The following is a 72,089-nucleotide window of genomic DNA, read 5'->3' on the forward strand; positions in this document are numbered from 1 at the left end:
AAAGAAAAACTAACCTAAAGATACTAATTTCTGAAGGGAAAGGAAGAAGAATGAAGGTTAACTTTAGCCTCCATCAAATTCGACCCCAAAATTTAGCATATTTTGACCTAAAGAATAAATGAGGTATTTATAGAAATCATCATAGCGTTGCAACGCTAAAAAAGTAAGCCACGGGCATCAAGGAAAGGTTGCAATGTTGGCATTGCTACCAACTCAAAGCTTCAATGTCAGAAAAACTTGGGGCTTCGTATAAGGTGAGCGTTACAACACTGAAGTAGGGGCATTTTGGTCTTTTTGACTACTTTGAAACCCGGATGCTCAAATCAACTCCAATTTTCTCCAAATTAACCCCATTCAACACTAAATCGCCAATTCTACCTCTTGAGCGTTCGTTACCTACAAAATAGGAAATAAACATATAAAATCCAACAATGAGCTCAATTTAAGCTAGGAAATATAACTCTTTTTTAGTGTTATCAAACACCCTCAACTTAATTCTTGCTCGTCCCGAGTAAGATAGAAACACATAATCAAATAGAATATAAAATGTTTAAAGACATGCTAGCTTAATTTGCGAGGTTGTCACTCCACTCTCAATAGTCAGTTAGAATGAAATTTGTAATTAAGAAGAAAATCAATTATGATCCATCAATGAAGCACAAGTTTAAGAATGGTTCTTAATCTATTCATGCATGAGTGAGCCTAGAGTTTTGCTAGTTAAGCTTGTACAGCCCAGAAAAGTTTTAAAAGGTCTTCATCCCGTTTTCCCCTACTCTGGTTCGATTTCCAACCTCGGACATACCAAACTTGCAAAGTGAGGGCAATACTAAGACAATGGTGCTTAAACATACACATACCCAGAATATAAAGGGCATTTGTTTTACCTAAAGGGCTAGCTTTCACACCTCACCGCTGGGAACCTATCCACTATTTTCTTGCAGGGCCCTAACTAGAAACGGCGGAGGTAGCTATTTTCACCTCTATCCATGCACACACATACACACTATTTTTTTTTTTTTTTTTTGCAAGTTTGTCGACTAATGCCTCTTTTTTATTTTTTTATTTTTTTGCATTTTTTCTACCCTTTTTTTTACTAATTTTCTTTTATTTTCTTTTCTTTTTTGCAATAGGCCCTATTTTAACCACTTTGTTTAGTTTTTTTCTAAAACAAGTGTGGTTACTCCTAAGTCAAAGGTGGACCTTTCAGGGTGACAATAAAAGTACAAACCAGATAACCCAATTCTAAGCATGCAAGACTTTAATTTCGCAAAAGCAATGACTTAAAGATGGATGAGAGACAAGAAATTTTTTCAAAATTAGGCTAAAATCATGATCATGCTTTCCTAACATTCTTTCATGCAAATTTCATCACAAGAAGAGTGCATTAGACTATTATAATAACAACATAGCAAACGAGCTAGCAAAGCAATCACAACACACAAGCATAGTCTAATCACAACGCTCAAGGACCCCATAAGCTAATATAAAAACTATCCAATAGGTACCCCACCCCCAACTTTAAAATGATACATTGTCTCAAATGTATCTCAAGTAAAGCTCAAAAATGAAAAGAATAAGGGAACAGAAAACCTCCCCTGAAAATATTGTCAAGCACGAGATGGTGATGGTAATAGGCTCGCCTCTCAAAAAGATGCTCCTCTTTTCTAGGTTGTCCCTATAAAACAAAAACAAAAAGAAAGCTAATCTAGAAAACAAATAAAGAAAGTAATAAATTTGTCACCTGGCTTCCTCCAAGAAGGGAAAAATTTTAACATCGATTGCTCGACGTGACATGTCCTTTGTCAAGGCACAAAGAAATTCTCTTATTTCTCTGGTCCCTTCTTGGATGAGTCGATATAGCCCGGTAAGACTATGAGGGTCCCCATCTTTTGAAAAGAACCAGACAAGTCGAATTTGGTATTTTTCGTATTAGTAAAAAAAAAGGTAAAAAGAAAGAATCAAAAGACTCAAGTGACCCAAAAGAGTCCAAAGAAAAGACTCAACAGACTTTTGAGAACGAGAAGAACAAAACTAAAAAATAAATGATATACCAGAGGCTGGAATAGGGCGAGGTTTTTCAACCTCTAACTCCATCACATAGAAATCAATGGGTTTAGGCTTAGATTCTTCATAGTCATCACAAACTGGCTCTAGACATGGCATGCTATCTTCTAACTCATCCTTGATGTCGACATGGGTTACCTCATCGCTGCACGTTTCAGTGATGTCATAAGATGTGAGCAGTAAGGATTCACATCCTCTCTCAACTGAATCAGAAGATTGAGTGACTGAGTCTCCCAAACTCTAAAGATCGGTTCCAACCCCAATTTGAAAATTAAAGCTCTCTTGTGGGTCGTGGATCTCCTACTAAAAAAAAAGATTGTTAATAGCAAATTGTCTAATCACATCTTCTAGTGACATACCTGAATCGGTAGTGTGAGCATGCATCGACATGTCAAATGTGGTAGGGTGTGGATCATAGTGGAACTGGTCCCATTCTAGGTTTTCATAGCTATAGGGCTCCTCCCATCTAGACCGATGAAAATCATTATCCATATAACTAGGATACCCTCAAATGGAGTAATCTTGTGGCATAGGGCTCCACTACAGACTTGGGCATACTTGCTCAGGGTGATCAATCCTATCCTACACGTTTGCACCTGCTGCGGGTTACCTGCAACCAATTAACTAACCAAAGAAGTTAACTCAGCAAGTTGATCTCGAAAGCTCACAAACCTCGTCACTAAGCCGAGATGCTCCACTCGATTGTCCCCATCCTTGTTGATGATATTTGTACATGCTTAGAACCCTGACACAAAAAAGGAAAAAAAATCAAAAGCAAAAGAATACTCTAACTAGAAATTTAACTAACGAAACATCAATGGCTTCCCCGGCAATGACACCATTTTTTTCAAAGCCCGAATTAAGCTAGGAATAATAGCTCTTTTTTACCTAAAATTTGGCCTCCATCAAATTCGACTCCAAAATTTAGCATATTTTAACCTAAAGATGAAGGGAGGTATTTATAGAAACCATCGCAACATTGCAATGCTAGAAATAGCGTTGCAACACTCGAAAAATAAGTCATAAGCGTCAAGGAAATGTTGCAATGCTAGCATTGCTTCCAACTCGGAGCATTGCAGTGCTAGGCTACTTTCTTTCAGCATCAGGCGAATGTCGGGGCTTTGTATAAGGTGAGCGTTGCGACGTTAAAGCTCGAATACTCTATTGCTTTTCAACTTAGAGCGTTTTGACTCCTTTGAAGCCCATATGCTTAAATCATCTCTAATTTGCTCCAAATTAACCTTGTTCAGCAGTAAATCGCCAATTCTACCTCTTGATTGCTCTATACCTAAAAAATAGGAAAACAAACACATAAAATCCAACAATAAGCTCAATTAAGCTAGGAAATATAGCTCTTTTTTAAAGCTATCACACTCTTTTCTGTGTTTCTTTCAGGAAGAAGAAGACTGAAGGTCGTTCCTCACTCCTGCATGTTCTGGAGAGAAAGAGGGGAGTGAGTTACAACTCCCTCCCTAAAACATTTTTTTTAAAAAAAAATAAAATTAATAAAATTATTTTTAATAATAACTCTTAATATATATTTATATGATAACTACTTTATCATATAATATATATTAAACTGTATGTTATATCAAATATAACATATAACTTATAGTTCAAAATTGTATTCAATACAATATAACCTACAGTTTAATTCTCTCAACAACGATATTTAATATAAATCCCATTTATATTAAATTTAATTATATGAATATAATTTACATAATTAATATTTGAATCATATTCAGATATTTAATTTCTCTCAGATAAATACTTAATATTATAATGTATTAAATACATTATAGTAATTATATCATATATAATTAAAATATAATTAATTATGTCATATATAATTAATTCCCTCAATTAATTTGAACATTTTAAATTAATCCAAAAACTGATTCTCATAAAATCCCGTTGAGATACCGATGGGACCTCACGGACCTATAGCTTGAAGCTCCAACGGTACGTGAATAATTAATTAAATTCTTTAATTAAATTATTCACCATCCATTAACTGTCGGGCACTCCACTAAAGACCATCTATTGCACTCTTCGCACTACCGATATATTTCTGTGTCCATTGGTTATAACCAATAAATGGTACAATGATCCTTCACAAATTGCTCGTAAGTACAGTTAGGCCAAAAATACCGTTTTGCCCCTATAGTTACATCTAACTCCTTAAGTACCACTGATCCCTCTAATGAACAATAAATCATAGTCTAACTATGACCAAACTCATCTCAGGCTAGGAGAGGGTGTGGTACCACATTGTTCAAGCCCCGAAATCAGCCTTTAAAGGGGCAATTTATCTATTTGCCCCAACATTGGGGAAGGAGTCAATTCCTTCTTGTGTAGCTATGTTCCCAGCTCCCCAAACAGACGAATCCTGAAAATAGTAGGTTTATTAAGTTGGTAATTTGGCCACTCTCACTCATACGAATCAAAGAACCACCTTTATAGGCAGGAGTTCACAATTCACACAGGATTCAGGTCATGTTACCTATGTCATCCTAGTGAAATATAAGTCTCTATTATAAACAACGTTATATAATGAGACTAAACATTTCGTGGTCCGATCTTATACAAACTCCTTTGTATAGAGTATCCCTGTTCACATGTCTCCACATGAATGATCAAGATTAGATCATTTATAGCACTTTACAACAATGTAACATCTACAAAGCAGGCTATACTCGTAGTGTCACCAGGATAAGGCATCCAACCTTATCCATCTACTATAGACCATTTAGGTTATCACTTAAACATGATCCATCCATATGTCTTTACATACATGTTTAAGCTACAAGATAACCTTGGATGTTAGTTTATTAGTTTGTGGTTAATGTAACTAATTTTGAAATAAAACATCATATATTTTATTACATAAATAAAATGTTTGTACAATGCAATTACAAACTATAGAACCCTAAGAGATTTAGGGCATCAACCCCAACATGATCCTCTATTGAACAATTGGTTTATAGACCAACTAATAAACTATGTCTCTCTTTACCATGAGAGGGCGAGGCCCCTTTGTTCAAGACCATGAATCAGTACTTAAAAGAACAACCTATCTGCTAACCCTAAAATAGGTAGGAGTGAGTTCCATCTTGCAGAACTATGTCCTCAACTATCTATTTGGTTTTATCCCCAAAATGGGAGGCTTATTGAGCAGGGCTATTGAACTACTCTCACCTATGCAGATTAAAGGTTAATCCCGAATAAACAAGAGTTCATAGTTAGCTTGAGATTAAGATCGAGTTATCCTAGATCATTAAATAGAAATAGTCAGTTTTGACAGTAAACGGTCGTTATAAAGAAAAGTGACTATTTCATGGTTCAGTGTTATGCAAACGTCTTTTGCATAAGATGCCTCCACTCACATATCTCCACATGAATGATTTTGGGATCACACCGTTTGTATCAGTATATAAATTAGGCCGCATCCATAGTGTCCCTAGGATAAGATACCCAAACTCATCCATATATTTATAGACCTTTTAGGCTATATACTACAAGTTGATCCCCTTTTATATCTCTACATAAAATTAAAGTATTTATACTATAGCCATGGGTTTGTTTATTGGATTTTATAACGGAGTGCAATTTCAATCATACTTGTATTGAAAAATAGAATATGTTTCAAATATTACAAACTACAAGGTTTAGGGAATTCCCAACAACTGGCTTTGCCTCACGATAAGAAGCAGGATAGTTATTGTCTTTAAAAATCGTCCTAAACTCATCCCAGGTCATCACCTTTGATATGTTTATTCTGAAGTCTATCATTCTCCACCATTGTTCTGCTATTTTTCTATAATAGAAATACAGCTAGCTTGACTTTACGGTCCTCAAGAAATTCAGTAACTTGGAAACATTTCTCAATCCGAATAAACTAGGCTTCTACATCTGTTGGGTCAGTCATACCCTTAAATATTGTAGCACCCAGTGCCTTCATTCTCTCAATGCCATACTTCTTCTCGGGATCTACTTGTATAGATCCTACACTAGCTGTCAGCCTATGGAAAATCCTATCAAAGACTCTGTCCTCCATCTGAGGATCAACTCTAACCTAAGGGTTACTAGTCTCTCCCTTAGATGTAACTTCTTGTACAACTGGTTCTCGAACTGGATCTTGACCCCCTCATACCATGGGATCTCTAGTAGGGTCACGATCCCCTTCAATTCCTTCCAAGCTTTCAGATGGCAACAACACTTCCTCTTAAGTGTAGGAAAATCTTTTGCAAAATAGTTATCTTCTTCACAATGCCTATTTATACTTGGGCTTGCATGTAGGCTTATCTTAATTATATGCCACCTGGCGTGTTAAACCTCAATTCAATGTTTCTAAGGCTGCCACGTAGCTCATTTTTTTAACTTAGTAAGCTAAACTCTTCAGCTCAACTTCATCGCGTTGCGCTTGCAGCCACTTAAGCCTCTTCCTGGTCATCGCATACTTCTACTCATTGTCACACCCTCTAACCGACACCTTCGACTCATTGGTCCATAGCCGCCTCGTTTGCCAACTAAGCCCTCACATACGAGGTTGGTCGTGAAGGAAATCGAACCCAAGGATTTCCATGAGCAGCGGAATAAATCATTCCAAATTACAATCATGTATGAACATTACAATTACAGTCGTCAACAAACATACAGTTATGCAATCAATATAGAAATTACAGCATGATACAAATAAACAAGGAGAATACTACGAACGTTTATCAACTCGCCTCCACACTCCTTGCTCACGAACGCTTGAACACAGCAACCTCGAATACTCGAACAACACGACTGCTCCGCAACACGAATACCGCGTACTCGTCCTCTATGATCGCCTCGGTCACGAACACCCCAGCAACACGAACAGCCTCCACAGAACCTCGACGATGTCGAGTTGAGTATGATACCACCAAGAAGGTTACCTTGGTATTCTCGGTGTGAGAATCCAGAGAGTGGGCTCTATGTGGACGAAGGAAGAAACACCGATCATGTACACGATTGGGCAAGTGGGAGAAGACAGAAACCTATCGTATAGGTCGATGCCAAATCGTTTAGCAAAAGCTAAGCGATCGTCTAGCAAAAACTAAATTATTGTTTAGCTCATTTTTTAGTATTGTGTCTGTCGCTTACAAAACACTACACGATCATTTACTAAAACAAGCTTTCGCTTAGTAAATCGGTATTTACTTGACAAGCTTCCATGAGATATTTTTCCGAGAGAAAAACTCAAAATTACTTTTGCAAAAACTTCCTAAAATTAGGAAAACCATTTTCCTTTTATCTCACGGTTACCATGAACCACCAATAACCTTCTACTCAATTGGTTATTAGAGAAAAATATTTAATTATCCAATAATTAATATTATTATATATATAAATGATAACCAACTTAATTAATATTATTATATATATAAATGATAACCAACTTATCATACTATATTTATAAGCTATAGTTTTAATATTTCATCTCATGAAACATATAAACCATAGTTCTTTTTCTATTCCATGGTACTTGATGTAAATCTCATTTACATTAATCCTCCACTATATGTATCTCATACATCATACCGATCATATCATATATAATCGAATTACCTCTTGTCGATTTGAACATTTCAAATCAACACCAAGAATTAATCCTCAACTGAATCCATTGAGCTATCAAGGGGACCTTATGGACCTGTAGCTTGAAGCTCCAACGGTACGTGAATAACTGACTAAACTCTTTAGTCACGGGATCCACCATCCGTTAACTGCTAGGCACTCCACTAAAGACCGACAGCTGAACTCTTCTTACCATAGATATATTATGTGTCCATCTTAACCAATCAGAAGTGCAACAACCTTTCACAAATCGCTCGTAAGTACAGCTGGGCCAATAACCATTATGCCCCTGTAATTACATCGAACTCCTTAAGTACTACTGATCCCTCTAATGAACATAAGTCATAGTCCTACTATGACTGAGTCTTCTCTTCCAAAGAGAAGTTGTGGTCACTATGTTCAAGCCTCGGAATCAGTCCTTAAGGGAGCAATCTCTCTACTTATCCCTGCTTTAGGAAAGGAGTGAATACCATCTTGTGGATTGAGTTCTCAGCTCCCAGATCAGACAAGTCCCCAAAAAGGTAGGTATGTTGAGTTGGCAATCTGGCCACTCTCACCCATACTAATCAAATGACTGCACTCAAAGACAAGAGTTCCCAAAACACTCAAGATTGAGGTTGTCTCACCTATAGTCATTTAGGTGAGATATAAGTCTCAAGTATCAACGACGTTATATACAGAGTCTAGTCATCTCGTGGTCTAGGTCTTATACAAACTCTTTGTATAGGACACCTCCGCTCGCACATCTCTACATGAATGGTTAGGATCTACCATCTGTAGTAGTTTACAACACTTGCAAACCTCTACAAAGCGGGCCATATCCGTAGTGTCACCAGGATTAGGTATCCCACCTTAATCCTTATACTACAGATCTATTTAGGTTATCACTTAAGGCATGATCCACTTGTGTATCACATATCCATGCTTAAGTTTACATAAGATAACCAAGGAGCTTTGTTTATTAGATATGAGTAAATGCCAGAATTAAATAACAATTAGTTTATTCATCAAACAATGTGTATCTTTACAAAACAACGAGACTCCAGGAGAATTAGGACACCAATCCCAATAGGTCACATACCGTGTCATAGCTCCAACGCATAAAATCCTCTACTTTTCTCTAATTGTTAACTTCTCCCTGCTTCACCTGAGAGCTTGACATTCCTCACTTAACATATTTTCCTATCCTCTAAGTACCCGAGAGTATGACTTCCTAACACTTAGAATATTTTCCCTCATTCAATCATACATAAACATACATTGAGCTTCCTACACGCTTCAACTAATACAAACATCATAAATACATACTTACAAGAGCTTAATTACATAATTAAGAGGACTTAAACATAATTAGCTAGTAAAACAAATTTAGGGGTTTACAAAACAAGTTTGGAGAATGCTGGGAAATCAAAACAATATTTCATCTATTGTCCTTAAATGCATCTACTTTGAACAAAGCTCTATTCTGGAAGCAGATCTTGGTCCAAATCCTTCTTTCTTATGGAGAAGCTTTATTTGAGGTAGAAGTCTCTTATTAAATGGTATTCAGTCAAGAATTGGTGATGGCCTCTCAACTCATATGTTTATCAATCCTTGATTACCAAGACCAAACTCTTTAAACCCATTTTTTTCAACCCTCTATCTACCAATCTATTTGTGGCTGATTTCTTGTTACCTATGGTAGGTAGGAATATTAATATTTTAAATGAGTTATTATGTGACGATGATGTTGATTATATAAAAAATATTCCTACTAACAGAAGGATCCCTGATAAAATCACTCCTACTAATAGAAGGATCCCTGATAAAATCATTTGGCATTATGATAGATTTGGTTCCTGCATTGTTAAAAGTGGATATAGACTTTTTATGAATGCTCTAATTGAAGAAGGGTGTTCTAGTTCCAATTATATGACAAATTTTTGGAATACTATTTGGAAACTAAAAGTTCCTTCGAAGATTCAGCATTTTCAAAGGAGAGCATTAAATAATATACTTCCTACTAGATCGTTGTTGAAGAAAAGGGGTTTGAATATTGTACCTTATTGTCCTTTATGCAATTAAGAGGTGAAGAAGGTGGATCACATCCTGTTTGGATGCCCTAGAGCTGTGGAGATTTGGTCTCGTTTAACAAATTGCCCCTTAATCTTTGAAGATTTTAACATGAGCTTTGTGGATAGATGAATCAATTTGAACAGATCTTGCAGTCGAGAAGACCTTGCTCTATTTGTTGTTGTCTGGTGAGGGATTTGGACTGATTGCAACAAGTTAATCCATGATTCTTCCATAGATAATTCATCCATTCGAGCTGCTTGGCTTAAAAAATATGTAATAGAGTTTGGGAAATATAAAGGCAAATCGCCTGCATCGTCTACTTGCAATCTGAAATTACCAATCAAAGAATGATTTAGTTAAAGCCTCCATTTGACTTCATTAAAATAAAAGTGGATGCAACATGGAGATCTTCCCCTTATGTTTTGGGTATGGGTATGATTTTCTGATATTCAAATGGTAGCTTAAGAGCCCTATGTCATGCCCCGAAAAAAGACCCTAAAATTTTCGCAAAAGGGCTCCTTAGCACGAGCTAAGGGGAGCCACGAAGCCCCATGACGTCCCAAGGTGTGCATGCACAACCCCTATGCGTGCCACGTTAGGCATGCACCTCAGGAACAATACACACAGTTCCTTGCATGTGTGCCCCGCTCGACTGCCCACTTGGACACCCCATTCGCGCATCCTACTGTTATGCATGCACCCATGTTTAGACATATGGTGAATGTCGCAGACACCATGCCCATGTCCCAAAAAAGTTCAGAAACCTCTAGAAGACTAAGGATAAGGGCTGACTGCTCACCTATGACCTTAGATGGCACTAGAAAGTGCCAGAACATGTGGTAGAGACCTAAATACATTTGGAAGGCCCTAGACAGTCACACATACCTCTAGAAGGCTCTAGAAGGCCTTGGACGATGCTAGACAGACTCGAACTACTAAAAAAGGCTCTAGACCAGTCCAGAAGACTCTGGAATGTGCTGGGTAAGGCTACGCTTTACTGTGACAGACATGTGCTAGAATATGCTACCAGAGTCCGGAACAATCGAGATAGGACTAGAATGTTATAGAGAAAGCTTAAATGTACAAACATTTGTATAGAAGGAACTAGAAGGCCCCATGGCCAACTTACTTAAGGCAGTTAAAGCCTCCCTATGTCGGTGGCCAACACTATAAATAGCCCTCATGGGCTCATTTGTACATCATTGGTTGACAAGCTCTCAAAGCAATACATATACATTCCCAAACTCATGAACCTCTCTAAGGCTTACTTAGAATGTCTTAATCATTGAGTCAACCCAAGTGTAGCATGTCCGGTTTCTTGCAATTAACGACTATGTGACAAGTGGTAGCCGAGCAATGGTTTTGAGACCTAGGTACTACTCACATCCTTGTTATGCCTATGTCAACTGAGGAAGGACACACATCACCAAATGAGCAAGTCATCAAGGGCTCCATCACTCTAGGACGTAAAGAACATCATTCCCCAACCAAGCGCTCAAAATCTAAAGGTGCAACGGTGAGAGAGCACATTGACGCTCGCCTTACCAACCTTGAGAAAGGTTTGGAAGATGTTCAACTCACTATTGGTAGGTTGAGCGATGACTATGATGCGTTAGTCCAAGAGAATGTCGAGATCACTTCGGAAGCTTGAGATATGATCGAGGAGCTTGGACAATCATTCAAGAAGGAGAGCAGTGCCCTAACAACCGAAGTGGCCAACCTACGAAAGTTCGTCGAAGGTAAGATCAACAAACTTTACACTAAAATAAATCATGTTCAAGTTGAATATAAGGCAACCCGATATGCTAATGGATCGGCCACCACTAGTAATGCCCCCGCTGTGCCCAATACATTCAACCTTAAGATGCCCAAGTCGGACACCTATAACGACACTCTCAATGGCACAATGGTAGAAAATTTCTTATTTAGGCTTGATAAATACTTCGAAGCTCTATGGGTGCTTAATGGTAATGCACGAATAAGTAACACACCCATGTTCCTACATGATGCTGCCTAATTATGATGGCGAACAAAACATGTTGAACATAAACGAGGGTTATGTAATATTAGTACATGGGAACAATTCAAAATGGAGCTTCAAAAGCACTTTATCCCTCATAATACTGATATGGAGGTACGAGACAAATTGAGACGACTAAGGCAGACCAGTAGTGTCTTTGACTATGTTAAGGAGTTTACCACCCTCATGCTTGAGATAGAAGACCTTTCTGAGAAGGTGCCCTCTTCCACTTGAAAGGTAGCTTAAAAAGATTAGGCTAGAGTGAAACTGGATAAGGAAACATGACCAGACATTTGATGATGTTATTGCTATTACTGAAATGTTCGTTGATTACTCCTCTCAGAGCAAGGGGAAGAAGCCTGGTTTGAGTAAAAGTGGGGGAGACAAGTCCCACCAACGGAAGGATCATCACAAGAAAGAGGGGGAGAGCTCAAAAACCTTCCACAAGCATGAGAAGCCCCACAATGGAAGTAAAAGTCAGTCCTCTAAACCTCCTAAACCATGATTTATTTATGATGGGCCCTATTGGACAAGAGATTTTCCAAATCGAAAAGCTATGAATGCCCTTGTGCCTAAGCTTGATGAAAGAAATGAAGATACGAGGGAGTCTGAAGCCACAATGGGGTCGCTTCAACAACTAGTTGCTTTTATAAAGAGCCTTTCCCCAAAAGAAGGGAAAGATAGTAGCTATTTTATGTCGATGCATCGTTGAATGGGAAGGTTGTGACGATTATGCTCAATATTGGTGCCACGCATAATTTCATGGATGAGCAGGAAGCTAAGAGACTTGGCCTGAGCCTCACAAAAGAACATGAAACCATCAAGGCTGTCAACTCGGGAGCCAAACCTATAAAGGGCATAGCCAAGAATGTCCCAGCCAAAGTCGGTGATTGAAAAGGTACGCTAGAATTTACCATTATGCCTATGGATGACTTTAAATAGTCCTTGGTCTAGAATTCTTTCATAATTCCTTGGCTTTTTCTATTCCTTTCTCGAAGTCCCTAGTAATATTAGACGAACATAAGCTCCAAATGGTCCCCTTGAGGAGTAAGGAGAGATTCGCCAATATGATCCTTGCCCTACAATTCAAAAGAGGGATTACAAAGAGTCAAAACTACATGATAGCTTCGGCAAAGGACTTTCAAGATGAGGAAGAAGAAAGCCCAAGCTAACCTCTTGTGCCAACATGCATACAAGAAGTCGTTGATGAATACAAGGATGTAATGCCCACCGAATTGCCTAAGAAATTACCCTGACGGTGTGAGGTAGACCATAGGATAGAGTTGGAACCAGGCGCAAGGCCTTCAACTATGGGCCCTTATCACATGGCTCCACCAGAACTTGAGGAATTGAAAAAACAGTTGAAAGATTTACTTAATGCATGATATATTCAACCCTCAAAAGCACCTTATGGTGCCCTGTTTCTCTTTTAAAAGAAGAAAGTGTTGGGATTGATGCCCTAAATCTCTAGGGTCCTATAGTTTGTATTTGTAATGTACAAACATTTTATTTATGTAATAAAATATTTGATGTTTTATTTCAAAATTAGTTGCATTAACCACAAACCAATAAACTAACATCTAAGGTTATCTTGTAGCTTAAACATGTATGTAGAGACATACGGGTGGATCATGTTTTAAGTAATAACCTAAATGGTCTATAGTATATGGATAAAGTTGGATACCTTATCCTAGTGACACTACCAGTATAACCTGCTTTGTACGTATTACAATTATTGTAAAGTGCTATAAATGATCTGATCCTAGTCATTCATGTGGAGACATGTGAGCGGGGATACTCTATACAAAGGAGTTTGTATAATACCGACCATGAAATGATTAGTCTCATTATATAACGCTATTCATCGAGACTTACATTTCACCAAGATGACTATAAGTAACATGACCTGAATCTTGAGTGAGTTGTGAACTCCTGTCTATAAGGGCGGTCCTTTGATTTGTATGGTGAGAGTGGCCAGATTGCCGACTCGATAAGCCTACCATTTTGGAGGATTGGGGAGTTGAGAATATAGCTACACAAGAAGGAATTCATTCCTTCTCCAATGTCGGGGCAAGTAGATAAATTGCTCTCTTAAGGGTTGATTCTAGGGCTTGAACAATGTGGCGCCACACCCTCTCCTGAACTGAGAGGGTTTTGGTCATAGCTGGATTATGATTTATTGTCCATTAGGGGATCAGTGGTACTTAAGGAGTTAGATGTAACTATAAGGTCAAAACGGTAATTTTAGCCTAGTTGTACTTACGAGCAATTGGTGAAGGGTCATCATACTGTTGATTAGTTACATCTAATGGACACAGAAATATATTTGTAGTGTGAAGAGTGCAACTGTTGATCTTTAGTGGAATGTCTGACAGTTAACGGATGGTGAATAATTTAACTAAAGAGTTTAATTAATTATTCACATACTGTTAAAGCTTTAAGTTACAAGTCCATGAGGTCCCCTCAGTAGCTCAACTAGATTTAATGAGAATTAGTTTTTGGAATAATTTGAATTGTTCAAATTAATTGAGGGAATTAATTATATATTATATAATTAAGTTCAATTAATTAATATATGATATAATTATTATGATATATTTTATACATTATTTGAGAGAAAATAAATATTTGAATATGACTCAAATATTTATTATGTGAATTGGATTCATATTATTAAATTTAATATAAATATGATTTATATTAAATGTCATTAGTGGGAGAAAAGAAACTATATGTTATATTGTATATGATACAATATTAAAACTATATGTTATATATTATATTTGATATAACATATAGTTTAATATATATATTATATGATAAGGTGTTATCATATTAATATATATTAAATTATTTATTTAAATATATTAATTAACATTATTTAATATTATTTAATTATTTTAAATAACCTAACTCTCTCCCCTCTTTTCTCTCCACTTTCACGTAAGTGGAGAAATTGAGAAACTTTTCTTCCTCCATCAAAACAGAGAAGGGTGTGAGAAAGATATAGAACAGTTCTATAATTTTTTTAAAAAAAATCTAAGATCACTCTTCCTCTCTTTTTCATCTCCCTTCCCTCATCAAAATCACCAGAGTCCACACCTCATGGGTTCTCTACCTGAGAATACTGAGGTCTCCAAATTGTGGTGTCCCAATTGGCCATTTGGTTGTCATTCGTGAACTTCACAGAGAATGTGTTTTTCGTGAAATTTTGAGTTCTTCAAGGGTAAGTCCTTCTGGACTTTTTCTTCTTCTCTTTTCTTAAGCATGCTACAATTTCTCTATAAATGCGTAATTTTTTTTCTTTTCTGTTAAAATTTTGTTCTGTAAAAAATTGGGATTTGAGAGATCCGCTTCCGCTTAAGGGTCTCTTCACTGTAGATCCTTCAGAAAGATGGTTCCTTAAGACTATGTATCGATTATAGGGCACTCAACAAGATCATTGTGAAGAACAAAATACCCAATACCCTTGATAGTATATCTCTTTGACCAACTTGGTAAGGCCTAGTACTTCAGCAAAATAGACCTACGATCAGGGTACTACCAGATAATGATCAAGGCAGGAGATGAGGCCAAGACCACATGTGTGACATGATATAGTGCCTATGAATTCCTAGTCATTCTGTTTGTCTGACCAATGCCCTAGCCATCTTTTGCATGTTTATGAACTAACTGTTTCATCCATTCTTGGATCGGTTCGTGGTGGTTTATTTGGATGACATTGTGGTGTATAGTCATACCCTCGAGGAACATGTGCAGCACTTAAAACAAGTCTTCCAAGTACTCCACGATAATGAGCTATACATCAAAAGGGAAAAATGTTCATTTGCTTGATTGGAGGTGGAATTTATTGGACATTGGATAAAAGATGGGAAGCTGATGATGGACACGGGCAAGGTACATGCCATACAAGAATGGAAACCTTTTACTAAGATACCTGAACTGTGTTCCTTTTTGGGCTTTGTGAATTATTATAGATGATTCATCAAGGGTTATTCCACCATAGCTACCCTCCTTACCAATCTATTGAAAAAGAACCAACCCTAGAGTTGGACAGAAGAGTGCCAAAAAGCCTTCGAAGACCTCAAGGAAGTCGTTTCACAAGAACCAGTCATGATACTCCTCGACTATTTCAAAGCCTTTGAAATACATACTGACACATCTGACTATGCCATTAGTAGGGTATTGATGCAAGAAAGACACTCGGTTGCCTATGAAAGTCGCAAGTTGAATGATACTGAGCAACGATATATAGTCCAAGAAAAGGAAATGACAACCATAATCCACTGCCTGTGAACGTGGAGACATTACTTGCTAGGCAGCAAGTTTACAGTGATGACTGACAATGTTACCACAAGTTATTTCCAGACCCAGAAGAAATTGTCACCTAAGCATGCTTGATGGCAAGACTTTTTCCCGAGTTTGACTATAAGCTTGAATACAAGCCCAGGAAGGCCAACGTAATGGCCAATGCACTTAGCTACAAGGCTGAGCTAGCCCCTCTTATCACCAGCATACCCATAAGCAGCTTCCTTAATCGCATCAAAGGAGGTATGTAGCAGGATGCATTAGCTAAGGACCTGCTCAGACTAGCTAAGGAGGGGAGAACTCGAAGATTTAGGAGCAAGATGGTACTCTTCTCACTCACAGCAATAGATTCTTTATGCCTGAATGGGATAATCTGCGAAGAGACATTCTCAAAGAGTGCCGTGATTCTTTATGGGCTGGCCACCCAGGTACGAATCGAACACTTGCCCTTGTCTGAGACAAATATTATTGGCCTCTTATGCAGGATGATATAGAAGCATATGTAAAGACATGTCTTGTTTGCCAACAAGACAAAGTGGAACAACAACAGCTTACAAGCCTACTTGAATCGCCGTTCATTGCTGAAGAACCTTAGGATAGTGTTACTATGGACTTTATTGTAGCAATACCCAAATCGAAAGTATACGGGAGCATAATGGTAGTGGTGGACAGGTTCAACAAGTATGCCACTTTTATTCCCGATCCAAGTGACGTAAAGGTTGATGAAGCAGCATGGTTGTTCTTAAAAAATGTAGTAAAGCTGTGGGGAATGCCCAAGAGCATTATTAGCGATCGAGACCCCCGCTTTATGGGCAAGTTATGGCGAGGACTATTCAAACTAGTAGGGACTGACTTAAACTTCTCAGCGAGCTTTCATCCCCAGAGTGATGGATAAACAGAAAGGATCAAGCGCTGTTGGAGTTATGCTTAAGGCACTACGTTAGTGCCCACTAGAAGAACTGGGAAGATCTCCTTGACATCACCCAATTCTCATACAATCTCCAAAGAAGTGAGTCCATAGGGAAGAGTCCGTTTGAGATAGTAATGAGACGCCAGCCCAATACACCAAGTGCTCTTATAGCTCCTCATAAAAGACCCAATCCTTCGGCTTATAAATTTTCTAAAGAATGGCAAGAAGAGTAGGACATTATTCGAACTTGAAGGCTGCCTCACGAATGAAAAAGTGTGCAGATACAACGAGGCACCCCAAAGAGTATCAGGAAGGGGACAAGGTAATGGTGAAACTCGTACCTAACCAATTCAAGTCCCTACACAAGGTGCATAAGGGGTTGGTCAGGAGATATGAAGGACCATTCCCCATTATTGAACGAGTAGGAAAGGCAGCATATCAAGTGGAACTACCTCCCAAGATCAAAATTCATGATGTCTTCCACGTGAGTATGTTAAAACCTTTCCATGAAGACATGGAAGATCCAAACCAGAGCAAGTCCACTAAATCCCCAACTGCCTTGGTTACGGAATATGACAAAAATGTTGAAGAAATTATGGCAAAAAGGAAGGTAAGGTGAAGAGGTGTACCCAATTACATTGAGTACCTGGTGAAATGGCAAGGTTTGCCAGAGGATGAAGCTAACTGGGAGCATGAAGACTTACGTTGGCAATTCCCTAACAAAATCAAAGAATACAAGCAACCCGCAACGAGGACGTTTGCAAGCATAAGTAGGGGAAGGTGTCACGCCTTGCAAAAAGACCCTAAAATTTTCGCAAAAGGGCTCCTTAGCACGAGCCAAGAGGAGCCATGAAGCCCTGTGACATCCCAAGGTATGCAGACACAGCCCTTGTGCCCACCACGCTAGGCGCGCATATGCACACATGCCATGCAAAGTGTGCACCTCAGGAACAACACGCGTGGGTCCTTATGCGCATGCCCAACTTGATTGTCCATTTATGTGCCCCATCTGCACATCCCTGCTACTAGGCACACGCCCATGTTCCAGACGCGTGATGAATGTTTCAGACTCCTCGCCCATGTCCCAGACAAGCCCGAAAACCTCTAGAAGACTCGAGACAAGGCCAAACTACTCACCCATGACCTTAGAAGGCACTAGACAGTGCCAGAACGTGCGGGAGAGGCCTAAACACATCTGGAAGGCCCTAGACAACTATACATACCTCTGGAAGGCTATACAAGGCTCTGGACGATGCTAGACAGGCTGGACTACTTGAGAAGGCTTCAGACTAGTCCAGAAGACTCTGAAATGTGTTAGGCACGGTTAGGCCCTACTGTGACAGACGTGTGCTAGAATGTGCTACCAGAGTCTGGAACAATCGAGATAGGACTAGAATGTTCTAGAGAAAGCTTGTATGTACAGACATATGTATAGAAGGCACTAGAAGGCCCCATGGCCGACTTACTTAAGGCAGTTAAGGCCTCCCTACGTCGGTGGCCAACACTATAAATAGCCCTCATGAGCTCATTTGTACACCATCGATTGACAAGCTCTCAAAGCAATATACATACATTCCCAAACTTGTGTGCCAACCTTCTCTTGTCCTTTTAGGATTTTCTTGTGCCATAACCAAGTTTGAACCTCTCTAAGGCTTACTTGGAGTGTCTTGATCATTGAGTTCGTCCAAGTGCCGCACGTCTAGTTGTTTGCATCGCATGACACCTAGCTCTTAATTGTTTGGACTTTTGTCCTGATCCTCCAATGACAGAATTAATGTCTATTATTGAAGGTTTAGAAATTGCAAGGTAGTTGGGGTTTTCAAAATTAATTATGAAATCAAATTGTCTTGAGGCTATTAATTTGATTAATTGGTGGATCAAAATCCTTAAGTGAGGTTCAATGTTTGATTAAAGAAATTTTATTTTTAACTAAGAATTTTAATGTAATTTCTTTTCTACGTGTAGCGGAAACCTTAATTTAGTTGCCCATGAAGCTGTTAGGAGAACTAGATGCTATAGAATTTTATGGTGTTTGGTGTAAAAATCTTTTAAATTCGGTAATTCCCTTGTAATTAAGAATATGGTCTATTCCTATGTCCAAGAGGCTTGATGAAGTTTTTTCTTCTAAAAAAACTGTTAATTTCTTTTTGGTTTTAATTTCTTTTATATTTTATTTCATTGTTCAAATTTTAGCATACAATTATCTTTAAGTCCACGTCATTTTTTTTAAAAGAAAATTATTATGAGTTTGTTCATTTGATTGACAAGTCCATACCCTTATGCATAAATAAATAAAACGTTAACATCGGTACATCACATAGCTGTGATTAAAATAAATATTTTCGATCAAAATGTTCAAATCTCCGCGTTTTTTGCAATATAGATAAATATATATATATATATATGTATATATATATATATATATGTATATATATATATATATATGTATATATATAAAGGAAGATAGGAACTGTAATAATTTCTTAATGTAAAGTTTAAGACTTAGATTGAATTACGAGATTAAAAAAAATGAGAACAAAATTAATTACTTTAAAATGGTTAATGTGTTAGGCAAGGTCCAAGCTCAAAGGGTATCGAAAAAAGAGCATAGGGGAATTAAACATCAATACTTCGAAGATTGGGTCGATCAATCGAGCTAGTTATACCAATCGAAAAATAAGTGAGTCGAGATCGAACTGACACCATGAAACTTTGAGCATCTAAAACGTCCCTGAAACCTTCTACCATCATACGTAACCAAGGCATGTCAGAGGATAGTCTTATAAATAGCTTCATTTGACCACTTTAAATGGGAGGAGCAAGTACTTTCATAATAAGACAGTCCAAATTTGTTAGTGTTTAGTTAAATTATTCACTCATTATACTAACTTATGCATCAGAGTATAGTAGACTCGAACACACCAGTGCGAAAATCTCTTACACATATAAGTTTGGATAAGATTGAGAACAGACAAGGAGAAATTGGGCTGAAAGATCAAGGCCGCTAGGCACCCATCAAGCAATCTGAAGTGAACGAGATTCGAGCACCAACATAATGTTAAATAAAGTTTAAATTACAAGTTTTCTGTCAACTATTAAGTTTGTGTCTATGAGGTTATTAAACTTTAAAATTTATATAGTATGGATCTTTACCTTCTCAATTTTATGTCTAAATAATCCCTAAACATTTAGAATGTTTAATATGATTCTAAACTTTCAATCTTGTATCTAATAGATTCTTAACATGTTTGAAATTGGTTAAAGTTAATCAATTTGTCAAATAAAAATATAAATATTATGTCTAATAATATCCTAAATTTTTAATTTAGTGTGTAGTGGGTACATGAATTTTAAAAATCATTGAATAGGTTAAGGGCATATTTGAGACAAAATTAAAAAAATTGAAATCTACATTAAATGGAATGTTTTAAGACTTATTAGGTACTATATATAAATATATATATATATATATATATATAAAAAAAAAAAAAAAAAAAAAAAAAAAAAAAAACCCTCCTCTGCTACTAGTGAACTCAAACCAAAATGATATTTTCCAATTACAAAAGAATATTAATTAATATAGCCAATCGCCACAATTATATTTATGGAGCAGCCCTTAGGCCCACCTAGCCCAAAGACTCAATAACCCATAAACAAAGACAGCTTATTTAAGAGTCATAAACCCTCAAAATCTGTGCATTTTGTGTCTTGCTTTTTATTTTTCTCTATTGTGGATACCAATCTTGAAATTTTTAATTATTTACAATATATTTGTTAGTATTTTTAAGTTCATAAAAAAAATATTGTATTATTGAAAAATTATGGATTGATTCATAAAAAACCAACTAGCTTAATGGCAAAGATGTCGAAACCACTCCACAAAAAACCTAATCTCCAACGGAGAATCCTAGATCTTTGAAGTTTCCCACAATATTGAAAAATAGAAAGGATGTGTTTGCTTTTGTCTTGTCGCAATGCTCTTGATATCCCAACATGGGGATCAATTTTGAAAAGACAATTCGATACTATACTAACCGTAACCTTGTGAATTGACCTAAAAAGTCTTTGTTAAGTAAACTTCTAGCACAAAAACACTAAAAATCAACAGTCAATTTGAATCAAGTCAAAAGGACAAGGACAAAGTTAGGATAATATCACAAGCATCAAAGTTGTAATATGGAACTGAACTCTCATTCTATTCAGTCAAAGATGGAGGTTCATATCCATGCATCATTTTATTTTCTGGCCATAATCATAAATGAAGCCAGAAAAAAAAGGGGAAAAAAAAGGAGCCACAAAAAATAGGCTCACAGGGCATTCACAGTCAATTTTATGTTTTTTTTTTTTTTTTAGGAAAAAAAAAGGACCAAAGATTATCATCCACTATGACCATGAGAGGTGAAGCAAAGGAAGCAAACACCATCATTTTACAAAAATGATCATCCATGGCTGCCACCAATGGACATAAAAACAGCTCTTTTCAAACAGATGACCAAAAGGGTGTTCATTGCCTTTGATAGGTTCATCAACCACGGGCATGGCGACCAGCCACTGGGGACGAGTGCTTATGCGAAGCCACCAATGCTGGTTTCAAAAAGGTCCTCATCATGGTTAGCACTGGACTTGGGAGAACTTTCGGAGGTTTTGTCGATTGATTTCTCGAGTTCTTCATCCATCAGTATCTCCTGGGACCGGCATGTTAGACTACAGAAGGCTTTCTCCCCCCTGCAACAGTTTACAAGTTAGTTCTTAATCAAAAGTGTTTGAAACTGTAAAAGACATGCGAGAAAACTGCAAGATTTTCTCATGACGAACCTGTAAATGTAGATGTCTTTTCCCTCTTCCAGTTTCTTGTGACAGGAGTAGCAGAAGCTTAAGAAGTCAGTTAAGGGATATGAAGTGGAGATATTCAAGCTTGTAAGAGGATGAGGAAATCCCATTTCCTTCATTTCATTCTCAGAAGACGAGCTCAAATAATTAGAGTGACATTCTAAAACGCAGTCACCAAAAATGTGAGTAGTTTTCGGGTTTGGACCATGTGAAATTACACATGTATAATCTTCAGACAGCTCAATCTCACTTGCTGAGAGAGGCCTCTTAGATCCGTTGTCACAGGATATGCCTAATGAAATCGAACTCGGTTTTGTGAATGGATATTTTTCTGACACTCGAGGTTCTTCAGCTAACCGAGGAGAAGCAACATTCTCAGTAGTAGTACTACTACTGAGGCTGTGACCAGTAAAACCAGATTGAGGAGCAAACGCCCTGTAGGAATCAAAAGAACGAGAGTAGTTCCCAAAAGGCTCACATTCAAACGGGGTTTCTCCAATTTCAAAAATCACATCAGAGTTTCCCTGTTCAATGGGAGTTTTGGCTTTTGGTATCTGGAAAATTGCATAGTTTTTAGGTAAGGATTTAGGCCCTTGGATAAGATTTGCCTGTGATGGACAATTCGATTTTTTGGTCACACTTCGAGGTCCAAAGAGAGCGGTCTTACTATCTGATGATCGAAGAACTTTCCCAAATAGTTTACTATCATCATCATTTAAAGAATCTATAATGCTCAGTCCTACTTTACTAGAATCCCAGTTCTTTCTAGGCCCCTCATTGGATGATGACCTAGGAGATCTAAGAGGATTACCTAAACTTGATAATACCCAAAAATCCAGTGGAGAAGTTGGACTTTTGGCTGAATCAGAATCTACACCTTTAGAAGACAACCCAGTAAACAGGTGAGATCTTTTGAAAATAGAGCTACATTTGGGGTGGAGCTCAGAGCCAGAACAAGGGACATTCATCTGATTCATTTTGTATTGATCTTTCTGAACTGACCTTGTTCTCTTCCTCAGCATTGTCTCAATTCGCCACTCCGAAAATCCAGCCCCTGCAAAACCATAGTTTCTTTTCTGCATCAATGTTATTTGGGTTCATTCACAAATACAATATAGTTTCAGAAATCCATCAGAATCAGCAGAAATCCAACAGCATTGTTCAATGTAAAATACAAACATCATTAACATCTGCTAATTGATAACAGATGAGAACCCCCCCCCCCCCCCCCCCCCCCCTAAAAAAAAAAAAAAGGAACAAAGTCCACAGAATCAATTCAGAAGTAGCAAAAACTGAGCAGATAGAAGCATTTCACACATTTGGAACTAAATAGAAACGCAAAATCAGATCGAATCAAAACCCAGAACTCAAATGCACTAACATTTCCCTCGATCAATTTCCCAATTAAAAAAAAAATCCCAAATAGAAAATGAACGTAGCTTCAATCAATAATCGATTGAAATGGGAAAACCCCAGATGAGAAATCCCAACGATTGACTCGAAAAGGCAATCAGAACCGAAGGATAGATTAAACTTGCAAGAGGGGCGACCCAAAAACAGTTCAAACAACAGAAACCCTCGTTTTCTGTTGAAAATCCAAAAGGGGGAACCCAAAGAATCATCGGTAGATTGAAGAACATAAAAAGGGAATCAAAATGAACAAGAAGGGGAAAATTTTACCTGGGTTTCTGAAATCTCTTGAAAGAGGTTTGAAACTTCAGTAATGGCGTTCTTCTGAACACAAGAAATCAGTCAAATGGAAACGGGGGAAATGGGGTATTGCTGTGACGAACTGTGAAACTTGTGAGGCACTCTTCTCTTCTCTTTTTGTTTCTCTCTCTAGAAATTGCCTCAAAATCAGTGAAACAGTGGAGCTTCTGAAACACACCTCTTTCAGCTCTCTGAGAAAACCAAAACTTTACCTCTCTACTAATGCAATGCCGTGCAGTACAGTATTTTGGCAGAGAATTATTTTGTACGTATTTTTCTTCATTTTCCTACTTTTTAGTACATTTATTTCTCAATTCAATTCCCCACTCCCCAAGTTTTTCCTTTTTTTCTCTCTTTTCCACTTTTCCTTCCTTTTTTACCCCCCAAAAGAAAAAAAAAAGAAAAACTAACCCTTTTTTCTTTTGCTAAATTTAAAAATTTAGAGAAAAAAAACCCTTAAATAAAGTTTATGTGATGGACTTAAGGGTCAATGATTCGATTCTCTCATTTCACATATTGTCAAAAAGAAACTTAAAAATATTGGAAGGAAAAATGATCTGTGAATATGTGTGGGAGTAACCTAGAACAATGTAGTAGTGTTTGAATCTCAATTTCGAGTTGTTGGATGAAAATTATGATGATAGGTGTGGCAATGACGACCAAGAACAGTATGACATCATCCAAATCCCAATTTCATGTATAATATTGAGCCCGAGATTAGAGGTTTGATTATATGACTTCACATATTGTAAAATATAAAACTCTAAATGTTAAAACGAAAAAATCGGTGACTTAGAATAATGTGACATTTAATTCCATTATAGGTTACCAACGCATCTAGTCCCAATAACTATTTAACATTCTAACAAGGTAGTTTTCAAAATGTCCCAAAAGTAAATGATAATATTACAATTTTTGGAATAATTTTTTTTTTTTTATAAATGGCAATATTTGAAGGGGTTTTCTGTAATTTAGCCTTCTAATATCTTTCATTTATGAAGTTGTGATTGAATTGTTTTTCAAGAAAGCAAATCATGTGTATTTAGATTCCAAGTCACTTTGGAATGACAAAATAATCAGCTTGTATGATTTGGGTTCTCTGTATTTTCTTCAAATAATTTAATTTCATTAAATGAGGGAGATTTGTGAATCAAAATATAACTTAATGATTAAGTTATTTATTCAACCTTTGTTTATAAGTATAAAGTTTGAATCTTTACCTATTCTAATAATAAGAATTATGGGGTGAGATTTAGGGGAGTGATTGAAAAAAGATTTGGTTATCTATGAAAATGATGATTGCTTTATTTAAACTTTTTCAGATTTTGAAGGAACTTGGATTTGGATATCTAAAATATATACAGTTGTTATTATTTCAAAGTTTATTCAATGATCTTATAAACAAAAAAACAAAAAAAAAAAATCTATTTTCTAAAATTTGCTTTAAAATTTGTAGATAAGATAAATATAGTTATTCCCGAAAATATAGTTATTTCCCAAATTTTTGTTGAATCTGGTCAAACAGGTTTTAACTTATAAGTTTTCTATTTTTACATTCAAATTACTGAACTTTTTTATTTAATTTATTTTTGCCTTTCTTTTTTTTTAAAACACGCTTTTTTTTTAAGAATTGATAATACACTTTTTAGTTTTTAAAATTTTAAATAAAATAATAAAATAATTAAATTAAAAATTTATTCTATGAATTTTGAGATTTATAGTTAGACTTGTTTTGGGGTGGGTGGAGCTAGGGATGGCTTTTTTTTGTTCATACTCCCTATTCATTATTCATTCTTACGAGATTCTCTTTTAATTTGGCTGAAGCGGAAGTAGGGAATCTCCCCTAACAATTTATGGGTCTCGTGTTTCCGATTTGTTTTTTTAATCAATTAACTTAAATAAATTTTATTGAAAAGCTTAAATTAAATATTTAAATATTTATTTATTTTTTATATAATTAATTATACTAGAAAATTGAAATTAAAAAGAGGTGACACAAATTTATCAGTAGACATAAATAATTACTTATTAAATTATTCGCACATATCTATAATCTAAGTTTGAATGTTTATTTCAAAAATTCCACTATCAACTAAATTAGGGATGTTTAAAAAACATGATAATCCAAAAAATTCGATCAATTCAACTCAATCTAGATTGGGTTATAAATTCATTTGGATTTGGGTGAGTTGAAATAAATAAAATTTTTATGAGTTGAGTTGTTTCATAAGTTCACCCAAAGCAACCCAACCCAATTCAACTGAACTTATTATTAATTGTAAAAAGTATGTTTTTTAAATCATATATACATATATTTATTTTAAATTTTATTTAATTTCATAAATTTTAAAATCATTTATTATCTAACAAATCCTAAAAATAATTTTAAATACCTAGAAAGAAAATTTTCATAATATAAATTGAGATTGAGTTCTTAATCTTAATTTATTTAGTTCATAAACTTTCAAAGTAATAAATTTAGTCCCTAAAGTTTCCATTTTCTTAAAAATTCAAATTTTTCATTTTTAAAATTTAAGCTTGTTTTCTCTCAAAATCTCTATTAAGTTTTTTATTTGTGTCGAAACACTTGAACTTTTAATTAAATTCTAAAATAAAATTTTTTTAAAAGTAATTTCTTTAGTTCTTAGTACACAAAGATAGATTTTTGGAAAAGAGTGAATAATATAAATAAGATTTATAAGCTTAATTTAAAAAATAATAATAAAAAAAATAAACCTTAAGGTTGATTCAAACAAAATACTAAAATTTTAATAGATAAAATTTAAATTTATGTCAATAAATCAACTAATTTTTTTTTTTTTTTTTTAATTCTAGGTGTTAATTAGATTCAAAATTGAAAGCACAAAAAACTATGAAATACAAAATTAAAAGTTTAATGACATTTTAGACCCAACTAAAAGTTTAAAGACTAAACTTCTAATATAATCTAATTAAATCTATGTTATTTTGTTAAAATTTTAATAGAATTTTATTTATTAATGAAAATGTATTGATGTTAATCTTATTCATATAAAAAATTTTAATACTTCTAAAATATGGCGAATATAACTCAATTGACATACACAAATATTACTGTAATTTATGATTCGAACTCTTAAAGTCTCTATACTAACAAAAAGAAAACTAAAAATAAATAGTATAAGGCTTTTACATTTTTTTTCAATATTATTGAGACAAATTAGTTTAATCTAGTTTACTTTAAAAGCGAGTTAATAAACCAATTCCAAACACTTTATTTATCGAACAAAATGCATTTTTGGTTATTTAAAGTTAGTGCCTATCTAGTTACCACGGTCAAAATTGAAAAAACAAATTTGTAAAATTTAATTTTGACTGCGTTAAATTTATTGTTGACCAATTATGTGTTTTAAATGACCTTTGAAAATGGTGTTTAATTGCATACCTTTGACCAGTAATTTTGTGCTTTGAAATACTTTTATAATTATTATTAATTTTCATTAGTTTTGGCAAACTTTTTTTGGTTGTGTTAATGTAAAACATACTTTGAACATGTTTATATTTAAAGTTTTTAAGAAAATCAAATTATAGTGAAAATGTTTTTCTTATTCACTCGTTTTTAATATTTTGATTTTTGTTTCCCTTGCTTCTCAAAATTTGAGTTAATTAATACGTTTAATTTAGAATTATTTTCAAATATAGAAAAATGAACTAAAATATTTATAAATAATAGTAAAATATCACCATTTATATGTGATAGGCATGATAGACACAGATAGTGTTCTATCACAGATATACTGTGATATTTTACGATTATTTGTAAATATTTTTAGTAGTTTTGTTATTTAAAATAATTTTCCTTTAGTTTGACGTTGATTTCGATTTTTATTTTTAAAATCTAGGTTTGCTTCTTTCCAATGTCTCAATATAATCATGGTTTTCTCATTTCTTAAAGAAATAACAGTTAGATTCATGGTCAAATTCTAAAAATAAAAATCATTTTTTAAATTTTCAAAACTTTTAATTAGTTTTTTTTAAAATATTAGTACAAAATGAATAACAATACATAGAAATTAATAAGTAAAACTAGGGTTTAGAAATTCGATTTTCAAAAATTAAAAAACGAAAATAAATCTGTTATTAAATAGAACCTACATTTTCAGACTATATCACTAATTTTCTATTTCTCACAATATTCCTTCAAATAAATGACCGAAAAATTCTAACCTACATCTTTTGCGAGAGATAAAAATTTGGCCTAATTTCATGTAAAAAATTTTTTAGTACAACAAGAATAGAAAAATTTAAACCATAGATTTGATAATCCCTTTTAATTATTGATTAATTATACTCGCTTTGAAAATCTCATGCCTAAATTGTTTCAATAAAAATTTGAATTGATTGGACAATTAAACCTACATTTTGAAAAAGAAAATAATTGCTAATGGCTTGACCAGTCAAACAAGAAAAAAAAGCTTCTAATTACTCGTGTTTGGACAGTCGATCCTTGTTCAACAAGTATATATATATATATATATATAATCATAAATATGTATTATAAAAAAATATTATAAAAATAAAAAATAATAGAATATTTATATTCCAGAAAAAAAAAAAGTTCATGTAATGGTATATTATGGGTCGAACAAACACTTTTGATCCATTCCATCGGTCAACTTTCGTTAAAGTAACAAATTTAATACTTCTTAATTAGACTTATTATAATGATTTGATTATTTTATTTTTAAGTTTGTAACAATTTAGTTTATGAATAATATTTTAGTATCTCCCCTTTAAAACGTATAGCAATTTAAACCTATTATAAAATATTCAACTTAAAGGTTGATTTTTATTATATATAACAACTTTGCCTGTGTAGTTTTTAAACACATTTGATCCTTATCCACTTTATCAACCTACATACGTAAGAGATAAATCTTAACATAATTTTTATAAGAATTTGATCCTTACAATTTTTGAAATATAAAGACTAAAATGTTATATACTAAAGTTCAATTTAAAAAAAATAAATAAAAAAGTTAAAAGGAGAGGAATTAAATTGTTACAAATTAACATTCAATAATTAAGTTCCCGTTTGGTAACCATTTCGTTTTTTGTTTTTGGTTTTTGAAAATTATGTCTATTTTCTATTTATTTCTTACAATGATTTGCATCTTTGTTAAGTACAATCTTGAATTCTGAGCCAAATTCCAAAAACAAAATTAACATTTTAAAAATAATTTTTTTTCATAATTTTCAAATGTTGGCTTGGTTTTTTAAACCGTTGGTAAAAAGTAGATAACAAAAGAAGAAATTTAGAGGTGAAAGTAGTGTCTACATATTTAATTTAAAAAAAACAAAAAACAAAAAACCAAATAGTTACCAAATGAGATATAAACGGTTTATTTTTTAGCACTAACTACAAAAATGAGAGATGAACCTTCTATATGTCAATTATTAATAAAAATAAATCCATTTTAATTTAATAATTAAATAGTTACTTTATCGCTATTTTTAACCTAAAATATAAAATAGCATTTAGTAGGGGTGTTCCTACTTTAGTTGAAACACTTTTTAGACCCAATCTAAATTTATAAGTTTATTCAATTCAAATAATTCTTATTAAATAACAAATTCCACCCAATCTAAAACATTTGGGTTGGCTTGGCTCGTTAGTATGATCATTTATTTAAATTTTTGTTCTAAAAGTAAGTAAAATGTTGATATGTAAAAATTTTATTTAATTATTAACAATCAAATTTCAATTTATATTATAAAAATTTTCTTTTCATAGTGTTAAAAAATATTTTAAAGAGTTTTTGTTCATAAATTATAAAAGAAAAACTACGAAATTAAATAAAATTAAAATTAATATATGTATATATGATTGTATATAAATTAAAAAAAAACATATTTTTTAAAATTAATAAAAGATTTCGATTATTTTAAGTGAATTTATCAACCAACTTAATTCTCATCAAATTTTTATTTATTTGAAGTCAACTCAACATGAGTTTATAATAACTCAATTGAATCCGTAGAAATTGGATTGAGTTAATCGAGTTTTTTAAACTTATATAAAAAAAAAAGTTTTAGTATATTATTTAGAGATGGGGTTTGGTTGGTTTAGGCATTCAACATCTTCAATGTCGCTTTTAAAAGGCCAGTCATTACAAAACGACAAGGCTGACGGCGACCAAAGATCTTTATTACTAACCGACAAACGTTCACGGCCTTTAACCATGGTTACGACTTCACCTACCACAGTAAACATTGGGTTGCAATCAGGTGTGTCAGACTTATGCTACGCTCGGTCAATTTAAATTTTGGCCTTTTGCCATTTTTAGTCCAAAGAAGGAGGAGGGTGACTTTTAAGGCTAAATACGCAAAATATCTTTTTTTATAGAAGAAGATTATATTTTAGATTATGTTAAATTATAAATTTAATCCCTATAATTTGTAGAAAGTTAAATTTTAAATTTTTATGATTTTAAAAATTATAATTTAGTTTATGCAATTTAATAAAACTTCATAAATAGTATCTATATTTGATAAAACCCTATTATTTATGAGGGGTTTTATCAAACTATATGTGCTAAATATAAATTATAAACCACATGTATTATATTCCAACTTTCTCTAAATCTTATTTTTTCAAAAAAAAAAAAAAACTTTCTCCCTATCATATGGATCAACTTTATAATTTTAACCTTTAAACTATTCTAAATTTGAACATTAGAAAAATTGATTGTCATCATAACTTTGTTCGTTAAATATAGATATAACATAGCCTTGGCTTCCCAAACTCATAACGTGTCAACTAACTCAGACTCCATAAATGAATCGATCAAGAAGTTTATTTTTGGGTCCAAACGTCCTTATTTGGAAAACAAAGACAGATATCGTAGGAATTTGGGTTGTTCTTCACCAACATTTCTTTATTGGGTGACACCCTCCTCTGATGAATACATGGAAGTTGAACTTTGATGCAACCTGGAGCCCTGACAAAAAGACAAGTGCTTTGGGATCACCTCGCCCGTGTTTGTATTGCATGCTAATTATAGATATTTTCCAAGATGTAATGACTTCAAGGTCTTAGAAGAGAAGGCTATTTGTGATGGGTTGCATGGTATATTATCCCTCAATTGTCAAGACATTATGGTTGAATCTGACTGTTTAGAGATTGTTAATATTTTTAGTGATCTCTCTTTTGACATTACTGAGGTCTCTTTATTCTGTAAGAATGCATTGTCTCTCGCACAGGAGCTGATACAATGTCACATTTTCTCATGTGTGACATTGTTATAATGTACTTGCAACACTAGCTTGTGATGCATGGAAAATGGAGAGTAAATATGCGTGCATCTTATGATATGCATTGATCTCCATGCGTCGATGGTCATGCGTTGGACTGGGAAATATGCAATATGCGTTTAAGAATATATGTGATGATCATGCGTTCCTGCCACAAGTTTTCTTGCTCTCTCGTCAAGTATAACGAGAACGCAAGTTTTTCAGGATGATCCGAGGTCGAACTCAGGGACTTGTAAATAAATGTGTTGGGGTTAATGCCCTAAAGTCTCGTGTCCTGTAGTTTGTAAACAGTATGTACGAACGCTTGTGTTGTCAATATATGATATTTACTTCACATCTTGTATTTTTGATTGGTTACTTGTTTTATTTGCTTTACCACAAACGAATAAACATAAAATCCCTGGTTATCTGTATGTGACTCAAGCATGTATGTGGTGACATACAAGTGGATCATGTCTTGAGTGATAACCAAAATGGTTTGTAGTATATGGATATAGGAGGGAAACTGTATCCTGGTAACGCTACGGATGTGACCCGCTTTGTGGAATGGTCACAAGTGTTCTGACTTGTCACAGATGGTTTGATCCTGATCATTCGTGTTAGGGACATGCGAGCGGGGGCGTCCTATACAAAGAGTTTGTACAAGACCTGATCACGAAGTGTTAACGCCTTGTTATATAACACCGTTCATGATAGAAACTTCACTTCACTAGGATGACCATAGGTAACATGACCTCAATCCTGAGTGAATTGGGAACTTCTGCCATTGTGGGCGGTCCTTTGATTTGTATGAGTGCGAGTTGTCAGTTCGCCGATTTAAACCTACCATTTTGGGGACTGATTTGGGAGCTGGGACTCAGCTACACAAGATGGAATTCACTCATTCTCTGAGGCGGGGGTAAGTAGATAGATAGCTCCCTTAAGGGCTAATTCCGGGGCTTGAACGATGTGGCACCACACACCTTCTCTTGGCCCGAGAGGTGTTCATACATAGTTGGACTATGTTGTATTATTCATTAGATGAATCAGTGGTACTTAAGGAGTGAGATGTAACTACAGGGACATAACGGTAATTTGGCTCAGCTGTACTTACGAGCATCTGTGAAGGGTCATCGTACTTATGATTGATTATATCTGATGGACACAGAAATATATCTGTGGTAAGAAGAGTTTAGCTGTTGATCTTTAGTAGAATGCCTGACAGTTAACGGATGATGGATCTCGTGGATAAAGAGTTTAGTCAGCTATTCACGGACCGTTGGAGCTTCGAGCCACAAGTCCATTAGGTCCCCTGGGTAGCTTGGATAAAGTCGAGAACCAGTATTTGGGTTAATTTAAAATGTTCAAATTGACAAGAGGAAGTTCAATTATATATGATATAATTGGATTGGTTAATTATATATGATATAATTGACTAAATGTATGAGATACATTATATTGGAGGAAATTAGATATAAATATAATTTATACCAAGTAGAGGAGAAAATACTATAGTATATATGTGATATCAAACTATAGATTAAAAATATAATATGATTATATTAATTAATTAATTAATTGGTTAATTATATGATAATTAAGCCAAAATTTACGTTCGGACGTGGGTTAGTAGGGCAACGTCGATTATTGTAACCGATGAGTTAAAATGAAAATTTTTTTCATTTTCCACCACCCGGAGTTCAATTATCCAAAGAATTCGTGAAGCGAGCGTTGGAGAATTCTAAGCGATCACTTAAGAAAATCGAGAGACTATATAATAGCTCCTCTCCGTCTAAACGATCGTCTACCTCGCGCCTAAACGATCGCACACTGTCGCCTACACAATCGCATAGCTTCTCTAAACGAACGTATAATGTGCCAATTTTACTAAACGATCGTGTACCTTTTCCTAAACATCGTTCAGTAAATCCTACACGATTGTGTAACTCCTTCTAAATGATAAGCATTTCTGCTATGCGATTGCGTCTTCTTCCCTCCCACTTTCTTATTGCCTACACGTTCCTATACCAAATTCACCAAAGACCACTCTTTGGGTTTTCACTCCGAGAATACCCGGGGCTCTTTAGTGGTGGTGTCGTCCCCACGACGTTCGTGTTCGTGCATTTTTCGTGCTGCTGTTGGGCATTGGTAGATCGTGTGGAGGTTTCCGCTACGGTGAGTTCTGGAGTTTTGAAGACGGTTTTCAACTGGAATGGAACTCTCATCTTGTTATATCTTTGTTTTAGCATGTCGTTAATTAAGTTTTGTTTGCATAACTGTTTGTATTGAATGTATAATATGTATTTTCTCACGGTGAGATCGGAGCGATCCGAACGTGCTCGTGGAACTCTACGATATGAGATTCTTAAATTGATATCAGAGCCAGGTTCTGATACTCCAATTTCATCTGTTGCAACGAAATGACATATACATTCATGGTGGGTGCATTTCTACGCTGGTTTAATAGTTAAATTTTGTTGTGGATGTGCGGATGAATGGATGTTTTCGGGATGATTTGCCTCGATTTGATTTAGATCCTTTTACATTTGTGGTTGTTTGTAAAGGCCCCTGCGTTTTTGGGCAGTAATAATTGTTATCGAGTCTGTATTCAAAGTTTGTTTGAAGTTTTGAGTCGTTCGTCGAAGAAGTGGATCTGTGCAAGTGTTGCATAAGAGTGGTAAGCGATCTGGGCAAGTGTTGCAGTTCTTCGAAGAAGGAGGCGATCTAGGGTTGATCGCATCGTGCAGAAGATGTTCTACGCAATCACTGTTGATCGCATCGTAAAGATGAAGAAGTATGCGATCACTGTTGAACGCATCGGTTAAACGATGGGATATGCGATCAAGAGTTGGTAGTATCGTTTGAGATCGGGTACGCGATCGCTGATCGTTTAAGGCACGCACGTGCTAGACGATCGTTTAGGTCAGCAAGCTTCATCGCTTAGTAACTGACTAAACGATCGCTTAGCATCGTAAGATAAATCTTTTACTTGGTTGCACGCATCGTGTAGACGATGAGATGCTTGCAGATCACTTAACGTGTGCGCGTTAGACAATAGTTTAGGTCAGCAGGCTTCATCGCTTAGTAACTGACTAAACGATCGCCTAGCATCGCAAGGTAAATCATTTACCTGGTTGTACGCATCGTGTAGACGATGAGATGCTCGTATATCGTTTAAAGTGTGCGCGCTAGATGATAGTTTAGGTCAGCAAGCTTTATCGCTTAGTAAATAACTAAACGATCGCTTAGTAATGCAAGGTAAATCGTTTACCTGTCGTTGCGCTACATGATCACATAGACGAACAGGCTTCACAGCCTTGTCGTCGTCTATGCGATTGTTTACTTATTCTTCTATCGTCTAGTGCGTGCTGAACGATCGTCTACCTAGAGTTTACTATACGATGAAGACCTCCTGGCGGTTCAAGACCCGGTTCGCCTGTGAACCGGTTTGCTCGATGAAAAATGTAATAGATAGGGTTATTTCATTCCGTTATTTGCAAATGCTCATTTCGGTCCATTAATCCTTTTGTTTATTACATGTTATGTATGTTTTTATATGTCATATGGTATGCACATATAGTAAATCCCAGCTTAGGTTATGCAATGGTCATGCATCATCTCTTTATTGTAATTGTTATAATTTAAAGAAGCATGATTTAATATGGAAGAGCATGCTCATGCATCATATAATATAAGAGTTATATTTATGCATGCATAAAAAGCATTGACATGTATCATCTTTATATTATAATTGTTATAGTATAAGGGTGAATGATAGCATGTTTGCTTGGTTGTTACACGTTATATAAAAGTTATATATAGAAATGACCGGACATTGCATGAAGCATGACACATAGGTTACTTTATAAATATTATAAACATCTCGTTGTGCGCAATGGTTTTAGTTGTTTTTTTTTTAAAGTTAAAGAGAAATTAGAACTAAAAGAAATAAGAAAGACATACATGCTCACTTAGGTTTAATTCATGGTTTTAAAGTGTTTAAAACTTGGATCACATAGACCTAAGATCACGGTTCTAATACGATTAGCAACCCTAAGACTTTAATCTTTTAATCAGTTTAATAGGATTAAATTGGCTAATAAAAGGTTAAAGTGTAACAAATCTATCTATAAGAGACCTTTTGTCTAAGGTGGGTCCTGTCTAGGTTGGGGTATTTAAGTTGACGGAAACGTAACACCCCTACCTAGGAACTTACCTGGAAAGGTGAATTAGATAGATTTTATGCATTCATGCAAGTTAAGGACAGTTCATTAAAGTGTTTAAATGTGACTACTTGAACTTGTTCATATTTCATAGACAAACGTTGTTTATGAGAAGAGTTTAAAAAGATGACTTAGACTAAAATCAGTAGCCGGATTGTCTAGGTTAATGAATCATTAGGTAGAACATCAGTGGGAGGTACTTGGGGCATAAAATGCTTCACTTAAACCTTTCACATTTCTCCTAAATAGTCCACATCATGAGATCTACCCTCGGCCTCGTGGCACCTTTGACGTGTCCCCCTAACAGATGGTGTTTGGGTAGGTCAATATCAAAGTGGATGGAGAGAGTGTTCATAGTAAATGGGAGCAGGAAGTGCGACAGCATATCCCTCGGTCTCTCTCGTTAGGTTGAATAAAGTTACTGCGCATCGCCTCGTGACACCCTGGGCCCTAAAGGATGGCAGTTTTGCGCAATGCTTTATTTGATCTCTTGTAAGAGGATAAGGTAACTTAGTCTCTTGTCCTAGTTTGCTTTTTCCCTACGGTGGGCTCATTAGGGCGGGACTCTGGCACCGTAAGCGAGGGGTTACACTTACACGAAATAGTTAAAGGTTAATGATTCTGGACCGAAAAATGGTGGCTGTTAGGTTCAGTTCCAAGAGTTCGTTCTGCCTAATGGTTGAGAATGTCTCATCCCAGTGAAGGGGCAACTGATCACCCTACCGGTGGCGTTTGTCTTGCCTCACTAGGGCATCATTGCAAAATAGAAGTCTATAACTTAGGGTATTTGAAACTATTTGGCAAAACTGATTGGTTTAAAAGTGCTTTAGCAAATTCTATTAAAGTTTTTTTTTCGTATTTTTAGCAACTTTTTCAAAATGGCAACAACCACGTTAGCATTGCTAAGCTCCGAAAAACTTACTGGCGATAATTTCAGATCTCATGTTCACTCTCACGGAGGCTTGATCTTCTATTCTAGCTCCGAATGCTGCTTGAAATGTTCGGGAGGCATACGAGCAATGGACAAGGGCGAATGAGAAGGCCCGAGGCTACATCTTGGCAAGTCTTTTTGAAGTCTTGGCCAAGAAACATGAACCTATGGTCTTAGCGCGTGAGATCATGGAGTCCCTGTGGGGGATGTTTGGACAACAGTCTGAACAACTTATGCATGAGGCTCTTAAATACATATTCAACTCCAAAATGGAAAAAGGCACCTCTGTTCGTGAACCTGTGCTAAATATGATGGTCCACTTCAATGTGGCGGAGTTGAATAGGTCTACCATCAATGAGAGCAGCCAGGTTAGCATAATCCTGCATTCTTTTCCGGAGAGCTTCCTGCACTTTTTTAGTAATGTGATTCTTAACAAAGTGAAATATAACTTTACAACTCTCCTCAACGAGTTGTAGGCATACCAATCTTTACTGAAAAATAAGGAGAGGCATAAGGGTGAGGAAAATGTTGCTTCATCCTCTAGGAAGTTCCATAGAGGTTCGACCTCAGGAACAAAGTCTGCACCTTCTAATTCTCACTCTGCAAAGGGGAAGAAGAAGAAGGGTGGTAAGGGAAAAGGGAAGGCACCTGCTAACCCACCGCCTGTCGCCCCAAGTGGGCATCCACAAGTTGCAAAGGGAAAGTGTTTCCATTGCAACCAAGATGGACACTAGAAGAAGACCTATCCTCGCTATCTGAAAAAGAAGAAAGCAACCAAGGCTAAGGCCAAGGCCAATAAAGGTAAATGTGATTTACTTATGCTTGAAACTTGTTTAGTGGAGAATGATGATTCAGCTTGAATAATTGATTCAGGCGCCACTAACCATGTTTGTTCTTCTTTTCAGGGGATTAGATCTTGGCAACAGCTGAAGGCTGGTGAGATGACGATGCGAGTAGACACCGGGCACGTCGTCTCAATTGTGGCAGTGGGAGGACTCCATTTAGCTTTACATAATAGTTTTTTTTGTTTTAAATGATGTATATATTGTTCCTGAACTAAAGAGAAACCTTATTTCTGTAAAGTGTTTATTGCAATGTAAATATATTATCTCTTTTAATGTGGATAAAGCGTTTATTCATAAAGATGGTGTTTTTTATTTGCACAGAAATTCTGGAATCGAATTTATATGTGTTAAGGCCGTTAGCCATTAATTCCCTCCATAATACTGAATTGTTCTGTCGTAACTCAATCAAAACGTCGGAAAATTTCTCCAAAAGAAAATGCCCAAATTTGGCATCTTCATTTAAGGCACACCAATCTCAATAGGATTGAGAGATTGGTGAAGAATGGACTTCTAAATGAGTTAGAAGAAAATTCATTACTAGTGTGCGAATCTTGTCTTGAGGGTAAGATGACTAAATGACCTTTTACTGGAAAAGGTTATAGAGCCAAGGAGCCTATTGAGTTAGTATATTCTGACCTTTATGGTCCTATGAATATGCTAGCCCGAGGTGGCTATGAGTATTTTATCAGTTTCACTGATGATTACTCCAGGTACGGGTATGTTTATCTTATGCAACGGAAGTCTGAATCCTTTGAAAAGTTCAAAGAGTTCAAGGCTGAAGTTGAAAACGCATTAGATAGACGGATTAAAACACTTCGATCGAATCTAGGTGGAGAGTTTTTGGACTCGACATTCCAAGACCATTTGATAGAATATGGAATCGTTTCCCAACTCTCAACGCTGTGTACACCTTAGCAGAATGGTGTAGTGGAGAGGAGAAATAAAACCTTGTTAGACATGGTTCGCTCGATGATGAGTTACGCTTCCTTATCGGACTTGTTTTGGGGTTTTGCAGTTTACATACTCAACTGTGTTCCCTCCAAGAGTGTTGCAAGAACACCTCTGGAATTGTGGAACGAGCGTAAAGCTAGTTTACTCACTTCCGCATTTGGGGTTGCCCTGCATATGTGCTTGAGGCTAATCCCAAGAAGTTGGAACCACGGTCGAGGTTATGCCTCTTTGTAGGCTACCCCAAAGGTACATGAGGGGTTTTTTTTATGATCCGATGAAAAATAGGGTGTTTGTTTCAACAAACGCTACTTTCCTGGAGGAGAATCATATAAGGGAGCACAGTCTACAAAGCAAAGTCGTGTTGTGTGAGCTTTCCAATGAAACTACTGAAACTTCAACAAAAGTTGTTGAAAAGCCTGCTACATCAGCAAGAGTTGTTGATGGGAGTTCATCCAGTAGGTCAGTTCCACCTCAAGAGTTGAGGGAAACTTGACGTAGTGGAAGGGTTTCGAATCCACCTATTCGCTGTCTGGGTTTCACGTAAATCCTTGCTATAGCAGCAGATGGCGACGTTGAGGATCCATTGTCTTATAAGAAGGAAATGGAGGATGTTAACCAGGATGAAAATGTTGATGAACCTTGTGTCTACAAGAAGATCATCAGCGCTTCAGTAGTCTTCTCAATGTTGTACGTAGATGATATCCTACTCATTGGAAATGATATAGGTCTACTAACTGCAATTAAGAACTGGCTAGCGACCCAATTCCAAATGAAAGATTTGAGAGAAGCTCAGTTTGTTCTAAGTATACAGATCCTTTCGGATCGTAAGAACAAAGTACTAGCACTGTCTTAAGCATCGTACATTGACAAAGATGTTGCTCAAGTACTCGATGTAGGACTCCAGGAGAGGCCTACTGTCGTTTAAGCATGGAGTCACTTTGTCTAAGGACATGTGTCCTAAGACGCCTCAAGAGGTTGAGAAGATGAGACGGATCAGTCTAACCCAGGCCATTTTAATGTTGCTGACCAATTTACGAAGACTCTCACGGCTACAGTGTTTGAGGGTCACCTACGGAGCATGGGTCTACAGGATAGCCTGCGGTTGGACTAAGGAAAGTGGGTGATTTTCTTGTACTGGGCTTTTATGCCCTAGTTTATTGTTTTGTACTAAGTTATTTGTACACCCCACTTCGCTTTAGGATAAGTGGGAGATTGTTGGGGTTGATGCCCTAAAGTCTTGTGTCCTGTAGTTTGTAAACAGTATGTACGAACGCTTGTATTGTTAATATATGATATTTACTTCACATCTTGTAATTTTGCTCGGTTACTTGTTTTATTTGCTTTACAACAAACCAATAAACATAAAATCCCTGGTTATCTGTATATGACTCAAGCATGTATGTGGTGACATACAAGTGGATCATGTCTTAAGTGATAACCAAAATGGCCTATAGTATATGAATATAGGAGGGAAACCTTATCCTGGTAACGCTACGGATGCGACTCGCTTTGTGGAATGGTCACAAGTATTGTGACTTGTCACAGATGGTCTGATCCTAATCATTCGTGTTGGGGATATACGAGCGAGGGCATCCTATACAAAGAGTTTGTATAAGACCTGATCACGAAGTGTTAATGTCTCGTTATATAACACCGTTCATGACAGAGACTTCACTTCACTAGGATGACCATATGTAACATGACCTCAATCCTGAGTGAGTTGAGAACTCCTGCCATTGCGGGTAGTCCTTTGATTTGTATGGGTGCGAGTGTCCAGTTCGCCGATTTAAACCTACCATTTTGGGGATTCGTCTGATTTGGGAGCTGGGAACTCAGCTACACAAGATGGAATTCACTCATTCTCCGAGGCAGGGGTAAGTAAATAGATAACTCCCTTAAGGGCTGATTCTGGGGCTTGAACGATGTAGTGCCACACACCTTCTCTTGGTCCGAGAGGTGTTCACACATAGTTGGACTATGTTGTATTATTTATTAGAGGAATCAGTGATACTTAAGGACTGAGATGTAACTACAGGGGCATAACGGTAATTTGGCTCAACTGTACTTACGAGCATCTGTAAAGAGTCATCGTACTTATGATTGGTTATATCCGATGGACACAGAAATATATCTGTGGTAAGAAGAGTTTGGCTGTTGGTCTTTAGTGGAATGCCTGACAGTTAACGGATGGTGGATCTTGTGGCTAAAGAGTTTAGTCAGCTATTCATGGACCGTTGGAGCTTTGAGCCACAGGTTCATTAGGTCTCCTAGGTAGCTTGGATAAAGTCGAAAACCAATATTTGGGTTAATTTTAAATGTTCAAATTGACAAGAGAAAGTTCGATTATATATGATATAATTGGAGAAAATTAGATATAAATATGATTTATATCAAGTAGAGGAGAAAATAGTATAGTAAATATGTGATATAAACTACAAGTTAAAAATATAATATGATTATATTAATTAATTAATTGATTTGTTAATTATATGACAATTAAGCCAAAATTCACGTTTGGACGTGGGTTAGTGGGGCAATGTCGATTATTGTAACCAATGAGTTAAAATAAAAAATGTTTTCATTTTCCACTGCCCGGAGTTCAATCGTCCAAAGAATTCGTGAAGCGCGCGTTGGAGAATTCTAAGCGATTGCTTAAGAAAATCGAGAGACTATATGATAGCTCCTCTCCGCCTAAACGATCACACACTGTCGCCTACACGATCGCATAGCTTCTCTAAATGATCGTATAGTGTGCCAATTTTACTAAATGATCGTGTACCTTTTCCTAAACGATTGTTCAGTAAATCCTACACGATTGTGTAGCTCCACCTAAACGATAAGCATTTCTGCTATGTGATAGTGTCTTCTTCCCTCCTACTTGCTTATTGCCTACACGATTCGTGTTTCCTCCTTCCCCTACCAAATTCACTAAAGACCACCCTTTGGGTTTTTGCTCCGAGAATACCCGGGGCTCTTTAGTGGTGGTGTCATCCCCACGACGTTCGTGTTCGTGCTGCTGTTGTCGACGCTGCTGCTGGGTGTTGGTAGATCGCGTGGAGGTTTCTGTTGTGGTGAGTTCTGGAGTTTCGAAGACGGTCTTCAACTGGTATAGAACTCTCATCTTGTTATATCTTTATCTTAGCATGTTGTTAATTAAGTTTTGTTTGCATAACTGTTTGTATTGAATGTATAATATGTATTTCGGTTACGGTGAGATCAGAGTGATTCAAACGTGCTCATGGAACTCTACGATATGAGATCCTTCAAAATATTGTGAAACAATGCGTTTGCGGTGATGAATAAAAGAATAAGGGAGTCAAAAGACTATGCGCTACTCCTACTCCTAACTAAACAGATTGAGCAATGGAACGACTATGAGAGTTGGTACAGACATGGAAACTGTTAACGCGTAATAAGATGCATGGAAAAATAGATAAATTGGTGGATGGGATAAATTCACCGCATCATTAAGCTTGATTGTAAGGGTAATCACAGCTATTAAAGAATAGTTATGCAATCATGCTATACACAAATATCAGCACTACATTTCTCAATGTAGAATGCCATAATTCCTATTTCTAGGACGCATGCGATGCATATGCGAAACAATCAAGAGAACTTATTTCTAAGTTTCTATTCTTGCTTATGCGATCTAATCCGATTCTCTCAAGCCTAGATTCTATCTTTAGACTACTCTCTCAAGTATGTCCTAATGATGAATGATGCACACATAAGACAGGATGACCACATACCACCATTTTTATTTCTAGGGCACATGTGATGTGTAAATAGCAGATAGAACTTATGTCTAAGTTTCTACTCTTGCTTATGCGATCTAATCCGACTCTCTCAAGCCTAGATTCTATCTTTAGACTACTCTCTCGAGTACGTCCAAAGGGTGAATGATGTATACATAAGACAAGATGATCGCATAAAGCATGGTTGTGTTGAACATAAGATTATTCCTATCTCTAGGAACACTGCTTACTTTGCTTAGTGAGTTCCACTACTTACCCTCTCAGGCAGTTAGTCGCCACTGATCAGCTCATAGACAAGCGTTGTTACAGTCTCACACTAGTAGAGAGGATTAACTCACTATACTCGCGCAACGCACACCTCTTGGTGGTTTGCTACATGCTTCATATGTCTATGCCACATGATTGAATATGCGATAACTCTTGCAATCTTACTTAGTTCGTTGCAATGAAAGTAAGGGACGATAAAGAAGAAGTAAATGAAGATGGAGTCGAAGGAAATAAAGAGATGCATTGATTACAAAATGTATTAATGTCTTAAGCTAAAATGTAATACAATACAGAGATAAGAAGAAAGATGGAGAGCTAGATGTAAGCAATTTCTTGCTTCCATCATATGTATGTCAAGGCTATCGGTGGTGCCATGGATGAGCGGTGGAGTAGTCTCTCTCGAGATCTATCTCCGATGAAGCTCTGGTCGTCACTCGGAATGAGTTGAAGGAATGAAGAACTTTCAAAGAATGTCTTCTCACACTCTCATCCGTGATCACAAGGATCTGTCTCAAGGCAGAAGCTCGGATTGAGTTGAAGGAATGAAGAAATCTCAAAGAATGTCTTCTCATGCTTTCATCTGTGATCATAAGGATCTGCCTCAAAGCAGAAGCCTGGATACATTGAATTTGGGCTCTAAGGCTCTATTTATAGAGCTCAATCACCGACCACATTAATGGTCCTGTTCTGAATCACTGCCACTAACAGCATGGTAGGTGAAATGTCACCTTTTTTATACTCCCGAGGTATGTGATAACGGGAAAAAATGCATATTATCATAGTGCTAAGTTATTAAACAATGATAGATTGCATTGATGAAAAATGATGAATTGCGTCCATTAAGCATAGAATCTATAATATTGCGATCACGTGCATCAGCGCATTGGGACTTGATTTTTGTATTTTTTGTGCAGAATATGCGTTAACACATTACAGAGATTGCGATCATAGGAATTCATCGGTCGAGCGTAACTTCACCCCAAGACTTTGTGTTGATCGCGCTCGCAAATATTTACCCAAGAAGAATCACCGCAACATGGTGGATGCATCCGGACGAAAGGACAATTAAGATCGATGGGACAGAAAGCTGACAGCAGTCGGATCCAAATTAAGTTGACAGCCAATAATGGTCACAAAGTACATCCAGCTTTATTGGTGACAATTATCCGGCATATCAATCAGGAATTAAAGCTGTCCCATCTGAACAACTAGGAAAGAGAAGCCGCCTTTCATCTTTTGATGCCCTATAAATACCAAGTGCATTCTTCAGAGAGAAGGGGTTAAGCAGTTGATTAGTTCACCTTTTTTAGTTCACACCTCTGTCCATAGTTTTCTTTCACCTTTTTAAGGCGGACGCAAGGAAGAACTTGTGTCGGTAGATCGTTTCGGCAAGCTTGGGAGAGCACTGAAAGCTATTAAGACGGAGAGAGGGCCGACTCCTGCGGAAGCGGGAATATCTTTAGTTCAGAATAGAGATTCTAGTGTAAAAAGCCTCCGTTAGCAAGGAATTACTACCAGATTTTCTGCCTTAACTTCAATTAACATTTTGTACTTAACTTATATATAAGAATGGAATTTCTCTAGATCTGTTCACTCTCTGCGATTCACGTATGAGTAGCTAAATTAGTTGAATGAGTTGATAAGCGTTTAGTTAGAACAACGAGGGAATCTTCATTCAGTGTGATTATCTTGTTTATGTATGCTTCATTCGTCTATTAGAGATACTTAGGAGGGTAGTCTAAGGACAAGATCTAGACTTGGGAAGATCAGGTCAGAATCTAGGTTTGGAAGAACTAGATTAGAACGCATAAACGGGAGATAGGCGCTTAGAGATGAACACTATTTGTTATCAACGCATCGCATGCATTTTAGTAATAAGATATGATTGTATGCGGTCACCTTGCTTTCTTGCATTTTGCACCAATGCATAGGACAAGAGTAGAGACTTAGGAATAAGCTCTATGGACATTTTGCATGCAACACTTGCATCCTAGATTTAGGAGCATTGCATTTACATTGGAAAATGACTTGCTGTGCATGGTAGTAACATGATCGCACAGTCTGACGCATTCCCAAGTAACGCTAGCTAAAGATCTTCTCAACCCGTTCATCGCATACTCATTGCTTCTATCAATGTAATTTTGTTTCTCAAATCCGCCGCATTTATTTATTTCTTTTTATCAACACAACAACAACCCAACCACTTCATTTATTTACCAGGTTATTGGAAAGTTTATATAAGAAAATTATCAACGCAAACTATTTTCACAAGTCCCTGTGATCGACCCCGGATTTACTAGGAAACTCAGGGGAATTTACACTTGAATTCCGCTGGGGAAACTTGAGTGCACAACATAATTCCAACAACGCATTTCATCTATATTCCACACTTAATTAAACCACGCATCAAGTTTTTGGCGCCGTTGCTGGGGACTTCGGCAAAATAGTTGTCAACGGTGGTTTTTTTTTTTTATTTCTTTGCAGGACTCTCAATCTCTGGCGAATTACGATCCGGAGATTGAGAGGACTTTTAGGAGGAGACTGAAGAACCGCCAACAGCAACCATAATCTGATAAAAAAGAGATGGCAGAGCAGCCTAGGAATGAAGCACCAAACAACAACAATGTCATTGCAAATCCAATTTTGTTGGCCAACGATTGCAATAGGCCTATTAGGGACTATGCATCACCAAACCTCTATGATTTCTATCCGAGAATCATGAGGCCTACCTTAGACGGAAGTAGATTTGAAATGAAACCAGTGATGCTCCAGATGATCTAGGTTGCAGGTCAATTCAGAGGAAGGCATGGTGAGGATTCGCATGCCCATCTTCGAAGTTTTATTGAAATCTGCAATACTTTTGTGTTCCTGAATATCTCTGCTAAGGAGGTTCGACTAACACTGTTTCCATTTTCTCTCTGTGATCAGGTTAGGATATGGGCTTACTCACTCGAACCAGAAGAGATCACTTCTTGGGAGTAGGTGGTGAAGAAGTTTATGAAGAGGTATTTTCCACCGACAGAGAATGCCAGACGAAGAAAACTTATCACTAATTTTGAACAAGACATGGACGAATCGCTCAGTGATGCCTAGGCGAGGTTTAAAAGGTTGGTCTGAGATTGTCCGCATAATGGGCTACCAGACTGCCTTCATATGGAAATTTTCTACCACGGTTTGAATCCTGCTTCACAGACTGCTACCAATGCGGCAGAAGCTAGTGTCTGCTTGACAAGACTTATGATGAGGTGAAGAATATCCTGGATCGCATCTCCAAGAATCATGAAGACTAGAGGGAGAGCGACCAGAGATTAAGACTCAAAGATTTTGACGCAAATAACAGTGCTATTGTTTCACTGCGGGAACAAATGACCACAATGATGAACTTGATCCAAGGAATGATGATCAGCAGCCCAACACCGCAAGGTGGGCAAATCAATGCAATAAGTCAAAACACAACAAGGTGTGCGACTTGCGGTGATGGGCATGCTATGGAGGATTGCCCACAAAACCCACTGTCTGTATATTTTGTAAAGAACAATCCTTTTTCCAACACCTATAACCCCGGGTGGAAAAACCATCCAAACTTTGCTTGGAAGAATCTACAACAAAACTTTCAATATGTGGCATAAAAAGAAGGGCCACCAGGGTTCTTTCAACGCAGTAATGGTCAACAGAGCAACCAAGCAAGTAGCTCACAACAACAACTGTAATCTTCTTCCCTAGAAGGCCTATTGAAGCAATATATAGAGAAAAATGAGACGGTGCTTCAGAGTCAGGCTATGTCCATCCGTAACCTTGAATTGCAAATGAGCACAAAAGTAGACCGCAAGGGGCGCTGCCAAGTTCAATCGAGCTTCCACGCAACCCAGGGGGTTCAGGTAAGGAGCAATGTCAGGTTATGACATTGCGCAGCGGAAAGACTGTGGAAGGAGAAAAGAAGGAGCAGAACAGATCGACCTCCATCGCAGTTGAACCGGAGATTGTGGCAACACAAGAAGAAGAAAAAGAAAATGAAGCATTAGAACTTAAGGTTGCGTCAACCTCAAAGTCAAATGAAACGGGAACCGTGAGAGTCCAATTACCACCTTTCCCTCAGAGGCTAAAGAAGAAGAAAAACGAAGAGGTACAGTACCAACGCTTCATGTCTATGCTTAAGCAATTACATGTTAACATTCCTTTCAGCGAAGCAATTGAGGAAATGTCTGCCTATGCCAAGTTTCTGAAGGACATGGTAACCAAGAAAAGAGGCACTGGAAAATTTGCCATGATGGCACTAATGCAGAGTTCCAAATCTATTATCCCACCGAAGATGAGCGATCTTGGGAGCTTCACCATTCCTTGCTTCATAGGAGGACTCTATATTGGGCAAGCCATGTGTGATCTAGGGACCAACATAAATTTGATGCCACGTCAATCTTTCGACAATTGAATGTAGGGGAGCTTGTGCCCACATCCGTGACTCTCTAGTTGGCTGACAGATCTCTGGTTCATCCAGAGGGTAAGGTGAATGACGTGCTGATCACCATTGATAAATTTATTTTGCCAGCTGATTTCATCATCTTGGATTATGTGGTCGATAAAGATGTGCCCATCATTTTGGGGCGACCTTTCCTATCAACATGTCATGCTCAAATTGATGTGCACAAGGGAGAGATCACTTTGTGCATCAACGGACAGAAGCTCAAATTTAACATAATTTGCACCATGAAATTTCCTGATGAGAAAGACCTAACAAATTCAGAAGATTAATTGAATTTGATTGAAGAAGAAAAGTCTGATGAAGAGTATGAAGAAGAGGATGCCAACGCATTCGTAGCTGCCTGTAATGCGATCGTAGCAAAGACAAATAGAGAAGAAGAATCGATCGCAACGCAAAAAGAAGAGCTGAAGGAAGAAAGAAAAATAACGCAACCTTCTCTTGTGGAACCACCAACCCTTGAATTAAAAACCCTACCAATACATCTGAAGTACGCATTTCTAGGGCAGAATGAGAAGCTGCCGGTAATAATTTCCTCTGCACTCAACGCAGAACAAGAGAATGTGTTGATAAGCATTCTCAAGAAGTATGTGCGAGCAATCGGCTGGACGCTTACTGACATCAGAGGAATTAGCCCCGTGTACTGCATGCACTACATTCGACTCGAAGACAACCACAAGGCAACCATTGAAAATCAACGCAAACTTAACCTTGCGATAAAAGAGGTTGTCAAAAAGGAGATTATCAAATGGCTGGATGCGGGCATTATCTATCCCATTGTCGAAAGCACGTGGGTCAGCCTCGTGCAATGTATGCCAAAGAAGGGCGGAATGACGGTAGTCCCTAATGAGAACAATGAATTAATGCGTAGAGGACCATCACTAGATGGCACATCTGTATGAACTACCGCAAATTGAATGTGGCCACAAAGAAGGATCACTTCCCTCTGCCATTTATCGATCAAATGCTGGACAGACTAGCAGGGAATGATTTTTACTGCTTCTTGGATGGATATGCCGGGTACAATCAAATCATGATAACTCTTGAAGACCAAGACAAGACCACATTCACCTGCCCATATGGGACATTCGCTTTCTGCCGCATGTCGTTCGGCCTCTGCAATGCTCCAAGCACGTTCTAGAGGTGCATGATAGCAATCTTTTTAGATTTTCTCGAGGACTCAGTAGAAATATTTATGGTTGAATTCTCCGTTTATGGGAATACTTATGAAGTCTGCTTGGCCAATTTGGAGAAAATTTTGAAAAGATGTGAAGAGATGAATCTGATGCTTAATTGGGAAAAATGTCACTTCATGGTGACAGAGGGTATAGTGTTAGGGAACAAGGTCTCTAGAGAAGGGTTAGAGGTGGACAAAGCAAAGATTGACGCAATTGAAAAGCTTCCACCTCCAACCAACATGAAGGTAGTACGAAGTTTCCTGGGGCATGCCGGATTCTACAGACGATTCATTAAAGACTTTTCTAAGATAGAAAGACCATTGAGTGCATTACTAGAGGCAGACAGAAAGTTTGAATTTGACAACAATTGCCTCAACGTATTTCGAATTTTAAAGGATGCACTGATTACCGCACCCGTCTTAATTGCGAGGGATTGGACATTGCCATTCGAAATCATGTGTGACGCACGCGGGTATGCGATGGGAGCTGCATTAGCGCAAAAGAAGAAAACAATTTTGCATCCCATCGCATATGCGAGTAAAACCCTGAATCCTGCTCAACTTAATTACACCACCATTAAAAAAGAGCTCCTGACTGTGATTTTTGTGTTGGAAAAATTCCGGACATACTTGTTGGGAACCAAGGTACTCATTCATACTGATCACTCGGCAATCAAATATTTGATGACAAAGAAGGAAGCAAAGCCGAGATTGATCAAATGGGTTCTCCTCCTTCAAGAATTTGATATCGAGATAATTAATCGAAATGGGGCAGAGAATCAAGTTGTGGATCACTTGTCCAGACTGGAGAATCCTGAGGTTGACCACAATGAATCTGAAGTGAATGCCGTGTTCCCGGAAGAGCAGCTGTTTCGCATAGAAGAACTGCCATGGTATGCGAACATCGTTAATTATTTGGTCTGTGAACAATTTCCTGAAGATTACACCTACCATCAACGAAAGAAGCTCAGGAATGAATGTAGACACTACTATTGGGATGAGCCGAATCTGTATAAAAGAGGTGTAGACCAAATCATTTGATTATGCGTACCAGATGCTGCTCAACAATGCATATTGTCACAGTGCCACAATTCACCTTATGGAGGGCACTTTGGAGGACAACGCATTGTAACCAATGTTTTGAAAAGTGGATTCTTTTGGCTTTCATTATTCAAGAATGCTGCTAACTACGCAATGAAATGTGATCGGTGTCAACGCACTAGCAACATTTCATGGAAGAACGCAATGCCGATGAACACTATCCTGGAGCTGGAATTATTTGACGTATAGGGGATTGATTTCATGGGACCATTCTCTCCTTTAAACGGTAAGCATTATATTTTATTAGCCGTTGACTATGTCTCCAAGTGGGTAGAGGCAATTGCATGTGCCGTAAGTGATGCAGCAGTAGTATCCCAGTTCCTGAAAAAAATTATTTTCACATGTTTTGGCACTCCCCGTGCCATCATAAGTGATGAAGGATCACACTTTGTCAACCACAATATAAAGGAGCTGCTGCACAAGTACAATATCCTCCACAAAGTGGCCACCGCATATCATCCGCAAAAAAATGGCCAAGCTGAAGTGTCCAATCGGGAAATTAAATCGATACTTGAGAAGGTAGTCAAGCCTTCGCGAAAAGATTGGGCAATGAAGCTTGATGAGGCGTTATGGGCATATCGGACCGCATTTAAAACACCAATAGGTATGTCAACCTATGCATTGGTATTTGGCAAGGCGTTTCATTTTCCTTTGGAGCTAGAGTATAAGGCATTGTAGGCGGTCAAGAAACTGAATTTTGATTTGGAGAAGGTAGAGGAAGCGCAAAAATTGCAACTGGTCGAGCTAGAAGAATGGAGGAACAACGCATATGAAAATGCGAAGATTTATAAAGAGCGCACCAAACGCTGGCATGATCGACGCATATGCGGTAAGAACCTTCAAGTCGGACAAAAAGTCTTACTCTTCAATTCGAGATTGCAGCTCTTCCCGGGAAAATTAAAATCGCGCTGGTCCAGTCCCTTCATCATCAAGGAAATATTTCCACATGGTGCGGTGGAACTGATCACCGAGGATGGCAGCCGAACATTTAAAGTTAATGGACAACGAATAAAGGCTTATTGCGGAGGAGATTTCCAACCAAACAAGGCCTCCGCAAAGTTGGAAAACCTGAACTACTCCTTACTCAACTCTTGAACATTTCACTCTTCGTCATTTTGCTATTATCAGTTTTTCATTTCTTTCTCTAAAAAAAAAAAAAAAAAAAAAAAAAAAAAAAAAAAAACTCTTATTGTTTTTTTTTTAAAACAGTTGACCCTCTCTTTGTCTGCTTACAATAATTAAGACACAGGATTGTGGAGATATCACCAGAAGAAGTAAATGATCTCACTACATCACCGCAATCCACAGTAGCAAAGATCGCCGCAAGGATGAATGGTCAATTTAATGCAGGTAACAACGTAAATTTGGGGATGTACTCTTCCTTATCTTCATTTCAAATTTTGCGCTATCGCATTGCATTTTGCTTTTCAAAGTTTTACCATCGCATCATTTTTTATTATCGCAATCATTTAACAAGTAGATAAATTTAGTAGTTTACCGCATTCTGTTTCTTTACCAAGTAAGATTTCAATGATGAAAAATATGCTTCTATTTCTTTCGTATATATTATAGTACACTAAATCTTAAGATAGTCACATCATAATATATTTCTAGAAGTTAGGGGTTTGCTAGTTTTTTTTCAAACTCTCTTTACAACGCATTCTAGAATATCGCATAACTTATTTTCATCTTTTGGCAATGGGGAAATTGCCGCATTTTAAATTTAGGGGTGAGGTATTTACTTTCGACCTTGCTATGTTCTCTAAAAAAAAATATTTTGGAAAATAACAACTCCACAGTCAACGCAAAGGAGAGACCCATGTTGATAAGAGTTAAGTTGTGAAAGGCACTTACCCGTAGTCCGCATGATACATGTAGGGGCAAGCCAAAACGAAAGTAAGTTACCAGGATCAATGCATAAATCGATGACCGCAACTCCAATGCCAAATCGGTATGAGTTTAGTCTTAGAAAGAGTGAATTGCTCATAGTTGGATGCCTGCATGACACCCGTGGGGGCAAGCCAAAACGAAGGCAATGCACTTGGATCAGCACAAGGTCAAAAAAAATAGCAATAAAGAAAATTTTTGTGCAAGGATAAATCTTTTACACCCCGGTAGAAAATTTTCTTTTTAAAATAAATCATGCGATGTTCCGAAATTTAGTAAAGTCCTTTTGAAAGTTAAACTTGCAGTCCTTAGGTCTTAGAAATATTTTAAGAGTAGACTTGAATATGACTTAAGAAAATTCTAGTATATAGGATTTGAATGAAGTATCCTTGAGAAATCTAGGAAAAGAACTTTGCGGTGGACTAGCTAAAGGAATCTTTAGCTTATGCTTGAGGACAAGCATTGTTTAAATTTGGGGGTGCGATAACAGGCAGAAATGCACGTTATCATAGTGTTAAGTTATTAAACAATGATGGATTGCATTGATGAAAAGTGATAAATTGCGTTCATTAAGCATAAAATCTATAATATTGTGATCGCGTGTGTCAGCGCATTGGAACTATTGATTTTTATATTTTTTGTGCAAAATATGCGTTAACACATTACAGAGATTGTGATCATAGTAATTCATCGGTCGAGCGCAACTTCACCGCAAGACTTTGCATTGATCGCGCTCGCAAATATTCACCCAAGAAGAATCACCGCAACATGGTGGGCGCATCCGAACGAAAGGACAATTAGGATCGATGAGACAGAAAGCTGACAGCAGTGGGATCCAAATTAAGTTGACAGCCGATAACGGTCTCAAAGTACATCCAGCTTTATCGGTGATAGTTATATGGCGCATCAATCAGGAATTAAAGCTGTCCCATTTGAACAACCAGGAAGGAGAATCCGCCTTTCACCTTTTGATGCCCTATAAATACCAAGTGCATTCTTTAGAGAAGGGGTTAAGCAGTTGATTAGTACACCATTTTTAGTTCACGCCTCTGTCCATAGTTTTCTTTCACCTTTTTAAGGCGGACGCGAGGAAGAAGTTGTGTCGGTAGATCGTTTCGGCAAGCTTGGGAGAGCAACGGAAGCTACTAAGATGGAGAGAGGGCCGACTCCTACGGAAGTGGGAATATCTTTAGTTCAGAATAGAGATTCTAGTGTAAAAGCCCTCGGTCAGCAAGGAATTTCTACCAGGCTCTCTGCCTTAACTTCCACAATTGTACTTAACTTATATATAAGAATGAAATTTCTTTCTCTATATCTGTTCACTCTCTGTGATTCACGCATGAGTAGCTAAATTAGTTGAATGGGTTGAGAAGTGTTTAGCTAGCACAACGAGGGAATTTTCATTCTATGTGATTATCTTGTTTATGAATGCTTCATTCGTCTATTCGAGATACTCAGGAGGGTAGTCTAAGGACAGGATCTAGACTTGGGAAGGTCAGGTCAGAATCTAGGTTTGGAAGAACTAGATTAGAACGCATAAACGAGAGATAGGCACTTAGGGATGAGCACTATTTGTTATCAACGCATCGCATGCATCTTAGCAATAAGGTATGATTGTATGCGGTCACCTTGCTTTCTTGAATTTTGCACCGACACATAGGACAAGAGTAGAGACTTAGAAATAAGCTCTATGGACATTTTGCATGCAACACTTGCGTCCTAGATTTAGGAGCATTTCATTTACATTGGAAAATGACTTGTTGTGCATGGTAGTAACATGATCGCACAGTCTAACGCATTCCCAAGTAACGCTAGCTAAAGATCTTCTCAACCCGTTCATCGCATATTCATTGCTTCTATCAACGCAACTTTGTTTCTCACATCCACCACATTTATTTATTTCTTTTTATCAACACAACAACAACCCAACCATTTCATTTATTTATCCGGTTACCGCAAAGTTTTTATAAGAAAATTATCAACGTAAACTATTTTCACAAGTCCCTGTGATCGACCCTGGACTTACCAGGAAACTCAGGGGAGTTTACACTTGAATTCCGCTGGGTAAACTTGAGTTCACAACGTAATTCCACCAATGCATTTCATCCATATTCTACACTTAATAAAACCACGGATCAGTATGTGTTCATGCTCGTCTTTTTCCGAAGTACCATCTCATTCCACCAACCTTGCGATCACCCTTCTATCATGGTTATTACTTTGTAGCCGCAACATCCATGCGATGAATGCATGCGATCAATAGCCGCAACATCCATGCGATGAACATATGCGATCACCCTTGCGATGGTCTGGGATTCACTACATGTGATCGATTCCTGCGATAGCTACAAAAATAGACATTTTGACGCAGAATAACGCATAATATTGGGTTAGCAGAGATTTCCCATGCTTATCGATGCAAGCTCACTTTTCACATGAATTCTTAGTATACTTACCACATATTCTACTTATTAGCCCTCATAATTCTAAATAAAATGCTACAATAACTTGTATTTCTACCAGCTATCAACTTGCATCTAAGGTATTGGAAGAGCAGAGTTCTTCTTTTATAATCTTTACATACCATGCCCTGAGTGATTTTCTTTGCTTGTGTCTCTTGATGTAATTTTGTAGTTGGTTGTATTGTTGTTACTTTCTATAATATATATCAAGTATGCACTAAAAACGAATAATAAAAATTAAATGACTGAATAATCATTTACCATATTTTTTGTTTTTTAAAAATTAAAACTAAATAGTCATTATAAAACCAAAATACTTATTTGTTTTTTTAGTAGTATTAAAATAATTATTTGAACTAACACTATGAGAATTTTTGTCTTTGTCGACAAATTTTTCTATTAGTGCAACAAAAAATGTCTGCAGGGCTAATTTCTGCAATGTATTTTTAGTGCATGATACAACATCATTTATTTCAATGAAAATATAAGCGTAGGCAAAAATTTGTGTGGCTTTAATGAAAATCATTAGGTTAAATTTCTGCCGACGCTTATTTCAATTTCTACCGTGCAACGTGCTCAAGTAAAAACTTTCAATATCTACCCACACAAATTGTGTGGGCAAATATCCCTTAAGCTGATATTTTTCCCCAACCCCCACCTCGCCCCTTACATTTTTCCCCACAAATTTTGATTCCCTCCTTTTCCTCTCACCCTCATCTTACAATCAGAATTCCATTCACTCTCATTCTCACTCTCACACCATTGGCTCTTCCTCTCCCCCTCACTCTCACATTCCATTGCCACCCCATGGTTTGTCGCCGTCCTGCTGGTTTGTCGCTGCCTTGCTCATCTGTTGTCGTGTCATGTTTGTTGTTGCATCTATTCGTCTACCATCGATGTTTTTAGTAAGGTGAATCTTCCTTTTCCTCCCCATTTCGATTCGGTTCGGGATAAAAATTGTTGGACTTAGGAAACATGCAATAGAAGAAAAACATGATCATTAAGCATTCTAATTCATTAATTTTGGCTTCAAATTCAGCATGCTCATAAACTAGAAGAGGTTTTCAACTCTAACCTTTGAAGAACCTCTTGAATCTTGATCTTTAGTTGCAATCTTCTTTTCCTTTGGTTGTGAACCACTACAAGGTATTCCCTACTATTCTCTTGAAGCCTTAGATGAGTTGTGGGACTAAAAATAAGCTTGCATTGAACGGAACTTGAGAAAGGTTTTCTGGTTTCACTTTGAAGAACAGTCTTCTTCAACCTCTTGATTTCTCTGTAATTCAACAATAATTGCATGGGCATTCCACTCAGAATTTGAGCTATATATTAAGCATGCATAAATTACAGTTGTTGCCTTGAATTTTATGAGAATTGTAATGGAATTGTGACTAACCTACTTCAAAGAAAGTGGGATTGGGATTTTCCACTTTCATTTTTCAATTTTTGTTTTAATTATCAAATTTCTTTCCAAAATCATTTTTATTTTCAAAAATTGAAATTTTATTAATTTTACAAAAATTAATTTAATAATTATTTTTTAATAAAATTAATAATTAATAATTAATTAAAACAGTTTAATTCATTCTAATTAATTTAATATAAAATATTAAATTAATTAATCACCAATTTTACTACTATGAATCCCTATTCATTATTTAATATTTAAATCATATTTAAATATTAATTGATTCTTCAATTCTGTTTAGTTCCAAAATTAAACGTGTAATCATATCACATATAATTACTAATTTCTTTAATTCTAATTTGAACGATTCAAATAAACTTATCACGCTACTCTAAGGTTTATCTGTTTGTGACCTAGTAGGGGGACCTAATGGATTTACAGATCATGGGCTCCAACGATCCAAGATTAATTGGCTAAACTCTTTACACAAAATTAATCCTTATTCATTAACTATTGGGTCACTCCACTAAAGCCCAGAGTTGCATTCCCCTCACTGTAAATATATTGTGTCCACTTGATATAACCATGATTAGTAAGTTAACCCTTCACAAGTTGTTCGTAATAACGGCTAGGTCATATGGCTGCTTTACCTCCAAGATTACCTCTTATTCTTAAATCTCATTGATCCTCTAATGAACAATTAGTGTGTGATCCGATCATCAAATCGAGTCCGGGCTAATGAGAGGGTGAGGCCCCTTGTTCAAGACCTGGAGTCAGCACTTAAGGGAACAACCTCTCTACTATTCCTAAAACTGGTAGGAGCGAGTTTCATCTTGCACCCTATATTGCTATCTACCCGGTCTTACCCCAAAATGGGAGGTTGAGCCAACCTTCACCCATGCAAATCTAAGGACAATCCTGAATAAATAGGAGTTTATAGTTAGCTTAGGATTTAAGTTAAGTTACCTAGGTCATCGTTGTGAAATAGTTAGTTTTAAACAGTAAACAACGTTATAAAGTAAGAGAGACTTATTTCGTGGTTCGATTTTGTGCAAACTCATTGTACAGGACGCCCCCACTCCTCGTGTAATCATATGTACGAATTAGGATCACTTCGTCTGTAGCACTTTACAACTCTTTGTAACAACTACAGAGCGGGCCACATCCGATAGTGTTACCAGAATAAAACACTAATCTTATTCATATACTATAGATCATTTAGAATATTTACTGGAACCTGATCCATTATTATGTCTCCACATAAAATTCAAGTACTCATGTAATAGTCATGGATCTTTTAGTTTATTGGATTTATTTCTAAAACGAAATAATCAATTCACAAATTCAATACAACTTTATTGAATCAAACTTCAATAACAACTTTATTGAATTTATCAATAAGTTTATTGTTTACAAACTACGAGTTTTTGGACATAAAATCTAACAAAAATAGAAATGGGTTTTGGATTCAGTAAGGTGAAACTTCACTTAGATAACTTGTAATTATTATTATTTTTAAATAATAAATGTTTACATGATTGATTATTGCAAATCAGTTTCATCACCGTATTTGTATTATGCTTTTTTTTTTTTTTTTTCCTTCTCAAACTTCCGTTTCTGACTTGACTACAAATTCTAATCAACACATATACATTTAATCCTCAATTATCCGAAGTTCCTTGCATTTTTTTCATCTTGAGTTCTCTGTTTCAAAAATTCTGTTGTCAAATGGACTTTAAAGTCGTATGTTAAGAATATAGAGACAACTGGGCTTATCGTTCACTTCCAAACACATCATTTTCATATTATCTCTAGAAATTTTTGGTTTTTAAAGTCATGAGGAAAACAAAAGAGAATTATTTGTGGATTCTGAATTTGAGGATGACAAGTTTGGCGCTACCAATGAGAGTAAATTAATAGTTTGTTTCCTTTCTTCACGATTTACCGATCTTCTTAAAAATGTGGAATATATTAAGTATTTACAAAATCAAAATCATCTTTGATGAGATATATTCTGATGTTTGTGATCAAATTATCTCCTTTGAATTAATTATAATTGCAACTGAGAAAGGTCATTTCCTTCATTTATGGAGGATGGAGCCATCTTTGTGTTCATTTATATCATTCTACCTAAGTTTACACTGCCAGAATGAGTATATTAAAACATATATATCTTGGATCATAATGTTACAAGTTTGAGAATTGAAATTTTTTAAACAAAGGTAGAAATCTCCTCTCAAGATTCCATTACAATTAGAGTACATCTAATTTTAGCTCAAATATGATTAGATTGGTCAAGTAAATAATGTTAATATAGAGTGTGATTCTAATTTTAGCTCAAGTATGATTAGATTGACTGAAGAACTTTACATGTTGGTTTGAGATTGAAAGTGTCGCTTAGACATTTTTAAGTTGTTTTGAGAATTGGAGTGTCACTTGCACACTCTTTGGAAACTTTCTAAGTTGGTTTTGATAATCAAAGTGACACATATGAACTCTTTAGATTGGTTTGGGAGTCAAAATGTCTCTTAGACACATTTTAGGAACTTTATAGCTTGTTTTGAGATTGAAAGTGTCACTTAGGCACTTCTTAGGTACTTTTTAGGTTGCTTTTAAGAGTAAAAGTGACACTGAGACATTTTTAAGTTGTTTTGAGAATTGAATGGCCACTTGCATACTCTTTGGAAACTTTGTGATTCATCAAAGATATCCTTAAGTTAAAAAAGAAAAATCTAATTTTTTTGCCATAATTCCTAAAGGGTTGGATTTTGTCCATTTTCTCTGAAGATGAAAAGGGATTGTATTAAACTAAAAAATAGATTTTCCAATTTATGGAAGTGGGTAAGGATCATGTAAGTGATGGGAGAAAAACGAGATGCCTATGGCAAAATTCAATGGAAGTGACTAAGGGTCATGTAAAGCAAGGACGGCATGTGGGAGGACCTAGTCGGAACATAGAACTGGATAACTATGTAGCTAGTAATGGAAGAATCGAGATTGACATTGGCAATGAGTGGGAGAACTAGTATGTTCGTTTGCCACCAAAATTGTTTTTGGCATTGGTACAATAGTACGGAACACCATTCCATTGAGTTGTGCGACTTGGAAGGTTGTACCTATAGGAGTACGGGAACTTGTGGTTGATCAGTTTGAGGAAATTTTGTGTTTCTCTTATGCATTTCTTATATTTTTCAAAATGTAAGGGTATACTTATACATGCATTATTGAATATGCAAACGTATTTTGTGTTTGAACGAACAAAACCAATTGTAATGAAGTACTTGAGAAGACAGATGCAATCGACTTTTAGGTTATACAGAAAATACCGTAAATTTGAGGACTCTATACCACCGAAAAGGCTATTGAATCTAATGGATTGGAATACTCTCTGTGATAGGAGGTATGTTTTTCTCAGTTCAACCTATAGTTTTATACGAATTTAGTGTACTAATTTCCATCACTACTTGTGTTAGACAAAACAAGAGGCGGAGAAAAGATGTCGATCTTGAAGGATCAATATAACAACTCTAGAGGGTGATAAATAGGGTTTATTTAACTTAATGAAATTTTTTTACTAATGTAGGCCCGTATAAAAGCAAATTAACAAACTTTTTGCTAATACGCAATTTAAACAATAAATTCATGCAATAAATTCAACTTAAATTAATCAAGAAGTTAATAATCTTTAAAGCACCCAATTTGATTCTAATAACAAGATTGATAATGGATATAGAAATTTAAGAACAACCAATCAAAATAATTCAATATGAGAAAATAATCTCAAGAACAAAAATTGCAATTAATTTCAAGCAATAAATATATAATAACAAATTAATTGAACAATTAAATAAGAGGGGATAAATAAATTGATACCAAGAATTTTATAGTGGTTCGGCATAAGAAATCAATCAAGCTCAAGTTAATTTAATTAAAGACCAATTTCACAAATTCCTCTCCCTTTTGAAATCAATTGAATGCTACCCCTTAATAAGGGTTAAAAAGATATTTAATACATAAATTAATTTGAGGGTAGAAATATTAATAAAAAAATTCAAATTATATTTTAACCAAGACAATTACTCCCCCTAAAAGGATAAACAATAATATGCATAAGAGGGGTACACAACAATAAATGAATAAAGAAATCAATTTAATTCAAACATGAATTTCATATATAAAAAGATATAAATGTGTATAACTCCTCCTAAAATCAATCATTCTCCTTTTAATAAGAAATTAATAAGAACCAAGGAGATAAAATCATTTAAGTAAAAATCAACCAATCGAGATACCAAAATATCAAATATTATAAAATAAACACTAATCGTTGAAAAATAAATATTGATATCAAATAATAGCGAATCAATATAAGCATGATATCAACAAAAATGAATTTTTACCAAGCTTGAACAAAATGCTACTGGAATTCAAGAAAGTACCAATTTTATGAATACTCCCCCTATAGAAAAGAATTTAACAACTCTTCAAAATAATATGTTCATAGGATAAATAAGATACTCCAAATAATTTTTATTCAATAAGCAAGTCATAATAAAATGCAACTCATGCTCAGATAACATCTAATGAAAATTTGATCAATTTCAACCCAAGGATAAACAACATACTTCAAACTCAATATCCTTTTGATCAAAACTTTTCAGGAAAACACACAAATAAAAAGTAAACATCTAATTGACCAAAAAGCTAAAATATAATTAGCAATATAGATAAATGCCAAATAGATAAATTACTTAGGTCATCGAAATAATCAGTCTTAAACAGTAAACAACGTTATAAAGTAAGAGTGACTTATTTCTAGGTTCGGCCTTACATAAACTCATTGCATAGGATACCCCCACTCGCATGTTTCTATTTGGATCACTTCATTTGTATCACTTTACAACCATTGTAACATTTACAAACTGGGTTGCATCCAATAGCGTTACCATAATAAAGTACCCAACTTTATTCGTATACTATAGACCGTTTTGGCTATTTACTCGAACTTGATCCACTCTTATGTCTCCACATAAAGTCTAAGTATTCATGTAATAGCAATGGATTTTTTGTTTATTGGATTTAGTCTTTACTAGGGAAATTTACATATTCAATAACAGTCTTTTTGAATAAATGTCAATAACATCTATTGCAAATGGAATATGTTTTTACAAACTGCAAGTTTTAGGACATATAACCCAACAAACTCCCACTTGGACTAAAACTCCAATGGATTTACATATATGAAAATATACAACTGTTGATTAACATGAGAATAAATATAATAAACTTAGAGCATCAGATACCCCGTGTTTTTGCCACTTGCCCTAGTTCTATCTCCTTCGTAGTTCTAGTCCCACTAGGTGACCCTCGAACACTTTAGCTGGGAGGGACTTTGTAAATGGATCAGCTAAATTTTTTTTTTCTGAGGCTATCTGTGTAACAATCACGTCTCCTCGATGTACGATCTCTCTGATGAGATGGTACTTTCACTCAATGTGCTTTCCTCGCTTATGACTTCTAGGTTCTTTGGAATTGGCAAGTGCTCCACTGTTGTCACAATAGAGAGTGAGGTGCAGATGCATATTTGGAACAACCTCCAAATAGGTCAAGAACTTTATAAGCCATACTGCTTCTTTAGCTACTTCACATGTAGCTACATACTCAGCTTCCGTAGTGGAGTTAGCAATACAACTTTGCTTGATACTCCTCCATTTAGAGTGAATACTGACCCTGAAGTTGATTTTCTTGAATCCACATCGGTCTGGAAGTCAAAATCAGTATATCCAGTAAGAATCAGATCCTTAGCACCATACACGAGCATATAGTCCCTCGTTCTTTGAAGATACTTAAGGATGTTTTTAATGGAAGTCCAATGATCATATCCAGGATTGGACTAATATCTGCTAACGATTCCAACTGCATAGCATATGTCGGGATGTGTACACAACATGGCATACATCAAGCTCCCAACTGCTGATGCATATGGAATTTGTTTCGTATCCTTAACCTCTTGAGGTGTCTTAGAACAATGTACCTTAGACAAATGAATTCCATGCCTGAAAGGTAACACAACTTTCTTGGAATTTTGCATTTTATATCTAGATAACATCTTGTTTATATAAGATGCCTGAGACAATGCTAGCATTTTGTTCTTGCGGTTCCAAACTATTTGGATCCCAAGAACATACTGTGCTTCTCCCATCCTTAATTTGGAATTGAATGGCTAGCCATTTCTTGACATCAGCTAGAAGTTCTACTTCATTTTCAATTAGTAGAATATTATCAACATATAGAACTAGAAAAGTTATAGATTTGTTGACAATCTTCTGGTAAACACAAGGTTCGTCAACGTTTTGTTTAAAGCCATAAGATTTGATCGCAGTGTCAAATATCATATTACAGGATCGAGATGCTTGTTTTAACCCATAAATGGATCTATTGAGCTTGCACACCTTTTGCTTTTGACCCTCTTCAATAAACCCATCTGGTTGAGATATATAGAAAAGTTGTCTTGACATCCATTTGCTAGATTTTATAAACATAAAAGGCAACGATGGACAGGAGTATTCTAATAGATTTCATAGTCTACCCTCTCTCTTTGGGTAAGCCCTTTTGTCACGAGTCTAGATTTATAAGTCTGTACCTTACCACCTTGGTCTTGTTTTCTCTTGTTGATCTATTTTGCAACCAATATATCCCCTTGGGTTGATCTACAAGTTTCCAGACTAAACTGAAGTAGATCGACTCCATTTCGAGGTCCAATGGCTTTGATCCATTGGTCTTTATCCACATCTATCATGGTCTGTTTAAAAGTCAATGTATCATCTAAGTCATCATCAAGTATGATGACTTGAGTTTTTGTTAAACTCATGTAGCAGTGAGGCTGTTGAACAACCCTCCCACTACGTCGAGGTATTCTCAATTCCTGAGATGGATGTGAAGTACTAGTTCCATCAACGAATCTTGTTGAAGGACCTACTTGATTAACAATTCTTGTTGGCCTATCTGTAGTTTCTCTGGACATCTCACTTAATACTAGCTTATTACAAAGTTGATGATTTTTAATATGGTTTTCCTCTAAGAATGTTACATTTTTCGATACAAATATTTTATCTTTCTGAGGATTATAAAATAACCACATTTTGTCTCTTTAGGATAGCTTGTAAATAGACATACTTTTGAAAGACATTTCAATCTCTTTGGGTTCTGTATCAACACATGTGTTGGTTATCTCCAAATCCTGAAGTGACATAAACTATCTTTACGTCCTCTCCATAACTTGTAAGGTATTTCTAAAACACTTTTGAAGGGAACTATATTGAAAAGATACATTATAGTCTCTACTGCATGATCCCAAAAGAACTAGGCAACTGAGCATAACTCAACATTGAACGAACCATGTCCAACGAGGTTCTATTTCTCCTTTCTGCTACACCATTTTGTTGTGGTGTGCTAGGTGTTGCGAGTTGACACTGAATTTCATGTTCTATCAAATAGTCTTGGAATTTAGTCCATATATTCACCACCTTGATCTGATCGAAGTGTTTTAATCTTTTTACCTAATTGGTTCTCAACCTCTACCATATATTCCTTGAACTTTTTAAGTGTTTCAGACTTATGATGCATTAGGTTAGTCATATCTCGAATAGTCATCTATAAAGCTGATGAAATATCCATACCATTCTCTAACTTTAACATTCATCAGACCACAAAGGTCTGAATGTACCAGCTCTAAGGATTCTTTAGCTCTAAGACCTTTTCCTGTAAAATATCTTTTGGTCATCTTCTCTCAAGACAAGATTCACATGGAAGTAAAGGGTTATCTTCTAACTGATTTAGAAGTCCACTCTTAACCAATCTCCCAATCCTATTGAGATTAATGTGTCCTAATCTTAAGTACCAAAGATAGGCATTTGGAGAAATATTTCGTTACTTATTTTGAGTTTCAGCTATGTTAAACATCTCTATATTCAAAACAACTTTTACCTTAGTTGGTTTTAACACGTATAAGTTATTTTCCAAATTTGCTGAACATACTTTGTTACCTTTCGAAATAATGAACACTTCATTATTTCAAAAAAAGACTTTGTAATTTTGTTCTAGCAAACATGAGATAGAGATTAAATTCATTTTCATAGAAGGAATATAATAAACATTTTTAAGTAAAATGTGTCTGTCTCCAATGAATAACTTTATATCTCCCACTGCTTTAGCTGAAACAGCCTCCTTGGTCCCTACCTTAAAGGTTGTCTCACCTTCTATAAGTTGTCTCCAGGAACTAGTTTCCTAAGCGAAAGCATAGATATGATTAGCAGCACCTAAATCTATTATCCATGTTAATTTATCATTTTCCACTAAGCATGTCACAAAGACAATATTTACTTTGTTGTACCTTTTGGTCTGCAGAAAAACTGGGAGATTGAGGACATTTCCTTGTTAAAACAAATTTTAAATCATCATCTGCTAGTAAATTCGATTTCCATGTTGAATAATCATTACTGTTAAACATGTCGGACGCAAGTAAATTTGAAGAATTCAACATGCTAAAATTATAAACAAATTCTAATTAGTAAATTGCTTTTAAACCCAATTTAATTTTAGCAAAATTAATAATGTACCCAAAATTTCGTTATTTATTTGCAACAATACTATAGTGGGTCAGAATAAGTGCTACCGAGGGGATAGTCAAATACTCCTTCACTAAAGTAAGATATTCTTGACTAAAGACTATATCCAGAATAATACTTATTCCTATAGTTATTCGAGGGGATAGCTGTCGTAAAATAACTAGCGTAGATCGCATAAAGTCGACAAACAAGTGAAACAAAGGAATCTCACGATCCAAACTAATGGAAGAGCCACAGAACACGTTGACATACATCCTTCACCCACTTACTATGAACTACTTCCCCTATTCACCTTACTATTGACCCATGCAAACACTTTTCGAATGGAGGTCACTCCTAGAGTGACATGAGCTGAGTATGAATCTCACGGTGTGAACTCTTAGGGACTTGAGAGCTAAGAATAACATATCCTATATGTTACTAATCTCCCACTAAACCGATCTATTTCTTTAGGTGATTATCCAAGTAGAACGTTTATATTTGGATTTAATCTACGATGTCTAGGTGATAAACTAATTTTTAAATCTTACATCGCTCACGTGTGCTTATAAAATTGGGTTAACAACGCTCAATTATTCGGCCATAGTCCCTAGGTAGGAGATGTTTCGTAGACCGTCAACTTAAATACCTCTAGCCTTAGACAAGATTATATACCGGTTGAGTTTGTAACCACAATTTTACAAGATAACGACCTGTTTCAACTATTAAAACAAGTTTTTAACCTACGTGAGCATGTAACTTATCTCTATTATGGATTTTAAATGTCTAGTTTTTAACCTACGTGAGCATGTAACTTATCTCTATTATGGATTTTAAATGTCTAACCCAATTTTATAACAACTTATAAAACTTTAGACATGCTTTGCATCCATAACATTCATTAAACTTTTCAGGATTTAATATAACACTTATATTAAACACTTGAAACCCTAAACATGCATGCTAAATATTATAACTCCTTATAACATACTTTCAAGCATGCAACATGCTTCCTATGGTGGGATTTTAAATCTACACGGCATACTATATGCACATCTAAGATTTATTTAATTATAACATACATTCACATGCATAAATAATTAAACAAACGTTGATATTGACCAATTTTGGCATCTTTAAACAAGCAAAAGGCCTAAATTATTACAATAATAAGAAAAACTGTCTCCAAAACACTTATGGATTGCACAAATTGACCCTAACTAGACCCGAACTGCCCAAACTAGTCGTCAAAAGCTTCTAAAGGTGTTGAACCGAACAAAAACAGGTTTAACCAGACCTACCAAACCCGAATCGACTGAACCGTTTCACTTGGACCGTTGGTTTGGGTTAGGCGTGCGCTTCAAGGCTGGGATGAACAACGTCACGACACTGCATCCCAGCATTGCAACTCCATGGGCTGATCTTCAAATCTAAGGTGAAAATGAAGAGTAACGTTGCAATGCTTTTAAGATAGTGTCGCAACGCTGCCTGGCAGAAGCTTCATCTCCAGATTTCTGCTGCTGACCACCTTTGCTTCTTTCTTCAATTACACCCTAATTTCAACTTTATTAACTCCAATAAAATTATAGACTCTTAAACACACATTAAGACCCATTAACCAAGAGCCAATTACAATAGTTACAACATAATTGAAGAGAATTCAATGCCAAAATTGGAAAAAAAAACCATATCAATCCACCATTTTCATACTACTTATGAAAAACACCCACCAAGTTAAAATTAACATGAACTAAGCACTTAAATCATGATTTGATACCAATTGTTAGAAGGAGAAAGCTAACAGCAAAAGAAAATAGGATCATTAAGCACTCTAATTCCTTAATTTTAGCATGAAATTAAACATGTTCATATAATATAAAGAGGGTTTCAGAAATACCTTTGAATAACTCCTTTGATCTTCAAATTCAGCTCCAATGTTCTCAGTTACTAAGTGTAGACCACCAGATGATCTTCCCTACTATTCTCTAGGACCTTAGATTGAGTTGTGGGACTCAAAATGAGCTAGATTAAATGAATTTTTCAGAGGAGAAGCTGGTTTTTGCAAGAACTTGAAGATCTCTTCTTCAACCACTCAATCTCAGAAAATCTCAAATTTGCATGGCCTTTCTTCAGTCAAGGATACTCAATTTTAATCAATTTCTTCATGCAATAGAAATGCATAGGAAGGAGACAGCTTCTTCTTGACTGAATGTTGTGGAATGGTGAGAGTGAAAGTTGGAAAAACCCACTAAAGTCGGGTTTTTCCAATTTTCCAAATTTAAATTCAATTTTAAACTAATTGAAATGAAAATTTCCAATTTTTAAAAATAAATTTTATTTTAAATTGATTTAAAATCCATTAATTGAATTTTCATAAAAATTCATTTTTTAATCCAATTTTCAAAAAATTAAATTAAACAAAATTGAATTTTCTCAAAATTCAAAATTTCAATTTTAAATTTAATTGATTTAATTAATTCTATTAATTTAATATCAAATATTAAATTACTTAAATATCAATTCCACAACCATGAATCCTTATTCATGTAATTTGATATTTAAATCGAATTTAAATATCAACCAGTTCTCCAATTTCGTTTAATTCAATAATTAAACGAGTAATTATATCACATATAATTTCTAATTCCCTTAATTCGAATTTGAACGTTTCAAATTAACTCATCACACTATTCTATGGTTTATTCTGTTTGTGAGCTAGTAGAGGGACCTAATGGATCTACAGATCATGGGCTCCAACGATCTGAGATTAACCGGCTTAACTCTTTAACCTAATTAACCACCATTCGTTAACTATCAGATCACTCCACTAAAACCCAGTAGTTGCACTCCCCTCACTGTAGATATATTACATCAACTCGATATAACCATAATTAGTAAGTTAAACATTCACAGGTTGTTCGTAATAACGGTTGGGTCAAAAGCTATTTTACCCCCGAGATTACCTCTTATTCCTTAAGTCTCACTGATCCTCTAATGAATAATTGGTTAGTGATCCAATCAAAAAACCGAGTACCTCTCGAGCCAATGAAAAGTTAGGGCCCCTTGTTCACGACCTGGAATAAGCACTTAAGGAAACAACTTCTCTACTATCCCTAAAAACGGGTAGGAGTGAATTCTATCTTGCACCCTGTTGAACGAGAAATTTTGGACCAGTAAAAAAATGCCACATCATTCACTAATTTAATGACGAAATTCCAAATCATCAAATTTGGGACCAACAAGGAGGTGTCATGTGTCCCAAATTGAATTTGAAGAAAAATTTCAATGACGCCACATGGTTTTATCATGACCATTGAATCAGATAAGATTGATTTGACCCAATTTGATATTATTATTTGGGTTAAAAGTACAATTTAGCCCATAAATAGGCTTAATTTGACCAAAAATGTCAAATAAGGCCCAAATACAATTAGTCAGGCCCATGGATCGACAAAGCCCAAGCCCATGAAGTCCAGCAAAAAACTCTATAAATAGAGGAGTTCTTCTCATTTGTGAGGGTCATCAATTCTACACTCCAGAGAGCTTAGAGGGAATTCTCTACAATCAGAAGACTCATTGACTCCTGAACTGATCACGTTTAAACATTGAAGTCCTTTGAAGATACAAGCATTCTGAAGACCGAAGTCCTTTGAAGATACAAGCATGTTGAACACGCTTGAAGGCTGAAGTCCTTTGAAGATACAAGCATTCTGAAGACTGAAGTCCTTTGAAGATATAAGCAATTCTACATTCAGAGAGCCTACAGAGAATTCATCAACAAGCAAAAGACTCCCAAGACTTCTGAAGCTGCAATCCTAGAAGACAGAAGACCCTTGAAGACACAAAGACTCTTCCAAGACTTCTACTTCAAGAACATTCGGTGCTTTTCTTCTTCAAGTCAAGCACATTCATCCAACCGAGAAAGAATCAGAGGATCAAGTACTAGAGATCGAACCACATCGCATCAAATCAACCTCAACATCAACACTAACTCAAGTTCAACTCCATGAAACAAGTTTCTCCGGAAGCCTCGTGCGAACACTAAGTCCTCAAAGAAGATCAACAAGCCCAAAGGTAGATCATCAAGCCCAAAGGTCGATCGTTCAAGAAGATCAATCAGCTCAAAGGCCGATCACCCAAGAAGATCAACAAGCCCAAAGGCTGATCACCCAAGAAGATCAACAAGCTTAAAGGCCGATCGTTTAAAAAGATCAACTAGCTTAAAGTTTATAGTTTATTTTGAAAGCATCAAAATATTGTGTATTAGAGATTGTACTCACTTTCCATAAAATTTATACAAATACAAAGTTCAAGTTCCACGAAATAAATTTCTCTTGAAATCTCGTGCGAACACACCCTATGTCCTCAACTATCTACCTGGTCTTACCCTTAAAATGGGAGGCTTATTGAGCTGGCGTTGTTGAGCCAACCCTCACCTATGAAAATTTAAGGATAATCCCAAATAAATAGGATTTCAAGTTAGCTTAGGATTAAGGTTAAATTACCTAGGTCATCGCTTTGAAATAGTCAGTCTTAAACAATAAACAACGTATAAAGTAAGAGTGACTTATTTCTAGGTCTTATCTTACACAGTCATTGTATAGGATGCCCCCACCCATATGTCTCTACATGAACGAATTAGGACCACTTCATTTGCATCACTTTACAACCATTGTAACATTTACAAAGTGGGCCTCATCCAATTTTGTTACCAATAAAGTACCCAATCTTATATGTATACTATAGACTGTTTTGGCTATTTAATCGAACTTGATCCATTCTTATGTCTCCTCATAAAGTTCAAGCATTCATGTAATAGCCATGGATCTTTTGTTTATTGGATTTAGTCTTTACTAGTGCAATTTACATATTTAACAACGATCTTTTTGAATAAATGTCAATAACATCTTTATTGCAAATAGAATATGTTATTACAAACTGCGAGTTTTAGGATATACAATCCAACATTGGGAATGATGTATGATACCTTACTGATATTAAGAAATGGTTGGTGGCCCAGTTCCAAATGAAAGATTTGGAACAGGCACAGTATGTACTTGGGATCCAAATTATTAGAGATCACAAGAATAAAATGTTGGCTCTATCTCAAGCAACTTATATTGATAAAATGTTGACTTGATTCGGTGCAGAACTCTAAGAAGGGTTTATTACTTTCAGACATGGGGTTACTTATCTAAGAAACATTGTCCTAAGACACTTCAAGAAATTAAGGATATGACACATATTCCTTATGCCTAAACTATGGGTAGCTTAATATATGTTATGTTCTACACTAGGCCAAACATTTGTTATGTAGTATGAATAGTCAATAAGTATCAGTCCAATCCAAGGTTAGACCACTGGACTACGGTTAAATATCTTAGAAGAACGAGGGACTATAAGTTGGTGTATGGAGCTAAGGATTTGATCCTTACAGGATACACCAACTCTGATTTCTAAATTGATAGGGATTCTAGGAAATCCATGTCATGATCAGTGCTCACCCTGAACGGGGGAGTTGTAGTATGGCATAATATCAAGCAAGGAAGCATTGCAGACTCCAGTATGAAAGCTGAATATGTAGCTGCTTGTGAAGCAATAAAGGAAGCAGTTTGGCTTAGGAAGTTTTTAAGTGATTTGGAAGTGGTACCAAACATGGACTTGTCTATCACCTTATACTGTGACAACAGTGGGGCAGTAGCCAACTCTAAAGAGCTTCACAACCGCAAGCGAGAAAAATATATTGAAAGGAAGTATTACCTAATATGGGAGATTGTGCAACAAGGAGACATGATTATCACAAATATCGCTTCGGAGCAACCCATTATGAAGGCTCTCTTGGTTAAGTGTTCAAGAGTCATCTAAAGAGTCCAAGTCTGCCAGACATGTACATTATATAATCTAAGGCAAGTGGGAGATGTGTAATGGGCATGTGGATGCCCTAGTTTATTGTATTTATTTACCATTCCCATTGTTTTGGGTTTTAATATTATATACATTCCACTTACTAGAGTTTTAGTTAGAGTGTGTGTTTGTTGGGTTTTATACCCTAAAATTTGTAGATAGTAAATGTAAATAATTGATTGTCTTCAATAAAGAGTTATCGACGTTATTTCAATAAATGTTATTGATTATGTTGTATTCGTTTTATCTTAATAACCCTAAATCCAATAAACTAACATCCTAGGTCGTCTTATGAGTCTTGAACTATATATGGAGACATATGATGGGTGTTGCACAATGCAAGCGTACGTATCAAAGTAATAAAATCCCAATTAATAGGGTATCGTCCTCAGGGATCGATGTGAACAATTTATCCTAAGCTTAGCTATTGTAGTTCTTTGTCAATTTTATCCAGGCAACCGAAAGATGAATTTTCTTTATCAATGATTAACATACAAATAATGATCAAACACGGGAAACAAATCAGAGAGAAAAAATCCAAGGTGTTGTTTCATTAAGGGAGTACAATGAATTATGACATGCAATTGATTGAAAATGATAGATTGAGGCTAGAAGATCTAAAATCAGGAAATTCTTTCTCCAGCTCATTCCATTCTAACCTTAGTTTATCAACCCAAATCTCTTCTATTGCTTAAATTATCATTGCATTAAGACCCTTCAATTGCACCCCTTATTATTCTAAATTCATTCTTATGCAATTTCGAATAACAATCTAAATTATTAGGTCAGCAAATTAAACTCTCTCTCGAGCAATCTAATAGCCTAAGTTCATTCAATTAATAGTCAGTTAATCAAAAGCATTAAGCACAAATAATTTAGAAATCTATGCAATAATCAATCAATCATAAAATCAATAATTCATTGTCACAACCCAAAAATCCAACAACATCTTAGAGTTTAGAGTTTAGCCACACATGATTTCAAAAATATCAATCACAAAACAATAGTTTATCATGGCAACAAAAAATAATAAAGAGGTAAAAAACGATCTCCCCTCAATGGAACCAAATCCCAATCACAATCTTCTTGACTCTCGCCAAAAATTCTGGATTGATCTTCAGCAAAACTCACGTTCCTGATTGATCTTCTAGTCACATTCAGTCCAAAAAATGCTCTCTGATCTGAAGGAACTCTTATTCAAGAGTACCTACGAGCAGAAATGGATCTTTCCAATTCATTGTGACAGAATTACCACATGTACATTCAAACATACTAAAATACATTCATAATGCTAAAGAGATCGAGAGATCATACCAGTTGAAGACTTCTTCTTCACATAAAATTTGAAACCCAATTGTCTACCTTGAACAGTCTCCACACAAACAGAAGGAAACGGAGATGACACCACTACTCAGAGCCCTCAATAATCTTGGAGTGAGAATCCAAAGCGTGGGCTTTGTTTGGATTTGGTAGAGGGGAGAAGGAAGAGAGATCGTACACAACGATCAAGCAATTGGGAGATAAGCTCGTCTATCGTATAGACAGGATGCTTGCTAGTTTAGGTGAAGTATACGATCGTGTAGGAAAAGATAAGTGATCGTCTAAATGATTGTGTAGGAAAAACTGAGTGATCGTCTATACGATCGTTTAGTAAATATCGAGAGCTAAACGATCGCTTAGGAAAATGTATATGATCGTTTAGTAAATAGCACGCGAGGGTGTAATCGGTAAGCGATCATTTAGCAATATCGTATAGGTAAGCGATCCTGTAGGCACTATCGTATAGGCACTATTTTCTAAGCGATGACACATTATTTAACACAATGTCCGTGCATCTCATGCTTAACACACCGTGAGCTATTTATGCATCTCAAAGTGATCTTTCAACTCACTCATTCGTTATTAAAACAGAAGGGACACCGTCCCATTTCCCTTTTAACTGTCCAATGAATGTGATCTCATCATATTCATAATATATAAATTAATATCATATATTTATTATAGTATTTTCCTCTACTAGATATAAATCATATATTTAATTTCCTCCAAATTAATGTATCTCATACATAAAGTTAATTATATCATATATAACTAACTAGTTCAATTATATCATATATAATGGAACTCCCTCTTGTCAATTTGAACATTTCAAACTGACTCTCGACTTGTATCCAAGCTACCAAGAGAACCTTATGAACCTATAGCTCGAAGCTCCAACGGTACGTGAATAGCTGACTAAACTCTCTAGTCACGATATCCACCATCTATTAACTGCCAGGCATTCCACTAAAGATCGATAGTTGAACTCTTCTTGTCATAGACATATTTCTATGTCTATTGGATATAACCAATCATCAGTACGATGACCCTTCACAGATGCTCGTAATTACAATAGGCCAATTTACCATTTTGCCCCTATAATTACATCTTCCTCCTTAAGTACCACAGATCCCTCTAATGAACAATACAACATAGTCCTACTATGTGTGAACACCTCTCGGGCCATGAAAAGGTGCATAGAGCCACATCGTTCAAACCCCGGGATCAGTCCTTAAGAGAGCAATCTATCTACTTACCCCTGTTTTGGGGAAGAAGTGAACTCCATCTTGTGAAGCTGAGTTTCCAGCTCCAAATCCCCAAAGTGTTAGGTTTGAGTCGGGGCTCTGGCCACTCGCACCCATGCAAATCAAAGGACCGACCTCAATGGTAGAAGTTCCTAACTCACTCAGGATTGAGGTCATATTACCTATGCTCATCCTAGTGAAGTGAAGTCTCGGTCATCAACAGAGTTATATGACAAGACATTAACACTTCGACGCCAGGTCTTATACAAACTCTTTGTATAGGACGCCCCTGCTCGCATGTCCACTACACAAATGATCAGGATCAGACCATCTGTGATAAGTCACAACAGTTATAACAATTCCACAAAGCGGGCCGCGTCCGTAGTGTTACCAAGATAAGTTTTCCCTCCTATATCCATATACTATAAACTATTTTGGTTGTCACTTAAGACATGATTCACTTGTATGTCACTACATGCATGCTTAAGTTACATAAAGACAACCAGAGATACTAAGTTTATTGGTTTATGGTAAAATAAAAACATCTAAATGTGCAAAGTCAAGAAGTGAAGTAAATATCTATATATTATACATTACAAGTATTCTTACAAAGTTTTTTACAAACTACAGGACACGAGACTTTAGGGCACAAACCCCAACAGGATCAACTCTCAATCAAATTCTCAAGTGCTCAGCCGAAAATGTTCATAACTGCTCTATTTTTCCTCTGTAAGTTCGTCTCTTCGTGT

General features: G+C 36.1%; 1 protein-coding gene across 2 annotated transcripts; it reads right to left on the minus strand.

Annotated features, from left to right (window-relative positions):
* Nucleotides 1–21,136: 21,136 nt before the first annotated feature.
* On the minus strand, nucleotides 21,137–23,778 carry LOC120075146 (FCS-Like Zinc finger 10-like). 2 transcript variants are annotated; one of them, XM_090312618.1, is made up of 3 exons: nucleotides 23,478–23,778; nucleotides 21,783–22,851; nucleotides 21,137–21,692 (listed from the first exon to the last, which is right to left on the minus strand). In XM_090312618.1, exons 2-3 carry the CDS (start codon nucleotides 22,817–22,819, stop codon nucleotides 21,533–21,535), a joined length of 1,197 nt encoding a protein of 398 aa, XP_090168744.1. In that variant the 5' UTR covers nucleotides 22,820–22,851; nucleotides 23,478–23,778; the 3' UTR covers nucleotides 21,137–21,532. The 2 variants fall into 2 exon arrangements, with proteins under 2 accessions (XP_090168744.1, XP_038884254.2); XM_039028326.2 differs by having other exon boundaries at nucleotides 21,783–22,873; nucleotides 23,478–23,677.
* Nucleotides 23,779–72,089: the final 48,311 nt, after the last annotated feature.

The sequence above is a fragment of the Benincasa hispida genome, chromosome 4 (assembly GCF_027475165.1).
Source record: "Benincasa hispida cultivar pf3 chromosome 4, pf3_genome.v1.1, whole genome shotgun sequence".
Taxonomy (NCBI): domain Eukaryota; kingdom Viridiplantae; phylum Streptophyta; class Magnoliopsida; order Cucurbitales; family Cucurbitaceae; genus Benincasa; species Benincasa hispida.

Coding starts and splice junctions, on each gene's coding strand:
- LOC120075146 (XM_090312618.1), bottom strand. CDS start 22,819: ATGCTGAGGAAGAGAACAAGGTCAGTTCAGAAAGATCAATACAAAATG. Junction 21,693..21,782: donor AAAGACATCTACATTTACAG/GTTCGTCATGAG, acceptor AAACTGTTGCAG/GGGGGAGAAAGCCTTCTGTA.